Genomic DNA, 66,269 nt, shown 5'->3' on the forward strand with positions numbered 1-66,269 from the left:
AGTTCTTTTACACAGCGTGTAGTGAATACAGTAAGACTTTTTTTTTATACTATGTACTCTTTTAACTTTTCAGCTTAGGTCGAGTCTAAAGAGATAGTTAGAAATCTTATCGGTAGACTTTGGTTTTAAATGTGGCCCTAGAACATCCAATCACGCTAGTATATACGGAACCGTTGGAGTAACCGCGGAAATCCGAATATTTTGGGGCCGACGAGGGATCTCCCCCTCCAGTAAGTGGCATAGCAACTCTTTGCACCATTTTGCCTTTAAAAGTGGTGACCCCGCACCTTAAACCTCCAATGCATCGTATTTAAAATATATCTGGCTTAGACTCCACCTAGGACTGTCGTTCCTTTTTAAGAGTTTAAGCAGATTGAAATTTAAGCCTATAAGTTTTAAAACCGTGACATTCATAATTGAAAAAGACGTACCATTTTTTTTCTTTTATCGTGCGTGAGCTTTGGTATTGTGGAGGGAGTAAAACGGGGCACTCCATTAATATTCTGAATAAATAACAAACGGACCTAATAACCAAAATTCTGTTATTTTTTATGCATTGTATTTAAAATATGTCTGGCTTAGACACCACCTAGAACTGTCGTTCTTTTTAATGAGTTTAAGCAGATTGCAATTTAAGCCTATAAATTTTAAAACCGTGACATTCATAATTGAAAAAGACGTACTATTTTTTTCTTTTATCCTGCGTGAGCATTGGTATTGTGGAGTGGGTGAACGGGGCTCCCCATTATTATTCTGAATAAATAACAAACGGACCTAATAATCAAAATTATGTTATTTTTTGTGCATTATATTTAAAATATATGTGGCTTAGACACCACCTAGGACCGTCGTTCTTTTTATGAGTTTAAGCAGATTGAAATTTAAGCCTATAAGTTTGAATACCGTGACATTCATATTTGAAAAATACATACCATTTTTTTTATCCTGCGTGAGCTTTGGTATTTTGGAGTGGACGATTGGTGCTCTCCATTAAGATTCTGAATAAATAACAAACGGACATAATAACCAAAATTGTTTTGTTTATGCATTGTTTTTAAAATATATGTGGCTTAGACACCACATAGGACTGTCGTTCTTTTTATGAGTTCAAGCAGATTGAAATTTAAGCCTATAAGTTTTAAAATCCTGACATTTATAATTGAAAAAGACATACCATTTTTTTTTCTTTTATCCTGCGTGGGCTTTGGTATTGTGGAGTGGCCCAAAGGCGCTCCCCATTAATATTTTGAATAAATAACAAACGGACCTAATAATCAAAAATGTGTTATTTTTTTAATTTTTTTATCGTATTTAAAATATATCTAGCTTAGGCTCAATCGTTTTTCTTTATGCATCGTATTTAAAATATAGATACTTTAAACTCCAAGTGTGAGAGGCGTTCTTTTTTTTCTATGTGTTTAAGATGATTGTTATTTAAGCCTATAAGGTTATAAGTTACCTAGCGAAAAAACTGAAAATTAATTTTTATTCTAGGACATTGATGCTCAAAGTCCCGACCAAAAGTGTGCGAAGCTAGAAGCCGGCTCTGGCATCACTAACAAGGGGTTAATAAGATCTTTGAAGATGGCGAGGCCAACTGTAATCTTTTACGCGCCATATTCAGATAGAGAAGGCATTTATAATGAGCTACCTGCAATTTCTAACGTAAGTGTATTTATCAAATAACCCCATATTTTTTATTTTGGTTTATAGCTCACCTACAATTTTGCAAATTGCTTTTCAAACAACGTGCTAATCATTTAACTTTCACACCTTGATTGATCATAGATGGCATCCCTGTGACAAAGTTAAAAATAATACAAAATATATACAAAAAGTCGATCAGTGCGCCTCTTTGGCCTAATCAGATGCAGAACGCTTCTAGGTGTAACAAGCTTTGTATAAAAACCCGTCTTTGATTGCAGTTTCTTCTATACAAGAAGCATATTTTTCAAATGAATTTGAAGAAAATTCATATTTATCAGTCGCACATTTTTTAAATAACTATCGTTAAAGGTCTAGTTAAAAATAGGTTATCGCTTCCTAGTGATGTGTTGCCAACTCCGTAACAGATATTTTTATCGTACTTTCATTTATTTCATTCACATTAGCCAAACTTTACGTCATGTATGCCTACCAACTAGTAAATATGTACCGTGTTTTTTTCTGCTCAATTATTTTCAGTGAAATTAATATAATAAAAATGGTGAAATATAAAATTGGTTAAGCTGTCTTTATGTACTTTATATGATTGAAGTGGACAAGTATTCAGCCAATATAATGCTACGAGGAAAAGTAAGTTTTGACGAGGAAAAAAATTCGACTAGTTATTGACTTTATAAAATAGTGGATATTGCACATGGAAAATAAATCCTATTTTTTAAAATTAACATCGGTGAGTTATTGCCACCATGAGCTCAAGGAGTATTTATTTGCAACGAGCCTTTTGCAATCCTTACATGACCGTCAATGGACTTTAGAGATGATGATGCTTTAGTTGTTGATAATATGGAGTGGCAAAGGGGGTTTTTGAATGATTTTTTTGGAGATATGGCTAGCCTGGACGATTTAACCTGTCATATAGATATGGTTTAGGACCCGGAATGGACAAATAGGTTTATAAATGAGTATTGGGGGGTAGCCCCACAAGTGCATCTAAACCGGGTCCCAATGTTAATAATAATAAATAAATTCCAACACAAGACAATACAGGCTGGCTAGATCAGCTATCCTCAAATACCCTGGAATGTATACTCAGTGAATTAGGTGATGTCACACCGGGGCCAACTAATGAAATTGAACAGACTGGGGGTGGTGCTAGTGACAATTCTATGCCAGCCCCCACCATTAAGGATGACGATAGTAGTGACAATAAGACACCGGAATTTATATTTCTAGATTTTTTCCTATCTAACTCTGCCTTGCACCATACAAATGTCTACTGCGCAAATTTTGGTGACCCCTTTAACTCTTTGATGTCAGAGGATATAATAACAGACCTCCTATCTATTACTCATTCCTATGTTAACAAGATTCGAGTCGTTCTTGAACAACAGATGGGGGCGTGGGGAGGGAGGGACAGTTTAAAAGCATCCATAGCACTAAAAATATTTTTTTTTAATGAGAAGGCGAGCGAACTCTATTCAAAATTCTGGCATAAAGAAATATTAGTAATTCACCCGCATTTGACAAATTCTGAGGATGCTTTTTTAGATTGGGTAGGCAGCATTGTGACTAAACTAGATAATTATAACGAGGGGGTAGCGGGTCGGTTGTTTTATTCATAGAAAATTTAAGCGTTAATATATGTAGATTTAAAAAGGATTTTATTTTAAGAGGTGGGAATAGGGAGAAGGGTATAGTTTTAAAATATAGTCCAGATTTAGAGGGTTGTAAAGGAATACAACGAATCTGTTTCGATGCGAGGCTACAGTGTTTCAAATATGAATTTTTAATTGCCGCCTTTAGACCTCTGCGTGATAATACTTCTAAGAAAAAGTTGGATGAATTAGCAGTTAATGGGGACGGGTCAAAGTTTCCTAAAAGTAGATTTTAATTATTTAAATGGTCAACTTCCCGTAACATTAAGGGGGATAGATATTTTTGAGCGGGCTAATGAACATTTAAAGATTGATGTTACGGTGTTACAATTTAAGAAGGGCCAGCGCTCTGATATAAAGAGGGTATTATTTTCAGTGAGGGCTCCGTCCATTGAGTCAGTAAATCATTGGGTCTGGCTTCTATACACACCTCCTTCAGAGCCTGATTCAATAGGACATTTTAATGCAATTACAGACATTAGTGAGATTTTAAGTGAGGGTAAAAAACAGGGTGCACGTCACTATTGTCCAACATGCCTGTCCCGATTTTGGACTGATTTAAAACAAAAGTATCATATGAAACACTGTAAACGTCATGGATACCAGGCTGTGGAAACGGTTAGCGGTGATAGAGCTATCTTACGTTTTAAGAACTTTCAGAACACGCTCCTGCAGAACAATAAGATCGTTTTGGACTGCGAAGCGATACTCCCAGACGTGTATGATTCGTCAAATCCAAATCGTGTTAAAATAAACGAAGCCATAGGGGTCTCTTACGCTCATGCGCAACGAGATTCCAGTAATACCATGCAAGTGTTGGATGTACTTGAGTCGTTTGGTGGTGAAGACTTCATGCGCTCTACATTGACCAATCTAATTAAAGCAGCGAATAATGCAATTTCTCGCATTCGCTACATAAACTGCCCTATGCTCCTATCACCAGATGACAGATTGGCTATTAAAAATCGTAAAATATGTTCGGTTTTCAAGGGAGAATTTGGTGATGGTGTTGGGACTGTGGGAAAGAGGAATGTAATTGACCAAGATCATTTATGGAAGGAAATTACATCGGGAGGGGGTAACTTTAGAGGGGTGGCACAACAATCGTGTAATGTAAACATTAGACAACAATATTTCATGCTAGTTCTTATACACAATTCCAATTACGATTTAAAGTTCATTTTACCGGCGTCGGCCCACATTGAAAAGGGAGGAGTTGTAGATAACGCATTGATAGATGGTTCTTTTTCATATAATATCATACCTAAATCATTGGAGAGGATGCTGCTGCTAGAATTGATGTGGAAAACAGTTGACAAGGGTAACACGTGCCTGAATAAAATCCGTTTCTTAGACTCTTTCAGTTTCTTCCCCAAGTCCTTAAGTCAATTGATTCAGGTACAGAAAAGCGACAATTTTGATAGCTTTCCCCTACTTAAACAGCGCTTCCCCGATGATGAGATGCATGATTTAATAAAGTGTAAGGGCATATATGCATATGATTACTACAACTCTGCCTCAAGGCTAGATGAAGTGTCATTACCGCCTATGGAAGCATTTTACAATTCTCTTATGGACAGTCAGTGCACCACTAGCGACTATGAATTTTCTAAGAGGGTTTGGACAAAGGAGGGTGTACAAATGGGTGGGATTACTGTAAACTATAAATGGCCAGTGATGCACTGACTTTCCTGAACATTGTGTGCAAAAACACGGATAAAATCTATGGGAATTTGGGTTGGATTTAGGGTTTTGTTTTTCCACTCCTCATCTGGTGATGGACTTTATTCTTAAAATCAGCAAAGAAGGAATAGCTCTGATCGCCGACGTGGATCAGCATCTGTTTGTAGAGAGATCAATGAGGGGAGGGTATGTTTATCACGGGGACCGTATCATGAAAACTGATCTGGCCGGACAGCACACGGATGAAAAGTATGATGCAGTTTTTTTGCATATGAGTTCCCTTTATCTGTCGGCAATGTCTCACTACTGTTTAAAGTGTGGGAATTACAAATGGCTTAACAATCCATGTGCTTCGAATTTCCCCAACATTGCTAGCGTTGAGGACAATGGGGCCCAGGGATGGATTTTTGAAATTGACGGTGAAATACCCAGGGAAATCCATGACTCGGTAAAAGACTTTTTTTTTCCCGTGCATAAATAGGCCGGTAGGTAGGGACTCTCTGAGTCCCTACAATTTATCTTTAGTAGAGGATGGGAGTATGCACTGGGTGTCTTCAAAGCAAAAACTTATTGTCGACCTCAACTCGAAACAGAATATCTTTGTACATGACGTACTATTGAAACGGATGGTGTCCAATGGTTTCAAAGTCACAAAAATTCATAGAGCCCTCCAGTTTGATCAAAAGCCATACATGAAAACAATTATTGACACATTTGTCAGTAAGCGATCTCAGGCAAAAACGAAGGTTGAAAAAGAAGCCTATAAACTAATTTTGAACTCAGCCTTCGGTAAAGCGTGTGAAAGCGTACGAAACAGAACTCGTTATGATATTGTAACCAATCCTAAAGATTGTGCTCGAATCATTGCGGATCCAAACTTCACATCGTTCAATGTTATAGACTCTGATATGGTGCTCTTACATTGTAAGAAAAGAAACATTATTTTAAACAAAATATTGAAGGCGGGAGTGCAATAACGAAAATATAAAAAGCTCATGTTGTCATTTTATTATAATGTATGCAAGTTACAATGGCCAATTGAGGGAAAAGGTCAAGTGTATTACGAGGACACTAATTCACTCCTGTTAATAGTTAAAACTGAAAATTTGTTGAGTGATTTGGAAAATGGAGAGTACATTAGCTCACGAATAGACTATACCAACTGGAATGAATCCCTCTATCCAGAGCTACTGAAACACCAGGCCCCAAATCAATTGTCAATGTTAAAATCTGAAACGGGAAGCTATATGATATCCAGTGGTGTGTTTCCTGTGCCGAAGGTATACTGTGTGGAAAGGCACAACAAGGATATCAAACAAGTTTGCAAGGGGGTGCCTACACATATTGCAAAAAATAATTTCGATATGAGTGTCTATAAAAACTGTGTGGAACGTAATTTAGTCCCAAGAGAGAAAGTCATGGCAATTCGCTCTTTACAACTTAAAAACTACACAGTTAGAGTTGTGAAAAACGCAATGTCGGCCATATCAAACAAAGTTTATGTGCTTGAGGATAGTGTGAAGGTACTACCACACGGTCACTATTTAATCTCGGACCGAGTTGAATGTGTGGAGTATAGAAAGCAACTCATTCTAGAAAAATTAACTTAAATTCTTTAATGGTACAAGGTGGGTGGTGGGTGTTTAATTTTTTTTATTAAAATTAATAAATTTTCAATATGTGTTTGTGTGCAAGACAAAGAATTTACTTCTTTATAATTTAATTTTCAGTATACATAGTTATTTAATCCCCCTCCGGCCCCCGACCCCCGCCCACAGCACTTCCTAGCCGCCGCAGTGGCTGCCTCGGCCTTTGACTGCCACAGTGGCTGCCCCCAGGGGATGGGGGGGGATCTCAATGTTTTTTTTGTAAATAAAATATGTGATATTATTTTAAGTTTTTTTGCTAGTGTCTATTTAAAATAAATGTTGTAACTTTTTGTTATAATAATAAATAATAAATAATATTAATAAAAATATAAATAATATAAAAAAGAAAAAAAATAATAAAAAATAATAAAAAATAAATAAATAGATAATAAAAGAAGAAGTGTGTTTATTAAATATAAAGTGCTTTTTTTCATAGTACTTATTTAAAATAAATGTTTATGTTTATGTTTTTCTTAAAAATAAATAAATAAAAAAAAGTGTTTTTTTGTTTAATGTGCTTTTTTGAATTGCATTATTTGTAAAGTGCTGCTACTTTTATGTTAATATTAAAAGAAAATATGATTCTTTGTTGATTTTGTTCTCATTATTCTTGAACGGGGTAGCACTAATAGGGGAATTATTTAGTCATTAGACATCTACAGTCTACAGTTAGTTATAGGTGAACTGTTGAAGGGAACAGCAATATGTATCAATTTAAAACACCATTCAGATCGTTTCTTTGTGGTCCATCAATATTAGGTAAAACGACACTCTTAACTAAAATAATAAAAAATTGTGATAAAATGTTTATGAAAAAGATGAAAAAATCTAAGAATGCTACAGTATTTGGCAGGACTCATACGATAAAATAAAAGCAATTACTATATCGGGGTTGGTGCAGATAAAATTCGTACAGGAACTTGATGTTTTGGACATTGTTGAACCAAACTCTTGGCTGATTATTGCCGATTTAGCTGAATCCATTGAACAATGGTCCCAGGAAATGCTACAATTGTTTACCGTTCGCTTTCACCATGAGCAGATTTCCGTTACTCTAGTTCTACACAATATCTTTCATCAGAGCAAATGTATACGAAGACTTGCTTTGAACTGTACCTACTATATCATCTACAGAGTTGTTTGTGATTCTATCTCGCTAATAACTCTCGATAAACAAACATACCCTGGCACCCCCAAATTTCTACTTTCAGCGTATAATCAGGCAATTAATAAACCCTACAGCTACATTCTATTGGATTTTAATCAAAATACACCTGAAGATTTACGTGTAGTCACAGATAATTTTGACAATGAAATTACAGTGTATCTCCCCGTGAGCAGTAAAAAAAGCTATTAGTTGCCATCATGACACTGAGGAAGCTACATGAAAATAGACATTTATTATTCGTTCTAAGCACTTCAAAACCGCCATTTAGGAAACCCATACTTAAACATGGTATTGACTATGAACTCATTAATCTAATATCTAAACTTTTTTTAAATTTGACCGAGGGCAATGTTCAACTGCCAAAAGCAATTAAGCAACAGGCAAAGCAACATCGTTCCATTGTATGTGCATTGGCCTTTAAAAAGAAAGGAAAGAATATTAAAAGGAAACGTTTTCTTCAAGAGGGCGGTAGCTTTTTTACACTTTTACTGCCAATAATTGCAAGACTTGCAAACAGTTTTGTCTAGATGGGTAAACCCTATAAATGTACTCCAATAGAACTCGCTCTCTCGCCCGTGGAAAACTTTGAGGACAATCTGAGTAAACTCATTGACAATGAGAATATTTAGGAGTATTAAAAACTACTTTTACTTCAAGATAAACTTCACCGAGTGGACAAACACAAGCCCTATTATGCAAGAGCCAGTGTCAATGTGAGTGTCATTGATCACAAAAAAGATCCATCTCTTCAGGATTCTTCTTCTACTGCTGCTGCTGGAACAAAATTAAAGAAGGAGAAATTGAATTCAATATTGTCGTGCATCGGAAATATAAGGCCGCACTCATATCGTCAACAGAGTAAACGACTCATAACATATCTCAAGGAAATTGGTTAAGGTCATATTCAAGTTGATAAAAATGGGAATGGGATAAAAATTCAAGGTAAGAGCTATAATCTACTTGATTTAATCTATTATATGGTTACAAATCGTATAGGATTTTTATCATTTGATAGTCATCTATACAACTTTCTAAATACACTAAACTTCCCCAAAAGCCTTATTAGCAACAGGCCAAGTCTAAAAAATTAAATGATCATGGTCCTTCCTCGTCGACAATATTCAAACACGAAAAAGAAGAAGAAGAATATTTTAAATCAATCTTGGAAAATGCTAGTACGCTTAGTGGAAACATTGATTTGACAATGAGGAGGAGGAGGAGCACACCGCTGATAGCTAGACAAAAGCGAAGACGTATCAAGTCAACGTCACCACCATCATCACCCACTAGTATACAAAAGGGTAGTGGACGTTACGTGTTTACGTTCAAAATGGCTGAAGTTCTGAAATGTGTTTATGAAAATATTGGTGAAGTGGGAAGTTTAAGTTCCTCCACCACTCTTTCCAAAGTCACCGGTTTTCACAATAAAAGTGGTAAAAGACTATCTACAAAATGAATCAGGTTACACTCTACATAGAAATCATAGGCTTCGTTCTAATCATTATCTAAAAACTAAAGCCTTTTCCCCCTACATATAATGCAAGCAGATCTCTTAACTCTAGATGATATTCAAAGGCGTCACAATACACCAAACAAGCACATTCTACTTGCAATCAGTTTTTTAGTCGCTATGCATATGCCATTCCATTGCGGACAAAGAGAGGTGTTGGAGTTGCTCAGGCTATAGGAATTATTATTGAACATGATTCATATAAAAAATTCAAACGGATGGGGGTAGTGAGTTTCTTAATCCCCACGTCGAAAAAGTACTAATGAAATATAATACAATGCTCTATCACAGCATCATAGCTCTATCAATCCTATAAAGGCTGCATTGGCCGAACGATTGATAAGAACTATTCGACTTTTAATTTCAAGATATTGAAGAATGAAAAATACACCTGATTTTATTCATGATTTAGATAAAATCATGTTGATCGATAATCAACAACCCCATCAATCATTGTCCTACTCAACCCAATATAAGTTCATCATTCTGATCATGATACATTTGATACTTTTCTTAAACAATATTCCAGTGAAATGATTGTGAAGAAAAAATTCAATGTTGGTGATACTGTTCGAATTAACAGAACAACTAATTTTTTTGAAAAGGGTAACTACTTGTGGTTCACTGAACTTTTTAAAGAGGCAAAACTCCTAGACACCAAACCCATAACTTATAGTCTACGAGACACCAAAGATGAAGAGATTCTTGCCGGCTTTTATGACTATGAACTATAAAAAGTTAAAAGTAATAGTGAAATCTATCAAATTGAAAAGATATTAAAGACTCGTACTCGTAGGGGTAAGAAACAGTTACTTGTTCGATGGCTAGGATACAACTCTGATTTTGATTCAGTGTTGAAGATATTGAAAATGCCCAATGATTTTTATGTAACATCTATGTCCAACGTCTCCGATCCCCTCTACAATGACTTGAATAAGACAAGTGATTTTTGGACGAAACTCTCCCCCGCCATCAAATGTGATGACGGAAAGTATGAAGTGGCTCTTGTCGACTGAATTCTCAAAAATACCTATGATATCCTGAGAAAGGATCGTGTGTAGTATATGAAAGTTATACCAATCGACTGGTCACTCTTTGTCGAGTATGAATGGGTTGAAGCAGTTAAATCTAGTGAATATCAACAAGTCACATTGAAATATAAAGAATATGGTACTATGACTGATTTGGGCCGTACAATCGATAGAAAAATCTCATATCGTAGGAAAGGTACTTTCCATTTTAATTATTCAATGGAACACGATAGGATTAACATTACCTCACCTGTTGAAACTGAAATGATTCATCTCAATGATAATCTGAAAGAGGTTCTTGGCTTTAAACGGAATATGATCAGTGGCAAAAACGCTGGCACTGTTAGCGGAATGAATCATATTATTTTTGCTGATTATCCACCTGGTTTCGCCTCTGACTCTTGCGTATTTCTTTATGCATCCTTTGTGGAAACATCAAGAGTTGGTAATTCAAATGTCCCCCTCCTACGTGTTCTTGAACGAAAAATAGTCCATGAACTTGTTCATCACTATAATATTAAGCATCTTCAGTATGTTCCTTTAAACACTTCGTATTTGGAACTTTTTCAGTTAACACTAAGAACTGAATTTGGTGATCCTCTAGCAATATCAAAAGGTTTAGCTGTGATTACATGTCAGTTTTGACCCATCGTCATCATTGCCTAAAATGAACAATAGAAGAATTCCATTTGTCTGTCGTGATATTGACTGCTATGTTAGTGCTCTGGCTCCACGTCAAATAGGTCATGGACTGGCCTATTACAAGGGGCGTACTACAATGTCTGGCTATGGTCTTGGTAGCTGGTTTGCTAGGCTATTTCGTTCTGCACTACCCCTTGCCAGAAAATAGCTTGTACCTGCTGCATCAAATTTTGCTGCCTCAACACTACAGGACTGGGGTCGGGTAAAAATTGGTGTTGGTGAGCAATTAAAATCTCAGCAAAATGGGGAGGGATTAAAAAAGATACGTGGGCATCATTCACTCATCAGTCTCTACCCAGGTCGGAAGCGAAGGACATCAACAGGTACATTGAGGAATAAAACGAAGAATACCAATAAGCAGAAGAAGAAGAAAAAGATTGTTAGATCAAAGAAGGATTTCTTCTTTTAAGATGACCCATCTCCCCCACAAGGAATCGTATCCATAAATCACCTCCTGATTGAATCTATTCAATGCTGAAAATGTTGATGTCAGTGTCAAATGTGGCTACTATGAACAATTTCATCCTCAACAACCCCTCTCAGAAAATATACACTTTCAGATATTTTCCTATAAAGACTATTTCATTAATTTATCATCAACATTTATTGATTTAAATGTTGCGGTGAAGAAAAAGTCAGACAATACAACTACAACTGCTGCCGATGGTCTGTCCTATGAAAACCGTATCCTAAGCAACTTGTTCTAACAAATTAACGTATTCATTAATGGAACATTCGTGAGCACCAGCAATAGTTTATCCAACTATGCAAGCTAAATGCAATTTATAATGATGACTCCAAAGGCCTACAACGAGTTGTGAGGCCAGTTACTTGGCTATGAATACCGATCAGGTGTTGATACTGACGGTGAGTTAACTGCTGCTGTGACCCAGGAGCATCATCTAGTTGAAAAATTAAATCATGAGATATTAAATATAACCCAATGGTTACCCCCCAATGTCAAGTTTAACACAAAGTTACAACTAGCTCCATCGAATTTTATTTTGAGAAAAAGACTTGCTGCAGCACCTGATGCAAATGCCATTATCACTTCGGCAATTTTTAATGTTCGATAACAACAGGTTATGAGCTCTGTTGCATTAGCAGTGGAAAAACTAAGAGCCAATGGTAACAACATCATACTTCTTGTTCCCCATACAATCACCAATCAACGTCACATTGCCACTGGTTCTCGTAGTTATACCGATCCATCATTTATCAATGGAGAAATCCCATCAAAACTCAGTTTGGCCTTTGTGAAGAGCGCCAGTGCCGTTGGATCCTGGACTGCATCCCCCATTATTTTAATTTTTTAGTCTATCTAGCTTTGTGTGCAAGGTGAATTGTATCTTACTGTACACTCTATCATTTGATAAAAAAAAATCCTATACAACTCTGTTTGAGTTGACCATGCAATCCCTAGATCATGATTCCCAACTATTTGAAAATGGAATAACCAATTCAGTGTTTTCAAAAAATCATGGTGTAATTAATTTGGACCTGTCTGGCACCTAGGATATGAGCGTAGTACAAACGGGTAATGTACGTTTAGTGTACACATTTGCCAATGCTTTGACTGAGAGTATCACGCTAATATCATTGAGTCAATTTGAAACAAATTGGTTATAGTGTTCTACTAGTCCTAGCACCATGAACACAAACCAAATAATCAGCTTATTTAATATGGATCTATACATGTCCCAATACAAATCCTATTACTTACCATCAGACTTCATTGAAAAAATTCTAAGTGTTAACAATGCCCTAATCATTGTTAATAGCAGTCCATCGACTTTGAAGATAAGGCATTGGCTGTGCATCTTTCAAAGAGCGAAGAATATCGAATTTTTTGATCCTCTTGGTCTATCATATAAGTTCTACACTCCACACATCAGCAACTTTATAGAGAGCAGTGGGGAAACTATTATTCAAAATCTGAGGAGAGTTCAGTATTTAACGACTAAAACATGAGGTTGTCAAGCACTACTCTGTTTTAGGTTTAGATGTCATGGCTATACCTACAAGCAGTTTCTCTGTATTTACGTTGACTTTCCTCGATTGAACAACTTTCTAGCTGAAAATATACTTTGAAGTGTGTTTAATATATATTTTAGTGCCCTACCAATAAAATGTTCTAAAAATGTATGTAAAATTGTTTATTAATAAAAATAATCTATATACATGATAAAAACGTCTTTTTTACTCTTTAGATTTCATTTTCTACTACGTTTGTCGAGAACAACTAATGCTGGTAGGTAATCTGAATTCACTGTATACTGATCCTGATGTGCTGCAATGTCAGGTTCACAATTTTTACAGTATAATGTAACTGCACTCTTAATCAGTAATCTTTTATTGACAAAAACACATGACAAATAAATTTCCAAACTGGTCGACGGAGAGCAGGACTCGATGTGTCGGTCATAAACAAATATAACAAAATGCCGAAATAACAAACACAGGATATAAGAAAAAAACAAACATACAAGGTAGGAGATAACAGTGGAGGCCATCCCAAATGACTTTACTCTTTTTATCCTACTTTAATTTAAAATTAACTCTTCTATAATAATTTTATTTACTGTCCGCTGTGACCGCCCAAAAATCATGAATTTAGTTTTAGAAAAATTTGGAGCTAGGTAGTTACAAGCAAACCATTTATTCAAAGATTTCACTGCTACCACCATTTTCTCAACCAATAAAGATGGGGTTTTAGTTTTTACTGTTACCGCTGTATCATCTGCAAAAATTACTACTAAGCTACTATCTTGGGGTAAACACCTCGGAAGATCATTTATGTAAATAAAAAATAATAACGGTTCTAATACTGATCCCTGCGGGACTCCAGCATCATCAATAGTAATATGACTCGACAGGTACTCCTTTGTTTCTACCTGAAGTTTTCGACCATGCGGGTAAGATTTTATCTAAGATTTTAGATATAGACCATTACCTCTAATACCTGTATTATAAATTTTCTCAACCAACATTCCTTGGTTTAGCGTGTCAAATGCCTTTTTTATATCATAGAAAAGAGTAGACACATGATTATCATCATTTAGTGAATCATTAATCTCTAAACTTAGTGCAGCAATAGGTTGTTCAGTAGAATGACGGGACCTGAATCCAAACTGATTTTTAGTATATAAATTCCTTTTATCCAAATACGAAACAATTCTTTTTTGAATAATTTTTTCTAAAACCTTAGATAATGGAGGAAGAATAACTATTGGTTGATAGTTGCTTATATCTGTCTTATCATCTTTTTTATGAATTGGAATAACTCGTGCAGATTTCCAAACTTCTGGAAAGATCCCTGATGATATAGATGCATTTAAAATGTGAAGCAACGGAACATGTATTACAGAAGCAATTTCTTTAAGAATATTTGTGGAGAGTCCATCTAGACCTAGGGAATTGCCACTTTTTAAATTCGTAATTACTTTCTGGAACTTACCGAAAGTAACGGGGGCCAGGAACATACTAGAATTTTCAGATGGCGGGAGATAATCTTTATATGAATAAAACGGAGATTCCGGGGAATTCGGTTCAGCATTAGTGTTAATATGAGAAAAATAATTACAAAAATAATCTGGAACAATATCCTTCCCCTTCAATTCAACTCTATTTTCATTTATGATCACTTCAGGGTGTGGTGTCTTAGTATTATTTCCAATTTTTTCCTTGATTAAATTCCATGGAGTCCGAGGTGAATCAGATTTTTTAAATGAATTTTAATAATAAATTTGTTCACTTGTTCTAAGAATTTTAACCAGCAAGTTTTTATAATTTTTGAATCGTTGTACATTATGAGCTGAGGGATATTTCATTTTTATCTTATACAGTCGAGTTTTTTCCGTGTTAGATTTTAAAATTTATACACTTATCCAAGGTTCTTTTGGCGAGGTTCTTTTCTGATATGTATTTTTAAATGGGCAGTAAAGATTCAGTTTTTCATTCAAGATTCGATAAAGTATATCTAAGGAATTATTTGGTTCATTCTCATTAGTAACTTCACCCCAATCTATATTACTAGGATTAAATTTCAGTTCATTCATATTTACTTGTGAGAAATTTCTCCTCTTCATAGGATTTTCCTTATTGACTATCTTTTGCACTTTGAAATCAGACATTAAAATACAGTGATCAGATGTATCTTCCATAACCACGAATGTAGCCTCACATGAAAGAGATGCAAAAATGTTATCAATCAGAGAAAAAGAAGTATTTGTTATTAGTGTCAAAATAAAGCATACTGGGTTCATAACATGAGAAAGGTTACACTCTAAAAATTGAAGGACAATTCGTTGCTGGCTAGATGGGAGACATCCTATCAAATCAATATTGAAGTCCCCAAGGACGAAAAATGGCATTCTAAGATGTGATATTACGCTTAACATATTTTCAAATTTATCAATAAAGTCTGCGATACTAGACGAGGGAGGGCGATAAATTACAGCAATTAAAAATGTTTCATTATTTGGTAAAAAACATTCAACAATACAGCTTTCAAAAGTCATCTCAGTATTTAGATATAGAAATTCTTCTTTCATCCGTGCCGGAATTTAATTTTTAACCAGTATTGCTAAAACAACTTGCTTTTTTCGATTCCTGCTTACATGAAAAGATTGGAAATCGCTAATATTAGTTTTATTTGCCGAACTTTCATCTGAAAATGTTTCGCAAACTCCAAGAATATCCGTACCCGATTCAAATAAAAAATTCTCAATTGCACCTTGCCCGCTCCTCCATCCACGACAGTTCCAAAAAGATATTCTCCTCATATTTGGTTTTTATGAACTATTTCATGAGAAAACAAGTATTTATTTGGGGGAACTAAAAAAGAGTTTAAAATTTATTATTATCATGGGCTAGGGGCGCTTGGAATACATTACTAAAAAGGCCTGAATTCCTTTCAAATTCTTCCAGCCTAGGTACAGGGATCACGTGAACTTGACTAACCATTATCGTGTATTGAACTCACGCCAAGGAGCACCTCCCCATGCCTCTCCCACAAAAAAACTAAAAGCCCTAAAACTCGGACAAAATTGGTTTATTCTCGTGGACGATATCATGTCATTCAGATACGAGCCCCTGTAATGTTAAATCAAACCGTATCGGAAAAAAAATAAAATTAATATATCACAAAGAAAATATTTACTTATCAGCTAAGTGATGTTAATTGACCACACAAAGAAAAAGTCAATTTGGTTTTACTTGGAACCAATCCATCTTTTTCTTCTCTCCATCTTGGTCAATATAGCATAGGATTGGTGGGACTACTGGAGGAATCCAAGCCTGAAATTCCATTTGTTTCAGTTCACATTTCCTCTTCAGGAGGGGTGAGTGAATTTCTCGGACAGTCTTGCTCACATCGTCGGATAAATACACTTTATAGAATACCGGAAAATTATCCTTGCAGGCTTTTTCCCTAAAAGCTTGATCGCGAAGTAGTTTGTTTGCTTGCAAAACCGGAAACTTATCTTTGAAGTTGTGGAATTGGATTTTCGTGAATTTTTCATTTAATTCAGTGACCCAGAATTCACATTGAATATGTAATTTCCGCAATAATTCACCAATTGTTTCCACACCCTCTTCTTTCGTCAAACACTTTAAATTCCAGGCTATGACATTCCTTCGTCGGTCAGCATTTTCTATGATTAGTACCTTATTTTTTAAGGGTCCAAGGCTGGGGTTATCATAGGACTGGTTCGCTGATAGCCGGAGGTCCTTAACATCCTTCTGTAGATTAGCGATTGCGTCATCGTGAACTTTTTTGGAACTTTCCAAATTTTGGGTCTTTGATGATAGATTACTTATCTAACCTCTGATTTCTAACATTTCACTTTTCAGTCCTTGTATTTCTGCTTGAATGTTTGTCACAGTTGATAATATTTGTTTAATATTTGTTGCGAGGCTTTGAATTTGTTCGTGTATCGTTGCACTATTAGTGGATTCTAGATCCATATGTCGTTTCTTAGTTTTCCCCATTTAAATTGTTAGAGCAATTTAGAAAAAAACCAGCCGAGGACACAATCACACTAATAACAATTAGTTTATAACGTCACAACAGGTGTATAATTCAATTATATTTAAGTTGCTATATCGATAATCAATTATCAATTATGTCCATTTAAGTTGTAAGACCAAATTAGCACCATCCAAGGAGATAATCACATTAATAGCATCCAATTTAATACGTCACAACAGGTGAATAATTCACTTATATTTTAACCGGCTCTAATGAAACGATGTTATTCGGCTGAGAGCATTGAATGAACTGATCATATCTCTTTGTATAGTCAATGATACTATTTCATTCATTTTATAAAATTTGCATGTTTTAATTTGCTGATTTGAAGTAATCTCACATACAGTGTCCTCAAGTGGTAAATCACATTCCGTAACAGCCAAACAAAAATTAGAAGGCTCATATTTATAGTAACCATTGTATTCACAACGATGACGTAGAAACCAATTTCTTTTTCTTAGCAATAAACTAAAATCACGTTTAGGATTCTTTCCAATCATACCAGGATATGTATTCTCCCATTGATTACATTTATCATTGTGGCAATTAGAGCATAAGTGTCCTCTAGGATGAGAGTCACACACCCCTTCAAGACAGGAATTACAACCTTTAATTTGTACAGCATATCCTCTATGCAATTTACACGGGTTGCATAATCTGCACTTTTCATAATACTCATTAATCATTGTACAATTCTCACATGATGACCAGCTGCCCTGTGTATATATGCATAGTGGACATGCATGGAACATTTTTTCATGTGTTGACACTCTCACCACCAAAATGAAACTGAGCTATGATCAACAAATTGAGTGGGATAGAGAGAGAGAGAGAGAGGAGTAAATCCTCCTTGAACAACATCTTTCTCGTGAAAAAATCATAGTCCTAAATTTCTAAGCTAGTGTGTGTGTTTAAAAGCAAATCCAAAATAACATTTTGTCTTGTCGTGATTAATATGTCAATAAATTGTGTAAATGCCTTTGGACCACGACGTAAAAGCTTCATGCAATAGTCTAATGACGGAGAATCAGTTTTCATTATATCGACAAGCATTCCCTGAGAAAATATCTTCCTTTGAATGGATAACTACAGAAAATCATTATCTAGAGTCAAAGTTTTTCATAAACACAAGATTCCCTATGATTCGCTCCTTCTCAAATCTATCAATTTTTTAGAGTCCTAACACTCTCACAACCAACTTCAGACTAACCATGATTCTTTTTCTACTCTAAAAAATATACGCTAGCCTACTATAGAAAGAAAAATATCTTCGATTTAGAAACAATTTTATTGAGTATAATTACAACAATAATAATCACTGATTCAATTTGTTTTCCTCAATATATTCACTAGTGCATCTAATGCAGATTAAAGTCTATTTATATGCACAATGTTCAGTTTCGCTGCAAAGCATAATTGCTCCTCCAATTTAAATTTCCTCAATGATATCACATATCTTGCAAACATATCATCCCATTCAAGGCTTAGTATCCTCGTGTTATTTCCTCTGCCACATTTGGTACTCTTATTTCCACTGCCACATTTGGTACTCTCGCCCTTGTATCATTGCTGCTACCTAGATAATTTCTTAAACCACATTGGCCTAGTAGAGTTGTTTGCTAGTATCCGTCGATGGCAGTTCATATTTTTTTTTGATTTTGTGCAAATCACGGATATTGGTGAATGACTTGCTTTTATGGTTGTTAGGTATTTGGTTTTAATTCTCTTAATTTTTGGCTTTTATTGAATTTTGTTCATCTTTTGAGTTTTTGGTTTTTTCTTTGGTTTTTTGGTCCTTTTCACATTGACTTTCCGCGGTTGTTTTTTGTTGTTTTTTTTCTTCGGCACTTTCCTTGTTTACATTATTTCCTTTCACGCTGAAGAAGAGAGGCGTTTGTCCTCTCGAAATATTCGCTTTGTTTTTTCAGCATTTCCATTTGACCTATAAAAACCCCATTTTTGCTCGTTTTTCTTTCTTTATGTTTTGCTACCTTCTCCAACATCAAGCTTCAATAGTGTAAATGTACCACTCATTTTCTTTGCTAATATCGTCTCAAATAATAATAAACTATTCTCTCTGAATTCAATTCTCTTACTAATATGAACCACAATGAAAATCACTCCTTATATTTGAATCCGATTACTAATCAGGTTATCGTATATGGAGTATCCTCTGTATCCACTCTCTCTGATTGACCCATAAAATGGGTGTTGCCTCAGAAACCAGTCTGCTAAGGCATATACCGCTCATTGTAATAGATGAATGACCGTGGTAAGCCATGTACCGGTTAAACTGCACATATATTCATGTCCCAGGCCTTGTCCCTTCTGCGTCAACTGATAACATACTACTATCCTAATCTTGTAAATTTTATTGTTATAAATGTTTACTCCTCAAAAATCTCAAGCACACTAGTCACATCGATATTCAAGACTTAACAAATTTAAAATAGCAAGCTGCTTTTTAGCAGCAAGGATATTTTTTAAGTGACCACTAATAAAGAATGAGTTTTCTTCTATAGGTTACTTTGGACCGAGGATGGTTCTTTACTAGAAATTACAAACAGGAAAAATCCTATGGCTTTTTCTTAATTGGAATAGACTACCTGGCTACAAACTATGATTATGACGTCATTGATCAACCTTTAACATGAAATATGCAGTTTTTGGTAGAAAAATTAATTATATAAAACAAATAAAAATTATTTGTTTTAACTACAAAAGGTTTTTAACCCCAATAATTTCCTTTAAATTGAGCCATTGAACAACTCTCTACGATGTTCCAGTGCCAAGCTATCTGTATAAAAGAAAAAAGAAAAAAAAGATGCCGTTTAGGCAGAATGCAGTAGTAGCTGCCACTTTTCTTGACTTTCAAGCCAATATATTTCCCTTTCTGTTCAAGCCAAGGGACAGAAAGTTTCCTAAATAAGGGTTTTGAACAAGGCGGTTCTAATGGTGTACTTTTGGTTTTGATCTGACTTTTTTTTTTAGGAGATAAGGGTTTTTATATTTCTTAACATTGGACGTGATCATCTCTTGCTAGGTTGCTAGCTACCGCTGCAACCCGGATCTGTCTCATGTTGGTATCAGAGGCAACGCTTTAGCGTGGCTTGTATTAAAGACCATAAGGCTTCAATGTTTATTATTATTTTTTCCCCAGAGGCGCTTCACATGGAAGGAGTGGTCGTATAAACTCCGCCGGGGGGGGGGCTCATTCAATAGGAAATCGGAAATTCTAGTGCTATTTTTAGGATTTAAAAGTGATTGGGGTCAAACCCCCCCCCTACGTCCTCTTTTACCCAAATTCATTCAGGCGAACTTTTGAGATAGCCATTTTGTTCAAAATAGTCCAAAGATCAGATATACTCCAGAGTAGACAAAACCCCCCAGAGCCCGAGGGGAAGTGTTAAAAGCTATACCATGGGGACGTATAAAATTTTTATAGAGGGGGCGGTCATATAAACTTCGGAAGGGGCTCATTTGATTAGAAATCAGAAGTTATAGTTCCCTTTTTAAGAGTACCGTCTTTACCCCAAATACAACGGATATAAATTTTTAGATAGCCATTTTGTTCAAAATGGTCCACAGATCATATACCTATTGCCTCTGGGGTTGATATAACTCACCAGAATCCTCAGGCAAGGGTTGTAAGCTATGCTCCGGGGCATACAAAGGTTTTTATGCAATGGCTGGTCGTATAAGCTTTGACACTCAAAGGGTGACTCACACACTCATATCCTGGTGGAAGAAGTGGTCGTACAAACAGTGGAGGGGGCTCATTCAATTGGAAATCGGAAGTTCTAATGCCCTTTTAAGAGTCATATGTGATCGGAGGGCAACTATCCCCTTCCTATTTTGTTCAAAATAGTCTAAAGATCAGATAACAAAAACTCCTGGGTCGACACCGCCCCCCCCCCCCCATAGCTAGAGAGCAAGTTTTGTAAGTTATGCCCCAGGTGCATGTAACGTTTTCATGGAAAGGGTAGTCATGTAAACTTTGAAGGAGGCTCATTTGATTGAAAATTGAAAGCTCTAATTCCCTTTCTGAGAGCCAAAAGTGATCGAAGGGCAACTAGCCACATCCCCCCACCCTCTTTTCCCCAAATTCATCCAATTGAACTTTTAAGATAGCCATTTTGTTCGAAATAGTCAAAATATCATATAACAAAGCCTCCGGGGCTGAAACAGCACCCAAAGTCTGGGGAAAGGGTCGTAAGTTATGCCCCAGGGGTATATAAGGTTCTTATGGAAGGAGTGGTCGTATAAACTTTGGAGGGACTTATTTGGTTGGAAATTCAAAGTTCTACTTCCCTTTTTTAGAGTCAAGAAAGTGTTCGCATGGCAGCTAGCCCCCCCTCTCCCCTGAACTCCCCCTGTCTTCCAATGCATCCGACTGAAATTTTGTTTTTCAAAGAAAAGTAAAGAGCCTAATTAAACTATTTCCTGATTTTCCTTGTTAAGGGAGATATCTAAAATTAATTGGAGGACTGCAAGCCTCCCCCGTTGCCCTTTTGGATACCCCTCCCCTAAAAACTAATATAAATCTTTAAAAGGTAACTTTGTTCAAAATAGGTGAAAATCTAGTAACTATACCTCCGAGGATGCAATGCCCCACGAAACCCCTAGGGCAATAATTGTACACTATACAATTTACCCTTTTTAGTTGCAGGAGTTCTCGTTAGGAAAAGGGGGAATGTTTGATTCTGATTGTGTTCGATTTTAACTTCTTTAAGTACATGTTTTCGATAATTATAATCATAATTGTTTTATTTTTCCCCAGGGGCACTTCATATTGAAAAGTTCAATTGGAAATCAGAAGCTCTAGTGCCCTTTTAAGAGTCAAAAGTGATCGAGGGACAACTAGCCTTCCTTGTGGCCTCTTCCCCAAACGCATCCAATCGAAATTTTTAGATAGACATTGTGTTCAAAGTTATCCAACGATAAGATAACAATAACTGCTGGGCCGACACAACCCCCAAATATTGTAAACATGGGTCGACACACACACAAATATTGTAAAATATGCCCCAAGGGTATATAATGTTTTTAGGGAAGGGGGGGTCGTATAAAATTTGTAGGAGGCTTATTTGATTGGAAATTAAAAATTCTAGTTCCCTTTATAAGATTCAAAAGTGATCAGAGGGTAAACCCCCCCCCCCCCCCCCGAAACACCTTTTTTTCTCCAAATACATCCGATCGACATTTTGAGATAACCATTTTGTTTAAAATATTCCAAAGATCATATAGTAATGCCTCCGGGGGTGGGGCAGTAATGCTCCAGAGCCTGAGGGTGAGAATTGTAAGTTATACCCTGGGGGCATATAAGGATTTTATGAAGGAGTGGTCGCATAAACTTTCACACTCACAGGGGGGGGGGGCTCACACACACTCAGACTCTCACTCATACCCAGGTGGAAGAAGTGGTCGTATAAACTCCGGAGGGTGCTCATTTGATTGGAAATCAAAAGTTCTAGTGCCCTTTTAAAAGCCAGAAGTGATAGAAGGGCAACTAGCTATCCCCCACCTCTTTCTCCAATGCATCCGATCAAAATTTTGAGATAGCGATTTTGTTCAACATAGTCCTAGATCAGATAAAAAAAAAATTCCAGGGTCGACACAACCCACCAGAGCACAGGGGCAAGTGTTTTAATTTATGGCACCGGGAAATAACAGCTTTTTATGAAAGAGGTAATTGTACAAACTTTGGAGAAGACTCATTTGACAGGTAATTGAAAGTTATAGTTCCCTTTTTAAGAGTCAAAAGTGATCGGGGATGAACTAGTTTCCCAAACCCTCTTTCCTCCAAATAAATCCGATCAATATTTTGAGACAGCCCTTTTGTTCAAAATACTCCAAAGATTACATAACAATGCCTCCGGGGTTGAAACAATCCCCCAGAGCCCGGGATTAATGATAGTGTTATTCTCCGTGGGTATATAAGGTTTATATGGAAGGGATGGTCGTATAAACTTTGGAGGAGGCTCGTTTGATTGGGAATTGAAAGTTCTAGTTTCCTTTTTAAAAGTCAAAAGTGACCGGAAAGCAACTGGTCCCCCATGCACCTAATCTTGCATCAACTAGCCCTCTTTTACCCAAATGCATCTAATCGAAATTCTGAGATAGTCACACATTGTTCAAAATAGTCCAAAGATCACATAATAATGCCTCCAGAGCCCGAGGGGAAGTGTTAAAAGCTATACCATGGGGACGGATAACAATTTTTAGAAGGGGTGTTCATATAAACCTCACAGGGGGCTCATTTGGTGTGAAATCAGAAGTTATAGTTCCCTTTTTAAGAGTGCCCTCTTTACCCCAAATACATCTGATTCAAGTTTTTAAATAGCCATTTTGTTCAAAATTGTCCAAAAATCATATAACAATGCCTCTGGGGTTGACATAACCCGCCGGAATCCTCAGGCAAGGGTTGTAAGATATACCCCGGGGGTATGCAAATGTTTTTATGCAATGGATGGTCGTAAAAACTTTGACAATCTCAGGGTGGCTCACACACTCACTCACACTCATATCCAGGTGGAAGACGTGGTCGCATAAACATTGGAGGGGGCTCATTCAATTGGAAATTAGAAGTTCTAGCCAAAATTTTTAGATAGCTCTTTTGTTCAAAATAGTCCAAGATTATATACTAATGTCTCCGGGTTTGAAACAATCCCCCAGAGCCCGGGAGTAACGATTGTAAGTTATGCTCCGAGGGTATATAAGGCTTTTATGGAAGGGGTGGTCGTATAAACTTTGGAGGAGGCTTATTTGATTGGAAATTAAAAGTTCTAGTTTCCTTTTTAAGATTCAAAAGTGATCGGATAGCAACTAGTTACCCATGCATCAACAAGCCCTCTTTTACCCAAATGTATTTAATCGAAATTCTGAAATAGCCAATTTTTGTTCAAAATAGTCCAAAGATCATATAACAATGCCTACAGGGTTAAACAAATTATTAGGTAGCCATTTTGTTCAAAGTAGTACAAATATCAAACAACTATGGTTCCGGGACTGGCAACCCGCTAGCCCTGGTAGGAAAAAAGACATTAGCGCCACCAATGCAAAAAGGCGATTTTTCTCGTTGGTCAAGGAGAACTGTAATTCTCCTACACATGGTTTTCGACCATGCTGATTCCAATGGTGCACTTTTGGCTTTGATCTGATGCCATTTTTTAGGGGTTTGAGGCTTTTTATCAAAATCACCATAAACTTGTTTTTGCAATAAACATTTACCTTTAAAACTAACCGAAATAATATTACTATTCGTGAATCAGTGTAGAATGGCGATTTTTTCTCATTAAGCAGTTCTTTTCAAAACACGTTTTTCAACTTTGGTTACTATGGGTTGTGGTTCGCTCTTTACTAGGTTGCAGCTACTGCTGCAACCATGGTTAAATTGGCTAATGTGTAAAAAAAAGATCTAGTAACTACACCTCCGGGGATGCAATGCCCCCCCCCCGAAACCTCTAGGGTAATAATTGTACATTATACAATATACCCTTTTTTAATTGCAGGAATTTTCGTTAGGAAAAGGGGGAATGTTTGATTCTGATTGTGTTCAATTTTAATTTGTGAAAATACAAGTTTTCAATCATTATTACATCCAATTTAGATAATTGATATTGCTAGTTTATTTTCACGGTTCAACGAGGCGGCACTGGTGAAAATGAGGAATTGCTGAACAAAATAAATCATAGTTTTAGAACAACTACAACAAAAATGTTTTATTTTCATTTTGAACTTTCAGCCATTAATACGCCTGATCCTTGTTTTGGGCCCACATTTCCGATAAGCCAACATTTTTTAAAAAAACTTTTTCGTGAATATGGGTTTCCTTGGCTCAAGGAATTTCAGATACAAGTTTCAAACCAATAAAAACGTTAGGTCAATTTTTTGAAGCTAGCCAATAAAAAATTTTTGAGAGGGGTCTAAGGTCTAAAAAAATGTCGTAAAAAGCGAGTCAAAACTCTTCATTTATGTGAACTTTTCTATCCGTTGCGTGGAGTATGATTTCTGAGAATATGCATGATAAGGCTAAGAGCACAATAGAAACCATGACCTATTTATTCTTCTATTATTTAATTCCTACTTTTATTTTCTATTATTATATTTTGGTCATCTCTCATGCAATTTTGGTAGGTTTACATTCTGCTTTGTTTTGTGAACTCATATTTCGTCATTAAACGCAATTAAAATGTTTATAATCGTGGTAAGTTTGGAGTGTGTTAAAAAAAGTTAACCTTTTATTCCATGTTCAAATTATTTTTCCCCATAGGAAATTCAATTTTGAGGACGTGTCAACATCGGGAAACAAGGAGAGCCCAGTCTCAGAATTTTCCATTGGATATTTGTAAATATTGCATTTGTTTATGGTGATGACCCTATATAAAGATATTATAAGGAATATGATAGTACATAGGCAGGAACCTAATGAGGAATTATTTATTAATACCTCCCCTTCTCCACCCTCACCCTAGTCTTTGCAAATATACCAGGCTAATTGGTTAGTCAGTCTTCGGTAGTCATTAAAAGGACTATACAAATAATAAAGAATTGGGGGGGGGGTACACGGATTGGCCCCCCCCGCCCCTAATGTATATAAGCTAATTTTTGCTGTGTTTTGTAAAGATCTTTTTTGTACTCACAAACAAAAAGTACTGGCGGTGGTATTGGAGGGGCCAATGGCCTATTTTGCTTCTCTAACTATATTGATGAAAATCCTTGTCATTCCAGTTTAATCAAGATACAACATGCCAACCCTTCGGCAACAAAGTTGGCACTGGGAACATTGGATAGGCCACGGGTCCGCTTTATGTATCGACTAATGAAAATCAACTGTGAATTCGCTTAAACCAAGGTGCAACGTGTCTGTCTTTATTATAAAATCAGACAAGCAGAAGGAGAGCTATTAGAGGGTTTATGGCCCCGCATTTTGTTTAATCATTTTATGACTTTAGTCAAAACAAGATGCAACATGCTTACCTTTCTACTGAAAAGTTGACGGGGGAGCATTGCTGGAGGGGAATGGCCCGACTTTGGTCCTCCAATCCTACAAATTGAAAATTCTTGCATGATTTCGTTTCAAACAAAATACAACATACCTCACTTTTTGCCAAAAAGTTGGGATTGGAGGAAGGAGTTAGAAAAGTGGTCACGGGCGCATTTTTCGTCCCCAGCTTGTATTTGCAACGAATTAGGTCTCAGCTTTTTTTTGAGCAGATTCATTACCTAATTCTTTTTTTCACATTGTTTTGCAACAAACATGGTCCGAGCCCCTCGAACTTTTCAAACACCTTATCTCAAGAAAAATTTCGTGTACAAAAAACTTTTGCAGAATATGTTTGTCAGCTCTTCAGGGAGAATTCACCAGCATTGCAAAGAAAATTGTATCTCTCCTAGGTCAAAAGTGGATTTTATTACCAAGGGCCAATTTCCTAACATTGCCACTAAGAAATGACAAAGGAAAACCTCCAATTTCTTTAGCAGGGTTGAACTATTCAAGCCACCGTTCTTCCATTTCACTCTCAAACACTTTAGGACTCATGACAAAATGCTCCTTTTTTGAAACTTGTGTGTTTGAGCCAGGAGATGGTCGTATGTCTTATGCACTTCCAAATTTTAGAGTAATTTCAGTTTGAAACTGCTGTCTACTTGAACATAACTTTCAACCCGAGAACAAAATCAAAGCCCAAATGCAAAAAAGCTTGGAAGAACAAATTCAGATAGGCTTCTACGACAAAAACTATAAGCCTTCACTTCAACTCTAACACTATGGGCTAGGCTCAAGGACAAGCAAAAACCTTCTTTTTTGCTCAAGGCGAAAATTATACACAGCTTTTCAAATGTAATACAATATCCACAACTCTGGCCAGAAATCTATAATTTCTGTGAAACCCTGGAGGTTAGTTCCTTATAACTTTCTTGCAACATACTATAATTGGTAACATAAGAAAAAAAAAAATGTTGCTCCTACAATACATTTATGTAAATTTTGTAAACTAGTTGTAAATTACTGTTGCTCTTGCATAGTCACATAAACCTAAATTAAAATTTAAACAGTTTTTTTTTTAGTTTTGCTTTACGCAGGGCCAAAGATTAAAATAAATTATTTTGCCAAAGGGGTAAAACGGACACATTCTTGTAGAGTTTTCAGCATACTACATACTAGTCTAAGCCTAACTATTTGATATCCTTAGTCTTGCTAGTCAGGCTACGGCAAGTCTTAGACAGGCATAACTAGAAGGATTTCTCTCTTTTAAAGAGACACAAATAAACTTCTGTAAATGTCCTTAAAAAAACTGACGACACGAAAACCTGTCTTCTCTTTTCATGACCAGTAAGTACTAGTTAAAGTTCGCAATAAAGAAAATCTAACAAAGCAGAACTTAAAGAAAAAACACAAGTAAAATCAAAAATATATTCCAAGAAATTACTGACAGTTTATGTGGCATCTAATGGGCCAAAATAAGTGTACAACTTAAAAATATTAAATGGGAGCAGAGATTCCATTTCATATACATAGGAGAGGGGGAATTGAATAGATCATACCAAAAAACAACAAGGGAGGGGGAGGGGTCCGGGTTCGAGTCCCCTTCAAAACTGATGGTTTTCATGCAAAATGGGTACCTTCCGGTTATTCTGTAACTAAGAGACAAAAACCCATACTCCAGGTTTGTCACCTCCTTCCCAAATCCAAATCCCGAGTATGTCACCTGCTATTGATCTTTATTTTTGTCATATTTCCTGTATGAACAACAAATAAAAAAAAATCATTTTCTTTGATAAACAGAGTAGTGAGCAGCCTCTCTGGAAGCAAACCCCCAATTTAAGTAAAATGTACCAGCCGAATACTTTTAGTAACATCCATTAATCCAAACACATTTAGAAAGGAATGTCGAGGAAAAAAATTAACAAGAATAAGAAACAGAAAATAAACAAAACATACAGAATAAACAACATAAATGCCAGATGAAAATCCCTTTTCCCACGTAGAAATAATAAACAAACGACATTGCCAATAGACAATGTCTGCACCATAAAAAGCCCAGTCCAAAATGAGATAAGATCTAAGGAGAATCAAAACATTAATAAAACATGAATTCCTAAAGCCAGCTCTTGCCATCTTCAACTATATAAACCACAACACCTTCAAGACGGCCCCAGGACTAGCTCTGTCACCATGTATAACTCATCTCAACTATATGACCAAGAATGTTTGCAGTCTGAAATCAAAACTGGAGGGTATTCCCACAAATTACTAAAATAAGGATAGCTTGATTTTTAGATGCACTAATGCGTCTACGCCATTGTTTTGTCAGTTGCGATTAGACTGCGGACAGGGAAAGCGTTCATCTACTTAAGTACAAAGCTAATTTCGGGCATACTCATCAGTAATTCCATGTTTTCTTCGCAGAAAACGGCAAGGATCACCGTGGAATGTATTACATTCCTGTGGAAATAATATTTGAGACAATTTTAGAGGTAATGAATAAAACCCAGGAGCAAGCATTATACGAGTTGAATGAAAATTACCTTTTCAATTACATCTGAATGAAAATTACCGTTTTCAAAATGATGTTACATGCAGGGCCGTCCCGAGGCTCATTTTATAGGGGGGGGGGGGATCTTTTTATATTTTACAAAATTGTTACCTGATTTATGCCAAATTTTCTGCAGAAGTGAAGAATTTTGCAAAATTTCTGCCGAATGCCTTCGGCGAAAATTTTACCAAATACCAAAAAGTTGGGGGGACGCCCCTGGTTACATGGGAAACATTTTTTGTATAAAGCTAAACACCCGTTTGTTAAGATTTCGGCTACTAGGAGCCTAGGTTCCCTCTTTGCTAAGGTGCAGCTACTACTGTGACAATAACTATAGAAATGGAAATACTGTAATAGATATTACAAAGATCCAATACAGAACGGAATAGTGACACTAATAACAGTACTAATACAGGGGCTGCTCTAAATTCAAGTGATGTATTAATAGCTTTTGAAACTTGATAGATTCAGTGATTCTCCTGGACGTGGATAGCACAAAACACTGGGATGTTGATATTTGACTAATAACTGAGAAATAATAAATTTTCCACTACCTTGTCTTCTTCAAACAAAACAGGACGTTTTTAAACTGTCCCTGAACATGACGGATCTCTGCGAACATAAAACACAAATGAGAAAATACATTCAAAGGGGTTACACTTTAAACTTGTCTAAAAAGATCAGAGGAATGTGCCAGTAACTCTTCCAGAACAACAGTTAGGGTCTAATTTCAATTTCTCATTTTAAAAGACAAATTATTATAAAATGAATTAACTAAATGCTGTCCCAGAGAAAAAAAGAAATTTAAAAGTGAGAAGAAAAACCTAGTCACATATTTCTTATAAATATTTTCAAAAATGAACTTTTAAATATATTATCTATTGACAAAAAACTTTTTGCAGGAAATATAATCAAAATAAAAAATTCTTATCATACTACTTAGACCAGGAGTGGAATCCCTTCTACCGCCACACTCTAGAATCTGTTTCAGACTTAGTTTTACAAAATTTTCAGATTGTCACTTATTCATTCATATTATTTTGTATGCTCAACCCATTGACATACCATTCCTGGATACCTGTCAATGGTTCCCCAGGCATGATCTAGGCCCTCTTACAAAATGAGAAAAATAGTTATTAAAGAATGTAATTATCCCATCAGTGTGGCAAAAAGTCAACTATTAAATATAACAAAACTCTTGAACACAGAAATGAATCCAAAGAAATTAGAAAACGGCGAATTTTAATCTACTTCTTCGACAGCTCGTTGGAGAGCCAGTCTAACCCTTCGTAGAGTCCATTGCCTTGAGTTGCACATGCCGCTTGGATATACCACTAAAAAAGAAAAAAACAATTACGACAAGAAAAACCACAATAAAAAGAAATGGGATGTCTGAATTTGATAACAGCTCGAAAAATTCAAATTACGCACGTATACAATTCTTAGCTCCTAAAATTTCATAATTTATGTAATTATTTCAACATTGCTATACAATTCACCTGCGTTTTCTGAATCCCATCTCCCTTGTGAAAGAATCCTACGCTAGAGGAATGCTATTTGCTTGTCATATGTGTAGAGATTTCAGCAAGGATTAGGACAAAAATGTTTCAGCACCTTTAGACGACAGACTAAAGTTCATTAGCTGAACTTTAAGTTCAGTTAGCAGGTACCAAAACGATGCCACAAAATTCACCTGCTTATATCGCTTGCAGTTTTCAATTTCCCCACATCTAAATATCCCAAAACCAACAACCCTCGAAAAAACTTTAGAACCATGTTCTTATCAAAAACGATAATTTGATCTGTGCCATGACCAGGTCTTTAATAAAGGTTTGGGGGGGGGGGAGGGTAAAAAATATATTTTCTTTTGATACTGAAAAAAAAATGTCCGCCTAAATTGGGAAAAAAAGCATTTCCCACCCACCCCGACTTTCGTGAATTGACACACTTGGTCATGACAACATGAACTAGAACAGTAGAAAATAAGAAATGAGCTAATTGTTTAAGAGGAGAAACTTTACAGTCGCTATTAAACATTCTAATTAATGCCGTTACTTTCGAGGTTCTCGAGTGTTTCTTACAGTCTAGAAAAATTAAAACATACAGAAATTATCCAATCTAAAGAGTAGACTGTGTAAATTAAAAAGGTATAGAATACTGTAAAAGATTGAATTCTTTACTGAGAATACAGAAAAAGCATAAAATCACTTTCTAAGAGCTTGCATATCAAATGCCAAGATAGTGTGTTCAGAAAATAAGATGTGTTGAAAAATAATCCTAAAAAAATCAACATCCTAAATATTAAATCAAAACCTTAATGACTTTCTGATGCTCAGTTACTTAGTTTCCCCAAGCATTTTTTTTTTCAAAAGATCAGAGAAGTATAAATTCCCAATTTATTATTTCAGGCAAGTGCTCAATCTATTCCTCCATGCAAGAAAGTGTTAACGGCGACCTTGAGAAAATCCTGCAGGGTCTATGTCTTAACCACACTCCTTTCTTCGGCCAAAAAAAAATAGTTCCGCCATTTAATTTTGGGTCTTTTTTTCTGTATTTCAACAGTTTTAGCTTACACATGCTACATTTAAAAAAAGAAAAAAAAACAGCGCAAGATTTAAAACCAAAGGCAAGATTTTTGTTTTAGGGTAAAGTAATGCAACATTAGTTTATGCACATGGTGCATATTAGAAGTAAAAATATTAACTGGGTGCAATAAAATAGATCATAAATCAGTTTTGAGAATAGAGCGTATACTGCAATGGCCTTTAAATAATAATAATAACAATATTTTATTTTTAACCCACTGTACAATAAATGTAAAACAGTGGAGTAATACAAACAAAAAAAGAAAAAGAACAACGACAATCTAACCACAAATATAATCGCTAATAAAAGAAACGGATAAGACTGTGATGTGGGCCCAACCGAAAACTAGTATCCTGACTGATCTTCGCTTGCACCATTTCAAGCGAGGACAGGATTGCTGTTGCACCATAACGACCAACAAGGCGCCTATTGCGCACAGCAAGCGGCAAATACAATACCAACTTACAGTATCTAAAATAATTAACCTTCATTTGTTTCAGATCATGCTTAGTAAAAAGCGGATAAAGCAGCCCAGAAGCGGATAAAATCGCATGGTCACAGAAACTACAGTAGAGTTTAGCAAGACCATGCCTATTAAAACGTCGACGGTTTGCAACTATTTTCGCATAACCAGCTTTAAGCTTATCCTTCGAATCACAAATAAACTTACGCCGGATGCTTCCTACAAATTCACATATGGAAATACCAAGCCATTTGATAACAGGGACACTAGGTACCATAAAGCTGTTACAAACAATGGGAGTAGCAGGGGGATTAACAGCGTTAAAGAATAGATATTCACATTTCGAAATATTTAATGATAGGCCTATTTCACTAAGCATAGATCCAACCATGCTAACATTCCGTTCAAGCCTCCTTTTGGAACGACTAATCAGGAGGAGGTCATCAGCATATCAGCTAAATAAGGTCATCAGCTAAATAAGACACTTCCGAAAAACCAAAAAAAACAACTGGAGGGAATCTTATTAATCACACTCGAAATACAAGCATTAAAAATATGAGGCGAAAGAACTCCTCCTTGCCTAACCCCGCATTTAACAGGAATATTTCAAAAAGCACGTCCATTTGATTTTAACCTTCCATATGAATTCGAATACCAAAAACGTAGGAGAGAAATAATCGATGGGTTTATACCAAGCTGATGTAAAGAATAAAAAGCCTGAGGGTGCACAACACTGTCGAAAGCTTTAGATATGTCTAAAGCACATATATGTAATGATTGACCTTTCGTTTGTGCATCCTTAAAAAGAAGAGCAAGCACCCGATGTGCATGTTGACAAGAAATCCCCTTTCTAAATCCAAACTGATTAGCATCATAATTCACAAAATCAATAATATAAGGAAGAAGCTCATATTCAAAAAGTTTGCTAATATTACAGGCGACAGTAATAGGCCTATAAGAATCACATTTATTTACGTCTTTTCCTCTCTTTACAATTGAGGTAACAGTACCACATAGGAAACTATCAGGCACTAAAGAACAGCAAAGACACATTTGAAAAAGTAGCTGCAAATGTTTTACTAGTTCCCGAGAATCTTTCCGTAAATGAAAAACACTTATACCATCAATATCAATAGACTGAGACTTCAGCCGCCTGATCGAATCAGTAATTATATCAGCTGACACAGGAGGGACGTGCTTTTGTTGCATTTTTTCGGGAAGGCACTTAGCAAGGAGTTGGGAATTTCGGCTATGTACAGCGAAATTAACACGGGAAAAAATATTAGAATAATGTTGGATCAAAGCTGATTGCGGAAAATTATCACTCTTATAATCAGTAAACTTAGAAGAATTCGTCACAAACTTCCACTCTTTGAAACTGTTTGGAAAATTAACTCCAGCTTCACGGACGGACCGTAGTTGTCTTTTATAAGCCGTTTTCGTTTTACGTTTAATATCAAAAACAGTACCACGAGAGGGACGCCCACAAGCAATCCAAATACGTAACCATAGCTTGGCCTGATTTTTTACTTTTTTCAAAAGAGGGTCATAATTCCAAACAAACTATCGCTTGTTGGACCGAATATGTTCAATTGGGACAGCTACTTGTTCGGTTTTTTTTCAAACATAAAATAATTTGATGATAATACGTATTCAATTGCAAACGAGCACTGGGTGAGATAACTCCGCAACAAAGGAGGTTATAAGGCACATTAATGGTACTCAGCAGGCTTGCAAGCGTGGCCACATATAGAGGCCAATCCCAAAGATTCCAATTTCGCCGTTGAAACCACTTTTTTCTACGGATTGGGGAGCATTTATCATTAGTTTAGTTGTCACTAACACACACAGAGATATGGGTATGTGGTCATAATCTCTTTCATCTTCATCAACTTTGAGAGTTGAAGTTGTAACACCAGCAGAGCATACACAGAGGTCAAGGTTAGACCGGGAGCCGCTGGCATGTATGTAAGTAAATAGAAGATCTTTTGTCAGAATCAGAAAACCAAGGGGGAGGCACTCGAGCAGTGAATCGGATCGGGGGGGAGGACATTGTCATGTCACAGTTCATGTCACCCATTAGTAGCCAATCATAACCAAGTTTCTCAAAACCCGATACCAAATTTTTCAATTTTTTGCACGCTTTAACAAAATGGGTGAATGATGCAAGATTATTCTTATTATGTGGCAAATAAACACTGACTAGTACAAGATCACCAATCCTGACGGCTAAATAAATATCAGATCCGTAACACTGTGGGGAAAGGGAAGAGAGTTTCCGATTCAGCAGGCAAGCCAACCCACCGGAGGGACGACCTCGAGTTCTTCGGGCATTTGTAGAAAAAACAATGTGGCCGGGGCTACGTCGAAGGAAATTTACACTCACAGCCGGCAATAAATGTTCTTGAAAAAGGACTACATCAAATGTATCAAGAAGATTATCAATACAAATGTCCTTATCTTTGGTCCCATTTAGTAAGCATGTCATCATGAAAAAAAGTATGACAACTATACTGTTTAATTGAGGCGACGAAATAAAACCAAACTTTCTCCCACAGTATGTCTAAAAGGTTGCCGCAATACTCCAGAGATGGGCTTATTTGATCAAAATTTAAAAATTTAATTGCTTTTTTAGGAGTAACTAAACCCACTTCTGCGCCCCTTTTTCTGCCAAGCGCTACCCAAGGACGCCAGATTGAAGATCGTCACTCTGTTATTCCCCCTCCCCCCCCCGCTTCCTCTGTCCATTTTCAGCTCATTTGCACAAAGGTTCACCATCTTCTACCTTGAATAAAGCGAAATCATGCAGATTCTCATTCTCAGTACAAAAATAGTCTAAACTCAAGCTGAGGGTAGATTCACCGCAAAACCAAGACAAGTCCCGACCCTGTTCAAAAGAGGAGCTAAGTAATAGCTGCATAATGTTGATTACGAAATACAGAAGTGAAATAAGCTTTTACTACAGACAGACCAAGTTTGAAAAGGAGCTAAGTCCCAACTGTAGACTAAACCTGGTGCCAAAGTAAGCTAATCCCTGAACTAGTGCAAAAAGGAGTGCGAATATGAGCGAAGTCCTTACTCGGTGCAAAAACGAGCCAACTCCAGGCTACAAACTGACTTGCTTCAAAAACCAGCGAAGTCTTGACTCGGCACAAACACGAGCTAAGTCCTGACTTGAAGCAAAAACAGACTCCCAAGTCCAACTCAGGGAAACAGTAAGCAAATTCCAGAACTGATTCGGCAAAAAAAAAATATGCTGAGGCCTGGCACTTAGATTTCTTTTGGACCGAGTAAAGATTTTTTTCACACTGAAAAAAATCCTTACTCGGTCCAAAAGAAATCGAAGTCCAAGCCGCTGCATCGATGAGCTAGTTCCATGTTGCAGACTGAATAGACAAAAAAAAAAAAAAAAAAAAAAAAAAAAAAAAAAAACATAGCTGGGTTCTCGATTCTGATAATAGTCCAAGCTACAAACTTAATCGGTGCTAAAACGGGCTAAGCCCCTACTTGGCTTCAAAACAGTCGGAACTTTGTGCAAAAACTGTTCCAACTCATTGGAAAAACTAGACGAGCTTAGAAGGGGGAGGGAAGAGAATGACTTGATGCCAATACGAGGTAAGTTTTGACTGGGTACTAACAAGGGCTAAGTATAAACTTCAGAATGAAGATGATGCAGAGCAAGACCAAGTCAGGTCCTTACCCAGAAAAAACAAACAAGCTAAGTTATCATTCAGAGCAGAAACGAGTCAAGTACCAACTCAGAGCATAAGCCAGCTAAGTCATGGCTTGGAAAAAAAATGTCCAACTAAGCTAAAAAATTAAGCTGACTCGATACAAAAACAAAATAAGTCCTTATTTGGTGTGAAACAATCTAATTCCAAGTAGAAGAATTTCGGTTACGAAATGCAAAAACGAATTAGGTACTGACTTAGTACGTAAACAAGCTAAGTCCAAGCTGCGAACTGACACGATAGGCATCATAAAAGTATGCATATTGCACCTTGCTTGAGTTCAAAACAAGCATGTATTTTCAGTTATCTTTTACACCGTAGGACCAATGTGTACCAGTGGCTCCTCCAAAAAATCCCACCACATTGTATACTTTTACCAGAAAGGTAGGCCTCTTATACCTTGTATGAACCCAAATCCTAAAAAGTTTCCAAATTTTGATGATTGAAAGACCAGATGATTGGAAGGCCGAAAGCTTAACGATGCAGTTTTTAATTCGTCCATGAAAAATGTTTTGGGCCCTTTTCGGGCCCCGTTTTTTTTTGGTGGCTGACACCTCTAACCTGGAGTTTTTTTTATAAGCTACAGTTACTTTTGCCCCGGGACTTAAGTGTTTAGGTTTCAAAAAAGTCTGGGACAAAAAGTTTTGGACCGTTCTCAGGCCTCCTAACATCTTCCGCACCCCCCTCCCCCCAAAAAAAAAAACAGATAAGTAAAGAAGCTGAGGAAAGGTAACAATAAGAAACTTAAAACGAGTAGAAATTATAATGAACGATTAAACAACATCTAAAATGAACAAAATTCATAAGGAATAATCAAGTTAAACTAAAATATCAGATACTAATATGGACGCCATTGAAACCATTTAAATATTACCCGCTGAAACCATTTAAATATTAGTGTCATCTGCTCTTCAAACATACTTTTTGAAATAGACAGCGTTTTCAGTAAAGACCAAATGACACTAGTCTTTTAGTGGTTTTGAGGGGGTGGTTGTCCTACTCTTAATTTTTGTATTTTTGTTCGTTTAAGTTCAGATTGTTGAATCACTATAATTTCTGTTTGCTTTAAACATATTTATTCATCTGCAGTAATATCTGTCATTTTTAAGGACAACTGGACCATTCATTTCAGGTTTAATGTATTCATTCGTAGTAGTTTATATTCGTTTTAAGCTTGAGGTATTACATGACTTTATTTCTGTTCCTTTCAAACTTTGATTATTGTTCTTTTCTTTTCTTTGAGAAACTTTTATATTTTTTACTCCTCAAGCAACAAGGGAGAGAAAATGATTTCATGTTTGGCTTCTTCGTGTCTCAAAATCTCCAAAATCGAGAAAACTCAGACTTTTCGTCTTATAAGCCATTCTCTCGGCATTGGCTGTATTTTGGTTCTACGCTTCGATAATAGAATCGAAAACTGAAAAACTCTGCAGCGCTTTGATTCCTTCAATTCTACACTTAACACATACATACTAAAAACCTTTCAATTGATATGTTACTCTATTTAACTTGGGAAAGGAGTATTGGCTTAGGAATAAAATCTTTATTCTACCTTTCTGTTCCTCAATTGATTCAAACCGAGTCTGTCTGTAAGTTCTGCAGGAGACATGGCGTTTGGAAGGTCCTGTTTGTTTGCAAACACCAGCACAACCGCATCTCTCAATTCATCTTCGCTCAACTAAAAATGGAAGAGAAAAATATATATGAGAATGTCTTATAGATTTTAACTAAACATTAAATAGAGGAAGGAAACTCAGAAATAGGATGTAACTTTCATCTTCGCTTGATTAAAAATATGAAGCTTAAACAGAAAGCAGGGAGGGGGGGGGGGGCTGACAAAAACAACAAATAGACCGAGACTACAAAAAACTCGAACCTATTAGTTATTTCTTCATTCTTTTTTTTTGCCAAGAAGACCAAAATAATTTCTGCTTCTCAAATTGTTCCACGGGAAAATTCAGATTTATTTCAATAGCTTTTGTTTGTTTTAGCTGTTACAATGAAAACATTTTCTTTGTCACAGCTACATTTCTTGCATCTTCATCTAAAAGTTCTTTCATCTTTACTGTATCTCCATGCTTTCTCCTTTAGGTCAAAGTTGATCAATTCAGCTTCTTTAGGCATTCCTCATACTGTAGGTGTTTAAAGTTGTACAGGAGTTTAGTAGCTCTCCTTTGAACTTTTCTCCAGTGCATGTTTGTCCACTTTATTGTGAGAATGAGCAACTATTGAGCAAACTTCAAGTTTTGGATGTACTAGTGCAGTGTACAGCTTCTATATAATTTTAAGTTTTCTAATGGTGATGGCTCTTTTTATCAGTTCAAGTGACATATTACCCTCTACAACTTGGTGGTGAACATGTCTGTGGAACTTAAATGTTTAACTTTAACAACAGCTATTTATGTGCACATAAATAGCTGTTACAATTAACTTATTGTTTAGCTGTAGACAAAGAAAAAGACGACTAGGACACGAAAAACGTCGAACAAAATCCCCAAAAGACAAAGGCTGTAGACAAAGAAAAAGACGACTAGGACACGAAAAACGTCGAAAAGAATCTACAAAAGACAAAATGTCTCAAATGAGAGAACAAATTAAGACTAGAGATAAAACACTAGAGATGATAACCTTGATAAGGGTATTCACAAATTAGAATTATTTTCCCGATGTTAGTTTTTTTTTCAATTTTGTTCAGTAAAGACATTCATGCAAGCCGATGAGAAATCCAACATCCAAAGCTTATTATATTGAAGATTGAATCCAATTGAAATACAGTTTAATGTACATTTGCCATACTTTGCTTTTTAGTCAATTAGAAACAATATATTTGCAAAAAATGTTTATAAGTTTGTATATTTCTTATTATAAACATAAGTTAAACAATCAATAAGTTGGATGCATATTTCAATTTAATCATAAAGAGCTGAACTGTTGCACCAAACAGCCCACAAATAAGATATACATCACACTATAAGATTCAAAAGCTTTTCACAAGCAAAAGGTTAGAATTCCACGTTTTGGGGGACCCTACAAGCTTTTGTTTAAAACCATGTTAGCACTTGCAGAATACGAAAAGAGCGGAACAAAAACTACATAAACCGACAGTGTTTTGGATGGTGCAACATCCATAAAGCGACAATATGCATAGTGAAAACAATTAAGTCCCTTCAATAATTACTTTGACAAATTATATAAGCTGCCAAATATGAGTGGTCTTTATACCTATTAATTACACAAAATATCACGATGAGCGCCATCAAACCCACATAAGCTATAAAGAAGACTTCTAACACCATATTGGTCTTTGAAAAGTAAAGTATCTGTTTACATCCAAATGATGCAAACAAGAAGCTTGGCTGTCAAAGTTGCGCTGTAATCATCGTAATCAGCTCACTTACTTATAAATGTATCTCTCTCTCTCAATTCTCCTTGTAGAACAGATGGAAGTTAAGAACTCTATAAACACTTAAATATTTATCTTAGCTTTTCATTTCTTGCTTCTTGCCAAATTTTAGCTATTCTTCACAAAACAAGAAGAATCTTAAAATGTTCGTACTGATGAAAACTCCACACAGAGGAAATATTAATAGACTAGGACTTTTGTGGAAAATTTTAACACAAAAACAAAAGACCAGTCATCTCACATCCCTCCCGAAATATGAGAACATTCCTCGAGTTTTCAAAACCTGACCCACCAATAGAAGGTCCGTTCAAAGTCGAACTTGAACAGATACTTTCGAAATAGGTCAAATATACGTCTACTGTATCTGTTTCCGACGTTTATAGCATAATCCGTAAAACCAAGAAGCCTCTCTCGAGAGGTATAGATCGCGTCTACACTAAACACCTCCTATATGGAGAACCCATTCACTTCTTTCCCACCTTACTCTACTTTTCCAAATGGTGTTCACAAAAGAACTAGTTCCTCCTTCGTTTTCAACTGCTCGTATTACTCCTCTCCTTAAAAAAAAAACCTTAAATTAATGTTAATCATACCGGCCAATAGCGTCATACCGGCTACAATTTTTTGCAAAATTTTTGAGAAGTTGATAATGCCTGAATTGGTTGATAAATATTACATACCTTCATGCTAATTTAGGTTCCAGAAAGGAATAGGGTGCACTCATTCACTAACGGAACTCTCGTCAGTTTTGATTGATGCTGATAAATCGGGAGAGTCACTTGTTCTAGGGAGCCATGAGGTCAGGCATGCTTTTGATTCGATCATTCACGCGCATATCCACATTGAAATGTACAAGCGCGGATTCATTACTTGTATTATTCGTACTTTGTATGATATGTATAATCACTTAATTGTCAAAATTAATCTGCCTGACAAAATGATTGCAGAGACAGTCATATCTGTTTGCCGTGGTGTAAGGCAAGGTACCCTTACATCCGCAATCGCGTTTAATAACTGCATTCTGGACCCACAGTCTCAAGCGGTTTCCTCTTGTATATTAGAAGATATAGATGTATCTCTTATTGCTTAAGCGAATGATGTCGTCAAACCAAGCCGAACGGTATGTGCGTTTGAGAAAATTTTTTTCCATTCTGAGTCAAGAATATTCAAAGATAAATCTTAAGTTTAACGCTGAAAGTCATAAGTGGTACTATTCAACTGGGGCCCAGTTCCCGAAGGATATAAAGTTGATCTTGATGGAGTATCAGTTGCTCCTAAGCCGGAAATGAAATATCTTGGCCTCCGAATCGGTAACTCTCAAAGCAACTAAAGAGCTCCTCATCCGTCATTCCCAGCGTCGGACGTCCAGCTCCTACGGCAGCATAGTATCTAGTAAACTCCGTTTTAATCGCCACCTACTAGCTAATTGGTGTAACTCATATGCGCTTCCAAATTTTTTATACCTTGCACCTTTTTGGCATACCTTCTTGGTAATGGAGATAAAACAAATCTGGCGAATTTATCACCGGTATGTTAAATATCTCCTCGGCCACCCACCTTGGACAAGTAATTCTTGGGCCAAGAAGAAAAACGGTATTATAGACCCTAATGCTGCCATCGACAGATGCATTGAGGCTTATAATAAAGGAGTCAATGGACACCCATGGTGTTACCTTTTAAAACAGTAAAGGTATCGTGTTTTTTTTGTAATTATTTGCCTATTATGTGTATTGTGTTTGTGTAATTATTTGGGTAATTATTATGTTTATTTTATGAATTTTAATTTTGTTTAATTTTTCATTTTCCGTCTTCCCCTTTTCGTTTTTTCTTCTCTTATGCTCCGTTTGTTAGTGTGTTTACAAGGGGTCATAAATAAATTCAATTCCACTTATGATCAATTTTTTCCTAAGGGAAATATGGAACTGGCAGTGGACACCTAAGTATATCGGCAATGTCATTTCATTGAAAATGAAATTTAATAAATAGATCAACCAAGCTCGGTCAGCCGAATCAATTGATGGAGACAGAATTTCTGTTTATCTTACTGTTGCTGAAATAAATAAATCTAATATGTTAGCTCCTTCACGATATTTTTGAAAACTTAGTTTTTTTTCTTCTTTAAGACTAGGAAAATGAGACATGGCAGCATCTCTTCTTTTTTATTCTAGTAGTTGCTAGGTTTATGGCAATTGTTGCATTGATTTTAGCTTGAAAATAGTCAAATAGAATTTAAAATTTTTACCATCTTCTGAAGTTCGTCCTGAGCCTCACCAATTCTCTCCCTGTCATTGGAGTCTACAACAAAAATAAGTCCTTGGGTGTTTTGGAAGTAGTGGCGCCAGAGAGGTCTGATCTTGTCTTGGCCGCCAACATCCCAGACAGTAAATGATATATTCTTATACTCCACCGTCTCAACATTAAAACCTGTAAGAATACAATGTAAACTACAAAGCCAATAATTGCCCTTGGTAGTACATAGTATTTGCGGCATCAAAAGATACCATTTTTAAAACACTTAAAAAAGTCTAAATTTTGAAACCATTCACACTTTGAAAAAAAAATGCCAGAAATTCCAAGGAAACATCTAGCACAATAAATGGGCAACAGAAGATCTGTTTTTACAAAAATTAAATAAAAAGGCAAGTTTTCTCAAATAACAGCAAAGAGCAACTAATACTACTAACGACTCACCACAGCACCAAGCCACCTGATGCCAACACAGCTATGCACGTCCCTCCTCCATCCCAATCTATTCTCTTTACACCCTCCCAGGAATTTCCCATTCCCTTTAAATATTTCTTTATGACATCCTCCCAACCCAACTGCGGACGAACTGCTTTCCGTTTCATGTATTTGCATTCTATACAACTAGTATTTTTAACCAGAAAAAGAAACAAAAGATGCCTCGTTCTGCGATCGCATGCGCGAATTTGTTTTCCACAGCAATAAAAAAAAAAACCGAGCATCTTACATATTGGGTTTTAGTTGCATAAACTACTTAGCCATAAAAGGGTAATTTCTCCTTTATAGGCTAAAATCGTCAAGTTCTACATTAGTGCGAGCATGTGCACCCCGATATTTGTTTTAAGCACCTTAGATTACCCCCGAATCCGTACTCAAACCAACTACGGCTGATGTGAGCCACCCCCTCCCTTTCTTTGAACGATAGCGAGCCTTGGATCACTGACTGTTGCATAAAGTACAGAAAACTACGACATAAAAGGAAAGGATTTAGGTTATTTATCTGATCTAGCCAAAGGTAAGGATTCCGGCAACAACGATTTTAGGGGGTGTCAGTTGTCTTACGTGAGGTACACCATGTTGGCACAACTAGTTTTGAAGCTTGTAAGCAGATAGGAGATGCGATGGACAGCATTGCTCGGCTTTTCTCGAAGTACAACGAGTCCAGATCTACCATAAGGAATCATAGACTCTGGATCAACTATTTAGATCTTATCTGTACCGGAAACGACTATCTTTATGCTGAGAGCTGCGTACAGGGGATCACACTTAAACACCACAAAAGAGATGATTCCGATTTTCGCCTTGGATCACTGACTATAAAAACGCCAAAACCTTTCCTTTTTAGATTCTTCAAAGCATATGATTCACTCTTAGCTGTTCAAAATGACTTGGTTACATTTTTGAATATATGTCCATAATGGAACACTCTAATCTGAACCAGCTGTTTACACATTGTTACACTTTACTTTTACTATTTTATGTGGTTTTCAAGTAAATAGCTCAGTTAGGCAGTCTGTTTAAAACTACATCAATAAAATAAATAATAAAACACTTGCCTATTGTAGGAATAGTTGTGACAATTTCTCCAAGTTTTAATTTGTACAATATGGTGGTCTTGCCAGCAGCATCAAGTCCAACTGAAAAAAGAAATCAAGTCAGCCATCCAAAATGCAGTTAATTTGTTCCTAATTAGGCTATGCTTGAACTTCAAGTTTCCTTCAGCTTTTAATGTTTCTAATCTCAAAGGCTAAAGGGCCAATTCTTTTCTATAAAACAGATTATTTTGACAGTTCAAGATTTAGTCTGGTCTAAATAATATATCAGGTAACTAGGAATTCCTGACCTTCATGTAAAGGATTATATTGAATCAGCATTGGCTGTAATTTATTGGATAAAGGTAGAGAAATAAAGGTATGTGAAAAGCTTTAAAACCCTTCTTGTTTTAACACAAATGACCAGTATCTTATCAAAGTAAAAAATTCAGATTCAAAAGAATACAGCAAAAGGTTCATTAAGGCTGAATCACCATCGCTATCCAATCCTTACAAATGACACAACTCCTCAACCCCCGTTGAAACGTTGAAAGGTCTGATAAGTATGGCTCTAGTGTCAACATCACCCCTACAGTCAATGTTCCTAAATTATGTAAATTAACCATTGTTCAGAGATAAACTTGGCAGAGAAGGTGGACATCTTTGGATTTGGTTATCTGATCAACTAAGAGTTCCTGGGGATTGCTTGATAGGCTGAGACTAGGCAACAAATTAGTGTCTTCAAAATACCTTAGAGCTTTGACACTATTAGGCCGATCAAAAACTTAGAATCTATTCCCAGTGAAATAGTCAGGTATATCAATAGACAATGTATTCACCCAGGCCATCAAAATATTTCATAAGTAATATTTCAAGAACTACTGGGGGTTTAGTCAAAACTTATGGAAACTTAAGAATAGAATTAGACTGCCAAAACTTTGTTCTCTTCAGAATATGGGTATGTAATAGAAAATACCAACAATTTTTTTCTAAGGAGCTTGAAACTTACATACATAAGCTATTGGGTCTAGGGGACCCCTGTGTATTGTTAAAATCAAGAAAAATTTGTTTTTGCCCAAAAATGGGCACAAACTTTTTTTTATGGTCAGCTAGAATCTGAAACAATATTGTTCAACCCAGTTACTTGACTCTGAATCATTCCCGACTAAAAAATTTAAAACACCCAAAAATAAGCCTTTAAACTTTGTCTCTCCTATTGGTTGGAAACTGAAACTCAAAAGTTTCTTGGCTAGGTAGACCATAACTCGTAAAAAAATTTGAAACAAATTTTTGCTGCATAGGTTCATGTTGCCTGAAAACAGGCCCTAATTTTTTTGCTAATAGGCTTATAGCTTACAGGACATGTACACAGCACCAGGTAAAACTCATTGAAAATAAATGTTTTGTAAATTGGTTATATTGTTATGTAACATGTGAAAAAGGGCCAATAAGCTTTCTTTTCTCAGATTGTCTTTAAGTAACATAGCCTTTAGATAGAGACAAAGTGACCTCGATGAAGACAGAAGCTATGGAGAAATAACTGTTGTATTTATTTGTGATGCCCAAAATAGGCCTAAATTTGTTCCACCTTTAATTGGCTTAGCAAATCATTATGCATTTATGCAGGGCCAAATGAACCTAAGAGAGGAAAAAAATTCAGAAATAAATGGGTTGCATGGATTCATAAAACCCAAAAATAGGCTAAACATAGTTTTGTGATCAGTCTGAAACTTTACAGGTAAGTAGACTGGACCAAATGGACTTCAATGGACCATTTAATCAGAGGCAACGCTATAGCGTTGCTTATAGTAAAGGCAATACGGCTCCAAAGTTTTATTATTTATTATTATTTATTTTTTTCCAGAGGCACTTCATATGGAAGGAGTCGTCGTAAAAACTTCAAAGGGGGCTCATTCGATTGGAAATCGAGAGTTCTAGTGCCCTTTTCAAGGGTCAAAAATGATTGGAAGGCAACAACTACCCCTTCCACGCCCACCATTTCCCCAAACACATCTAATCAAAATTTTGAGATTGCCATTTTGTTCTACGAAGTTGATTTCCAGATAAAAATTATGTTTTTGTGGAGGACACTCCCCCACAGCCCTCAGGGCAAGGGTTGTAAGTTATGCCCTGGGGGCATATAAGCTTTTTATAGAAAGCTTTGTTGTAGAAACTTCAAAAAGGGCTCATTCGATTGGAAATTCAAAGAGCTAGTGCCCTTTTTAATAGTCGAAAGTGGTTGGAGGACAACTAACCCCCCTCTCCTGCCCACCTTTTCCCCAAACACATCCAATCAAAATTTTGAGATAGCCATTTTGTTAACGTAGTTGAAAGTTCTGGAAATTATATCTTTGAGCATGACACTCCCCCCCCCCAAGGTTTTCAAGTTATGCCCTATTTCAAGTTATGCAAGGGTTATAAGTTATGCCCTGGGGGCATATATTGTTCTCATGGAAGGAATGTTCATATAAACTTCAGAGAAGGCTCATTTTATTGGAAATTGAAAGTTCTAGTTCACTTTTTAAGCGTCAAAAGATATCGCAGGGTAACCAGCCCCCCCCCCCCCCATGCCCTTTTTTCCCAAATGCATCCAATAAAAATTTGAGATAGCTATTTTGTTAAAAATAGTGCAAAGATCCTATAACAAAAACTCTGGTGTTGACAAAACCTGGGGGCAAGCGTTGTAAGTTATGCCCTGGGGGCATATATGGTTCTTATGGAAGGGATGCTTGTGTAAACTTCAGAGAGGGTTCATTTGATTGGAAATTGAAAGTTTTAGTTCACTTTTTAAGAGTCAAAAGATATTGGAGGGTACCTAGCCCCCCCCCCTCCATGCCCTTTTTTTCTCAAACTCATCTGATAAGAACTTTGAGATAGCCATTTTTTTTTTAAAATAATTAAAAGACCATATAACGAAAACTTTGGGGTCAACACAGCCACCCAGGGCCCGAAGGCAGGCGTTGTGTTATGCCCTGGGGGAATATATGGTTCTTATGGAAGGGATGCTCCTAAAAACTTCAGAGAGGGCAAATTTGACTGGAAATTGACAGTTCTAGTTCAGTTTTTGTGAATCAAAAGAGATTGGTGGGCAACTAGCCCCCCCCCCACGCCTCTTTTTCCCCGAGTGCATCCGATAAAAATTTGAGATAGCCATTAAGTTAAAAATTGTTCGAAAGTCAGATGACAAAACTCAGGTTTCAACAAAACCCCCAAGAGGCCCGGTATAGGCGTTATAAGCTAAGTCCTGGGGCATGTATGGTTCTTATGAAAGGGATGGTCGTAAAAGCAAAAGTTAAGGCCTAATCTACTTCCACTTTTATGTTTTAGTTTACTTTTTTATAGTCAAAAGAGATCCGAGGGCAACTAGCCCCCTCACCTCCACGCCTTCTTTTTCCAAACCCATCTGATGAAAATTTTGAGATATACATTTTGTTAAAAATAAATAGTTCAAAGGTCGGATAAGAAAAACTCCAGTGTCAATACAACCCCCTAGGGCCCGGTAGAAGGCGTTCTAAGTTATGCCCTGAGGGCATGTATGGTTCTTATGAGTGGGATGCTTGTATAAACTTCATAGATGGCTCATTTGATTGGAAATTGAAAGTTCTAGTTCACTTTTTAAGAGTCAAGAGATTTAAGGGCAACTAGCCCCCTCCCCCACACCCTTTTTTCCCAAAACCCATCTGCTACGAATTTTTAGATAGCCAGTTTTTTTTAAATTGTTCAAAAATTAGATAACAAAAACTCCGGTGTCAACGCAACCCCCAAGGGCCCAGGGGCTAGGCGTTGTGTGTTGTCCTGAGGGCGTATATGGTTCTTATGAAAAGAATGCTTGTATAAACTTCAGAGAGGGCTCATTTGATTGGAAATTGAAAGTTGTAATTCACTTTTTAAGAGTAAAAATTGATCAGGGGGCAGCTAGCCTCCCCCACACTCCATTTATTTTTCCCCAGACACACTTCATACAGAAAGGGTCATCATATAAACTTCAAAGGGGTGTCATTTCAAAGGGGGCAAACTTTTTTCACTTTGATATTGGTACTTTCATACCAGTTTTAATACTTTGATGAAGATTTGATTTTTTTAAGTTTGATTTTGAAATAAGAAATATCAAAAACTTGAAACTTTTTGCAATCCAAATCAAACAAAAATTATTTTTAAAAAAATTCTGAAAAATAAGTTTTTCAAAGAAAAGTAAAGGCCATTTTAAACTTAAGCTCAGCAGATACAAATATCTGTTAAAATTAAAACTAATCAAGACCAGAAATTACAATTAAAGAATAAATAAAACCCAAAACAAACAGAAATTAAATAAACAATCATAGGAAAAAACATACAACAAGTAATAATATAAATGAATAAATAGATTTGAAGCGAGTAATGCTTAGATTGAATACGAAAATCAAGCTTAAAAAAAAAAAAATTATTTTGTTATTGAAGTACAAATGAAACTTAAAACAGACAAAAATTTAAATAAACAATCAATGCAAACAAACATACAATAGATATTAATGTAAATGAATAAATAAATCTTAAAACGAGTGAAACTTAGATTGAATATGCAAATCAAGCTTGAAACAAACAAAAATCACTATAAACAAGAGATTGGGTATTGCCTCCTTCTCTCAATATAAAAGTCTAAAAACTACTTCGTCACTGGAGCTTTATAGAAAACTATATTCGCCTTGAAGAGTCTTGGAAAGTATAAACAACATCAAATTGAATATTTGATGTATAATGATATTAGTTGTTGAAAGATCCATCAGTTCAAGAATTTATTTCACTCTAATATTATTTTTATTTTCAATGCTCTAAGAACTGGAAAAGAAAATATTTGTAATATAATTCAATATTAGTGGAAGCGCCAATGACGCAATAGGCTTTTGGTTTTTATTTACAGTTAAGCAAGGGGGCAGTATCCAAACTTGTTCGTAGTGAAACTTTATTTGTCTTTAACAACTTTAGAAAGAACTAATAAATTAAACTGAATATTTGGTGTATAATGATATCAATTGTTGAAAGCTCATCAGTTCAAAATTTCACTATAATTTTAATGTTTATTTTCAATATTAAGCACAAAAGAAAATATTTGTAATAAAATTGGTTTTCAGTAAAACGCCAACGACACAGTAAGTTTTAGACTTTTACAGTGAGAGAAGGAGGCGGTACCCAAAGTCTTGTTTGTAGTGATTTTTGTTTGTTTCAAGATTGATTTGCATGTTCAATTTTCATTTATTCTTTATAGTAATTTCTGGTCGTTTTGAGTTTGAATTTTAACAGGTATTTGTATCAGCTGAGCTTAAGTTTAAAATGGCCTTTACTTTTCTTTGAAAAACTTATTTTTCAGAGTTTTTTTTTAAATTAATTTTGAAAGAAAATGTGGTTGCATTGATTCTTGGTTTGAAACTATATAATTTTTTATATTATATATTATTTTATATATAATTTTTTATATTATACATTGATTCTTGGTTTGAAACAATTATTCAGGTCTGCTTTTACACTTCAGGCCATATAAAAATTCAGGACCAAGGGAACCCTAAACTAAGGCACAAAATTAAGACTGGGTGGTATTAATTGGGGACATTTTCAAGACAAAAAAGACAAGACTCTTTTTTAAAATAAGTTATTTAGATATGTATTTATCAAAACTTTTCAATAAAATGAGACATGATATAATTATTTTATAAAATTATATAAAATAATTATTTAATAATAAAGTTATACAGGAGACAAAAATTGTTGATGCCCATGAATAAGATCCCCCCTGTGTTTCCTCTCAAAATTTTATGGGAGCACTACTATTTAAAACTTATTAATATTCAAAGTGTTTCCAAACTTACAACACCATGCAAAATTTTAATTCTTATACAAAATAGCTGAAAAAAACTTCAACAAAGACACATCAAGCAGTATGTTCAAATTCTACCTCAAATTCTACCTAACATGTAAAACTCAGTATTTACCCATTTAATAAATTGGCAGAACTATAAAATTAATTAATAGTCAAATTATCAAATTTGGGTTTAGTCAAAAAGTAGGCTTTAAACTAATTTTAATAGCAAAAAAATAAGAGCAAGGTATCACTTTCAGAGCTATTAATGAAAGTTGAGGTGGTAACAATTGGCATATTTGGACAGAGCATGCAAATTTGCATCAAATAGTGTCTTCATCTTCACATAGAAAAGTAATTAAAAGTCTAAAAACTTACTGTTTTTTATATAATAGCCTAGGCTATATATGAACAAATTAGTTAGGGACTACAATTGTCACAGTTGAGAATATTATTTCTGGAAAGTGCTGAACAGGAAATGGAATTTTATTACTCTTTTATTATCATAGTATTTCTTTCAAAATTGTAATCTCCAGCACAATTATGAGAGTGATGAATGGAGAACCAAATAAATGAGATTTAATTCTTATTTTTAAAAATCAGCTAATAAATGGAGTAATAAAAAACACAATTAAATACAATAAAATACAGACAATGAGGAAAATTTTTTCAACAAATCAACTAAAACAAACAGATATATTACACTTTAAGGAAATAATACATAAGAATTTTGGTTTGGACCACAATTCTTTTAACAAAACTTTTAAAATTATTCTGCTTTTCAACAACAGCAGTGAGAGGATCAGTACTTCCATAATGTGCTGTTACTCTGAAATTTCTGGCCCAATCTGGGAAGTAAATAAGGTACTCACAACACTTATTATCTGCAAAATTCTAAACAAGTTGCTTTGAGATTTGACATATAACAGAATTTTAAGATAAGTAAGAGAACTAGAAGCAATATAAACTTGATGAGCAGCCCAAAGAGAAGCAGTAGAAAGCTGTTGAGAATGTGGGTCAAACACAAGCATCTAAATTTTACTCTTATCAAACAAATTACCAATGTTATAACATACATTTGACAGTCAAGAAAAAATTTCCCCAACTTAGGAAAACAATCTGCTAAGATTTGATACATTATCTAGGCCTATTCAATAAAACAAAACAATTTTATCATACAACCTGTTTCAGCTCAATAGAACTAGTATTACACCAAGGAGGGACACTGATAGGGCTCTGTCTAATGTCTTTACATACAGGAGTCAATACTGCAGGCCTAATAGTCAGAGTAGGTGACTTTGTATATATATAATTTTAACTTACATTACAGAGTTCTGACAATAGACTTAGACAGATAAACTGGTAAGTACTTAAAAGAAGCTGTGTATGTGTGCTGGAATTGAAAGCTATCCAAAGATCATATACAGCAAATGAAGCTACTTTTGCTTTTCATTGTAGTTAATCAACAGGTGCACAAGGAGACAATGGGCATACCCTCTACTTAGGTCTGCTTTAACATCAATCTAACTATCAAGAGTAGAACCCAAACACAAATAGTCTTACTCCTGCATTCTTGTAGTTTTATAGGTAAATAATTAGTGGTTGACCACTTCATTTCCGAAAATCTTCACTAAGTGGATAGTGAGTTTGTGGATTTGCTCACTGAAGAGGCAATCACTACCCCTAGCACTGCTGCCTTTAAAAGGGCTGTTGATGGAGAGTGGTCATCAAAGCCAGGGGCGAAAAGCCCCTGATCAAAGCTGTGGTGAACTGAGTGGGATACCATTGAGACATCCAACCATTGGCATCACTAAACAGCAATTCTACAGGATTTAATTCTTATTTTGCTGGACAATACAATTTAAGGCAATCATGGTTGCTTTTTAAATGCATCCCTCCCCCTGATGGTCCCATATACAGCTCTAACAATATATTTCTCCATTAATTGAATATTGTGAAACATTGTAGGTTCTTGTTTAAAATTGGTTTCTGCAGTCTCAACTCAATGAAGTCTAATTCTGTCTGTGATTGATTGCAATATTAGATTAGAATATATTATTTGAAAAAGGTTTTAAAAGCGGATGACAATGGAAGAAAACAAAACAAAATGACCAACACAATGAGAATTGCATAGTTTTTTTTAGTTTTTAATGTATTCTAGGGCTATATCTGGGATCATCTGGTGGAGGGAGCACTGTTGGGGAAGTGATAACAATATTTGCAAACAACATAAAGTAAGGAATCTAATGGTACTACTTCTATTTTAATTTTTTCATGATTCTATGACTGAAGTAGAAACAAGTGAATAAAATCATCAAAGCATTTTCATATTCTTCCCAAATATAGGGTAAAGGCACAAATGATTTCACAGTGCAATTTTGGAGCCACTGTCAAAATTTTCCTTCAAAACAGAATAACTCTGCTTAGTTGTGACTTGTAACACCATCTCTTGAAGCTGTCATTATATTATGACAATGCAAGGCGTGAACACTATATCCAATACACTGAGATAAGAAGGGAATATTCCGTTCAATCAGTATCCTGTTTTCAATTCTCAATAAGCTCCCAACAATCTTTTAACTATGTAATGTTCAAAATCTCATTTACTTGGTTGTTTCAGCAAAAAAAGTTGGGATCAGCACCAATGCATCAAGATACATCTGATCTTCTCTAAAATGTAGCCACATTGGCTTTTTCTTCATAAATTCAAATTAAAATGGCAGCTAATATTATATTGGGAAAACTTTGTTCCAAGTGTTGAAAATTCTTGTCTGATGTAGTGGAATATAAGGCCAACTAAAAATTTTCCTTCAGCCAAATTCAAAGTTAGATATTGGCTTCTATCATGAGATTCATTTCTTTTGAGGATATCTTGTAATAGCCTTGTCAAAATTTTGACAGAAAGCAAGAGGCCCTGTCAAAATATAGGTGACTCTGTCAAAACTTCACTGAACATGTGAAACAGATGAGAAACAATTGGTGTTGAAATCCAAGGGTCCTCTGATGAAAACATTTCTTGAACTTACAGGTACTTTCTCAACAACAGGAGATTTTAATGATTATTATTTCTAATAATATTTCACATTAAAAAAAAAACATAAAAAAAGGTTTTTACAAAATTGTAGTTTTATGGATTAGATGTTAGATGCTAGATTTTTCTGATCATCTGAGGAACTGCCACTTGGCTTCATACCATGTTCATATTTTTAAGCATTGACTTGGTTAATCACAACTTCCTAATTCATTTATCAGTGAATAACTTTGAAGTAGATCCTCTCTTAGTAAATTTTGTAAATGTTTTCTTTCAAAAAGATCCCAAGTTGTAAAATAAAAAATATTCTCTCTGATCCCCTCCCTACTTGGTATAAAATTCCTTAAGGAATCTTGTTAGGACAACTCTTATATCTAGTATTGATTAATGAAATTGGTAAGAGATTTCTCAAAGGTGTTAATGTGTAAATTACCTGCTGATTCCCAAAATATGTCACAGAAACATCAAAAGTGGCCCCATCGAAATCCTACCCAAGTTTAGGACAAGGCTAAGAATTTACATACAAACATAAATTCCACTAACTCAATTATAATAACAATAAATGTCTTAAAATTCTTGAAATCCACTCCTGTTTTTTTTAGACCCTATTCCACCCAAAATGCTAGTGAAAATGTTAAACTCCTTGGTGTCACCAATTTCTAATAGTCTTAAGTAGGACATGCATATTTCAAGGATTCTAGACTTTCCAAACAAAGGATAGTCAAAACTAAAATTTTTCACATTAAGTAAAGTTGAAGAGAAACAAAGAAATAAATTAAAAAGAATAGGCATGTCAAATGCACAAGGATCTGCCCACAAACATTCCAAAAGTATTTTGACATGTGATGAATTGGGTTCCAACTAATGTAAAAAACAAGGCCTATTTGGATATGCAACAAATCTAAAAAAATTTATAATCAGTTATAATTCTAATGATTTTGACAGGCCAAGGATTTTATTTACAAAGGAAACAAAGCTTAAACAGAAGCAAAACAACATAGAAATAGGGAAGGAACTCTGGTAATAGGACAACACCTAATCTTGGGCAAAAATCTTTATTAAAATATATCTTACTAAAACATAGACAACAGACCCCTAATCCTTGACATTATCCATAGGGTAAGACCCCTAGTGCTAGGACTGCACCTTTTAACAAATATCCTGATCAAAATTCATCTTTCCTAAACATTAACAGCACACTCTTAATCTTGGATATTATGAATAAAGGGTCAAGATAGTTGGGTATGACTGACTAAAATCTTGGAAAATGTTCAACATTTATTTGCACTCAATTCTTTTCCTCAATAATTGTCAACAGTTGGAATAAACTCTCCAATGAAACTGTTACTGCTGAATCTGTGGACATCTTCAAACAAAGGCTGGATGCTAAATGGTTCTCCAGGGAGTGTAAACTCAACTGAGAAGCCATTTATCAGCACACTGGATCTAGTCACTAAAGAATTTTGAATGCAATGTAAATCATAAACTCTGGAGCTCTACAAGAAGAAATCCTTAGATTGCTTCAAGCTGCAATTTAAATTTAGTAACAACATAGCCTACCCCTAGAGCCTAGCCTATTTAGATACAATAATTCTGCTTTGTTAGATTTTTTTTGTTACTTTTTTTAGATTAAGTGTGTCATCAATTGAATCTTTCCCTCATTTGGGTACTTTATTCAAGCTTTAAGAACTTAATTTTTAAGATTAGACTCAAGCTTTAAATGTATGTCCAACATAAAGCTTCACTTTTGAATATTAGTGCAATTTAAATATTGAGCATTGTTTATGGCTAGAATATTGAGGCTAATCATATTCTTATTGAGAAGATTTAGACAAATTCAATTGCAAAAAATCCCATTTTTTGGTGGTTATATATATATTATAGGGATTTAACTGTTGAGGTCCAACTACTGGGTATCTTGCCTTATATTAATTATGGCTATGTGGGACCGTTAGGGGGGAGGGGGTGCTTTTATGAGTGTAATGATTATTTAATTTGAAAAGAGCAAAAAACAGTATAAGGTAGATTGTCCTCCTTATCCCTGCATCAGGGTAAATTTGCAGTTTTCAACATAATTTAGCAAGGATAAAAGTAAATACATCACCAGGTGTCTTTTTTATGCTCTTTGATAATCCAATAATTACTTCTGAGGAAAATAACATTTTGGGCCCCAAAAGGTAAAATAGTCTACAGTAACCAAAAGTTCAAAAACATGTTTCTAAAAAAAAAAAAAACTGTCTAGTGACACAAAAACGGTTGTTTGCAGCTGATTCAGAATTAGTAATAATAATTTTCCTTAGTATTAATAGTAAAATGTTATTTTGAAAATATATTTGTACAAATTTTTAAAAAGAACCTGAAACCCCACAATATAACACCACAGCAAACCTGATGTCATTTTGAGGGATTTATAACACTTATATAAGGTTCTGCTAATTTGCCTTCAAGATAATATAATACGATTAAGATTAAGGAAAATAATAAATGTCATTCCTGAATCAGCTACAAATGGCAATTTTTTCTCACAAGTCATGTGTTTTAAATATTTTGGCTAACATGGGCTGTTTTGAACCCTTTAAGGGCTCAAAATAGAATTTCCCTCAGAATCAATAATTGAACTATGAAAGAGCATAAAAAAAGCATCAAGTGATATATTCATTTTCATAATGCCTAAATGATGTTGTAAACTGTAAATTTACCAACATCAGCAATGGAATTGCTTATGTATTTACCCAGTAAAATTATTGACAAGCCACTTTTTGCTATCTTGTAAAGTGGTTAGGTTAGGAAAATAAACTTTCAGTAATTAATCCAAGGCCAAAAACATAGCCTTCTCTGGGAGGCTATTACCAAGCTACTATGTGAACCCACTTCTGATTTCTGTCTTTGAAATTCGCCTTCTTGACAGGTGTATACCCACTGGAATTTAGAAAAAAACAACATAATAGCTTAATTTTCATTTCATTTTTCTCTGGTTTTAGTTTTGAAAATAGAATTCCTGCAATTTGTTTACAATTCAAGCCACATCAATAGGTTTTTCTAAATGTAAGAAATGTAGGCTATTTTCAGATCTTTGAAGCCTCATAAACCAGGATTGAGCAAAGTTGTAAAGCTGAAAAGATGCCTAGGCTACTTCCCATGTACTTCATTTGGTAAATTTTGTGCAGTTCATATTATTGACTTACGAATAAAGTAAACATACCATTCAATGCCTTTTTTTATGCTCTTTCTATATATAATAATCTTTTTTTTTTGGAAATGAATTTTACCCCCACCACTATATATACCAATTCAACATATATATTTGTACATTAGGCGGGGGGGGGGGTAAATTTTATTTCTGATGTAAATGAGATGTAAGTTTAAACTTTACCCCCAGCCCCCCCAATGTGTAAATATATACTCTGAATTGGTGTATATAGGGGTGGGGGTAAAATTAAAAGGCATTGAGTGGTATTTTTACTTTATTTGTAAGTCAATAATATAAACTGCAAAAAAGTTTCCAATTCAAGTAAAAGACCTATTTTGTAAAATTTTACTTTTATAACTCAGATTTTTTAAGTTCATCAAAGGTCAGTGCCCTCTAGAGGGGGAATGGGTGGAGTTAGGTAGACTACTTTGAAATACTGGTAATTTTTTTGTTATTCATATTATTGACTTACAAATAAAGTAAACATACCACTCAATACCTTTTTTTATGCTCTTTCCAAATATAATAATTGTTTTTATCAGAAATGAATTGTACCCCCACCCCTATATATATCAATTCAGGGTATATATTTGTACATTAGTGGGGTGGGGGTAAAGTTTAAGCTTACCTCTCATTTACATCAGAAATAAAATTTACCCCCACCCTGGTAAATTTTTACCAAATCATATTATTGACTTACAAATAAAGTAAATATACCACTCAATGCCTTTTTTTATGCTCTTTCCAAATATAATAATCATTTTTTTTTAAAATGAATTTCATCCCCACCCCTATATACCAATTCAGGGTATGTATTTGCACATTAGGCGGGTGGGGGTAAAGTTTAAATTGACCTCCCATTTACAATCCGAAATAAAATTTGCCCCCATCCCCCCCCTAATGTGCAAATATATACCCTGAATTGATATATATAGGGGTGCAGGTAAAGTTCATTTCTAACAAAAATGATTATTATATTTGGAAAGAGCATAAAAAAAAGGCATAAAGTGTTATATTCACTTTATTTGTAAGTCAATAATATGATTTGGTTAAAATTTACCCACCCCTCTAATGTGCAAATATAAACCCTGAATTGGTATATAGCCTATAGAGGTGGGGGTAAAATTCATTTATGACAAAAATGATTATTGTATTTGGAAAGAGCATAAAAAAGGCATTAAGGGGTATGTTTACTTTATTTGTAAGTCAATAGGTGAATATCTACCAAATCATATTATTGAGTTAGGACTAAAGTGAATACACCCTTTGATGCCTTTTATTATGCTGATTACAAATATAATAAGCATTTCTATCGGAAATAGATTTCAGCCCCCCTCTATATATGCCAATTCAGGGTTAGGTTAGGTTGGGTTAGGTATAGCCTATATAGTGGGGGGGGAATTAATTTCCAATAGAAATGCTTATTATATTCGTAATTATCATAAAAAAAAGGCATCGAATGGTGTATTCACTTTATTCCTAACTCGATAATATGATTGGGTAGATAGTTACCAGTCAATAATATGATTTGGTAAAAATTTAGCCTACCAAAATACCTTCCCAGGACATGCTTTGTAGTTCTGTCCCTGAAAGTTTTATTTTCCTAACCTAACCCCTTTTCAAGATTGCAAAAAGTATCTTGTCAAAAATGTTACCAAAAAATTTTGCACCAATATTACCAAACAGAATTGATCAGGCTAATATGGCCTGAACAAATGAGCCTCAATAGTCTAGCAATGCTGGTAATCAGGCTGTGTGAATGTTTATACCCCACCCGTGAGTACAGAGAAAGCAAATTACCCATGAGTATCCGCATTTGAACTTTTCCAAACAATCTTTGGAAAACTGAGGAAAGTGTCAGCCCCATTATTGCTACCCTTTTAACTTGAAATCTCAATATGCATTTAATCAGTTATATTCCTTTCTTCTTCTTTTTTCTGCTAATCTGCATCTTCAGGTAAAAAGTCTTTGGTGTTCCATCAGTTTTCGGTAGACAGAAGTCCCGTAAATGTGGCTGAGCGCCTATGCTTGATAGGAAGCTGGCAGGTTTCTCGAAATTTTCCTTGTCTACATTTCTGCTTATATTTGTATGTATCTTAATGCTATTCAGGGTTAGCTTTAAATTATAATGTGTCATGTTAATCATGATAGCGTACCTTTCAAGCAATGCTTCACATTGCTTGAAAGGTATGTCAGCACGTAACTACAAACGTTTTGACCCGATTTGGACCACTGCCCCCTTTTTCAATGATAATTTTTCCCAAATTTTTGTTGCAAGATATTAGGAAAAAATCACCTCAACGGGAAAACTTTCAGAATAAATACTAAAATTTTTAACATATATGTGAAAAATTGGGAGAAAAATTTAGGAATTTGGAATAAACAGTGAAATTTTCTCAGTTCTACAACAAAAATTTGCCGAGTTTTGAACCGATTTAGACCTTCGCACTGCTAAAAGGTTTGTTCTTTTATTTTTTAGAAGAACATCAAAATTTGAAGCAGGGAATCTGCAAAAGCAGCACAAACTGCAGAAAGGAGTTTGAGACTTTTCCATACGGTAGAGCTATCTATTAAGGACAATTGAATGGCATTTTACTCTGAAATATATCGTATTGTGATATGCTTCCGATCAAGATACTAAGAATAGAACTTTTTGCGGGATGACCTGAAAATAGCTGAGGTCTTAAATCAACCCCAAAGTTTAAAGGCTAGTGCTGAGGATAGCGGAGAAAGCTTAAAGCTTCTTGGCTTCATAAAAATCTATTTGTATGACTACGAACCTACTGAAGTTTCATTACGTTTTTCTACATAAACTAAAATGTAAAGTTGAAATGAAAAACAAATACAATTATTGATTTGTATCGTAGCACGTGCAGCAGGTATTATAAAATTACTACTACTACTAATAACAACTCACCGCAGCACCAAACCGCCTGAGGACAACACAGCTACGCACGCCCCTCCTCCATCCCAATCTATTCAAAGCCTCCCTCTTTACACCCTCCCAAGAAGTTCTTACTTCCTTTAATCCTTATTTATGACACCCTCCCACCCCAACTGAGGACGACCTGCTTTCCACTTAAACCTAGACGGTAGGCCGAAACAGACAATCTTCGGCAAACTGTTATCCTTCTTCCGCAGAACTTGACCTAGCCATCTCAATCTTTCTCTCGTTATAGCCCCAGAAAGCGGGACTGAACCACACTTTTTATTGAGCCTACTGTTTGAAATATGGTCTTTCAGCCGGGTACCCAGAACAATCCGTACACTATTTCTATAGTAAAAATCTAGCAAATCTTCTTCCACTTTTCGGAGCGCCCATGCTTCAAAGCTATATTTGACCACTGTCATCACTGTAGCTTTCAAAATTCTAATCTTGCTTTGCAAAATTATCTTCCTACTCTTCCAAACTTTGTTAACCATGAAAAAACACCATGAGCCTTGACTATTCCACTTCTAATGTTTTCACTGCTCCCACTGTCTAATAATACTAGCAATAATACAAGCAAGGTACATGAAGCTGTCCACCTGATCAATCTTTTCGTTACCCAACGTCACCTTTTTATCTTCCTAGCCATAGTGTCTTCTTAACATTAATTTAAAACCTATTCTAGCACCTCGAACTCGCAAAACCTCTAAAAGTTCATTCATTTTACTCATACTTTCATCTAGGATGCTTAAATCATCGGCATAGTCTCCAAGAGAATTTTTCCTCGCCATTTGACTCCGTAAGACAAAGTCCATCAAAATGATCCATATAAAGAGGGATACAAAACAACCCTGCTTAACTCCTGATTTGATATGAAACCAGCTGGTAACATCAAGCTCCACCATAACCAAACTTAACCGCAACAGTGTTATTCTCATACATAGCACTAATCACTAATGTTTGTCTGGTGTACCATACAAGGATAACATCTTCGCTAAAGCTGCTCTATCAACAGAATCAAAAGTTTGCTCATAATCTATAAAACTGACGACCAAAGGTGTTTGATGACTCAGACACTTCTCAATTATTAACATCAGAGTAAAAATTTGGTTGATACATCTTCTACCTTTTCTAAAACCGCACTGTTCTTCTCTTATAACTTTGTCTACAGCATCTCTCAGTCTAAAAAGTATCATATTACTAAATAATTTTCTACCTACAGAGACCTAGACTAATGCCTCGATAATTACCACACTCACTCTTATCACCTTTCTTATGCAGTGGTTTAATTAAGGTTTTACAAGAATCGCTTGGTGCTTCCCCTTTTCAAAAATCATATTCATAATCTTCGGTAACTTATCTCTAACCTCAGAGCCACCATATTTAAGAAACCCATTTACCCCACTATCAGCACTTGCAGCCTTATTATTCTTTAATCTGGAGCCTTTATTATTTTTTGTACTGTCGCTAATTCTTCGTCCCTACACAAATCTTCCTTCACATCCAAGGTATCACAAACTTTTTCATTTTCCTCTATATATTGTCCTGCAACCCTATCTCGGTTTAGCACAATCTCAAGATGTTCTGTCCATCTCTCTTTAACTCTTTCCTTATCACCAATTGTGGCCCTGTTTCTATCTTTAACTGGGACAAGTCCGGATTGACCACTCGCTCTCAATTTATTAGCATGCCAGGACAACATTTTACTATTATGCCGTCTAGCTGTATCTTGCAGATACTCGGCAATTTTATCCATGGCCTCCACTTCAGACTTCCTTAGTTCATATTTAATGCTTTCTCCACTTTCTTTGCATTCCTTTTGTTTTCATATGATCTATCACTGATAATTCCTGTCCAAGCCCCTTCTCCTGTCTACTAAACACAAAGCTTTTTCACTAATATTCCTAGCTATCTTCCCTAAGACACCATCAGCAATTTCACAAATTGTTTTCCTAAAATTATTCCGTCCATCTCTCACATTGTCAAATTCTAAACTTTCCAGTTTAGTTTTCAACTGTTCCTGGAATTCCCTCAAATTCTCATCCTGGAGTCTACCAACGTCATAACTTCCCGGGAGGTAGTTACCCTTCCAAAATTTCAGCTTTAAATTAACCCTAGACACTATTAGATGCTGATCTTTACTTTTAACATCAATAACAGCACTCCTATATAAACTAGCATCTTGCATTGATCCTCGCCAGTCTTCAGTTTACAATAACATAATCAATAAGCTCTTACCATCATATGAACACCATGTTAACTTATGGGCCATCTTATGACCAAACATCGTATTGGTTATAACTAGATTGTTATACCTACGAAATTACAACAGTCTGTAGCCATTACTGTTTTCTTTTCCTACAACAAGTTTACCTAGGCTAGGATGCCATCTATCCCTGTTCTTACCGACATGGGCGTCAAAATCTCCTAATAAAACACCTTATTTCTACCTGGGACCCAGTCTATTTGCTCCTTTAACTGTAAGTAAAATTCAACTGAGTCACTAGCATCTCCGTTAGTCGGTTCTACTATAAACGATACCCTGAACATTTTTGTCATAAAATCAGCGATTAGTATTCTATTTTTAATACCTTCCCAGCCTCAACAAGACTTAACAGGTTTCTTATTCATCATGAGCCCTACTCCCTGTCCATGTATCCCATCCTTCCTACCGGAATAAATAAATTCTATATCACCTAATTTTATGCTTCCTACCCCTGGGATATGAGTTTCTGAAACTCCTAGTAAGCCTAGTTCAAATCGCCTGAGTTTGTCAGTCAAAATATCGATACGATAGCTACTTTTTAACGTAATAACATTCAAGTTCCGATTTTCATACTCCTTAAATCATTGAAATTATTTTAGCCTCAGGAAAAGCAATGGTCCCAGATACCAGTGTAGGACGGGGACCAACACATCTTCCAAAGTCTACACTGATGCGCTTAAAACGGCTTCGAGCCGGACAGCAAGAAGTCCATGGGACCATCAGTATAAATGGAGGCTTTGTGCAACCCTGGTCCCTTCTTAGTCACAACAGGGTTTTCAGGACTTAGCGATGCTCTTCTATCAACATGAGTCGAAATCCTGCACAGACAGTCTCAACCCTATTACCTCCGACTCATCATATATTCATGTCTACAAATATTATGCTACTATGGGGAGGCAACCCATAGTAGATAAATCAGCTAGAGAGGTTTTTCCGCCCGAAAACACCCACCAAAACTGACCAAGCCCAGAAGAATTATCCATTAATCAGAATCCCGTACGAATGCTGTGTCGTTTACTAGGCTACAATTTCCTCGAAGGGCGCCACTCATCAAGTGGGGATAGAGTTGACCGCAAGGTCCCAGTATTACAGGTACCCCAAAAGGGTCGAGGCATCCCTTTGCAGAGGCCGTTGTCCATATATCTGGGTCTAGCGCCCTGTCGCAGTGGTCCTCATATAGAGGATCCTCTCACGATGGTATTTTGCATCGCCATGCAATTTAACCTATTACTAGGATGATAAAATTAGCTCAAATAAATAAACTTATAACGTTTATATATATATATATATATATATATATATATATATATATATATATATATATATATATATATATATATATATATATATAGTTTTGAAAAAATAGCATTCTATTGAAAAAAACACAGGATTTTGTATTGAAAACTAGATCAAAAGGCACTGTGTGTATACTGGTTGCCAATAAGACATTTCAGCGATATCCTAAGAACGACTGAGGGTTTTAAGTTGAAACTTACGGTGCTACTTCTAGTACTTCTTCTGTTGTTACAATTTAACTAATCACAAGAGCCTAAGTGTATCCAGGTTGTCGAAGAGCATAGATAGAATTTTTTGCGAGTGGTGTTGAAGTTTTATTTTTCAGGTCAACTTGAGGACGTATAATAGTAAATTAAACAATGCAATTTTTGTCAAGATGTTTAAAAGGGCGTATGTTGTTAAAAATTGTTGAAAAAGTTTCTCCAACATACAAACAGCAAGCTAAACTTTAGATGGATTATTACAGAAAAAAATAAATGAAAAAGACTATATCAGTAAAAAATGAACAGAAATTAGTTCAAAAAACTTTGTACACAAAATAAGTTTTCTAACAAAAGTGAAGAGGTTCATTAAGCCAAAAATGAGCAGAAATAAATTCAAATAATCTTCCGTAAAACTACCACAAATCAGTGTTAACAAATAAATTAAACCCAAAACGAACAGAAATTAAAACAAATAACCGAGTCAAACTCAAAACAAACAAAAATTAGCTTTTTTTATGCGAAGAGCGATAATTTCTTGTTCGCAACAACAAAAATGCGTTCAAGTTACGATGTTTTTCACCGAAAAAGCAATAATACTATGTGCTCACAATATATAATTTTGTTCATAGAGGAAGGATGGCCCTGGAAAATTGAGTGAGATAAATCAATAACAAGAATTTAAAAGCTTGAGGACATTTCTAATAGTCGGATGTAAATGATAGACGATCACCTTCCTCTTGGTATTTTGAATGCTTTATAACGAGTCTGGCGGCATGAAAATTACTGGCCTATTTAAATTTCAATTCTAATTTAAACTAGGTTAAGTTTCCATTTATTTCTTCTTAATCTTAATGACGATTTTGATCATTCTACAAGTTATATGCAAAAAGCTGTAGACTGTAATGTTAAATTGTTCATGTTTTTTTTGTTTTTTTTTAAGAGGACGAAATTTGTAACGTTTTGACGCCCAGCAATTTGCTTATGGTGACCATTCAGACAACATAGTGCTACTTGTACTGATGAGGAATTAATTAAAATTTAATATGTAGTCTATTTGAAGAATGTGACAATACATTGACAAAGGGAATGTTTAAATACTTCTTGTAGTAAAAGCGTACCAAAATATAAACTTGAAAAAAATAGTAAAAGATTTTATTCATTAAATCTTTGTATGCAAGGCATTTAAAAAATTCAACTTGCAAGGCAACTAAAAAGGAAGAAGTTTTTTTTTAACAGAAGTAAAGAGCGAAGTTAAGTCTTGAGCAGAGAAAAAAAAACTAACAGACATTATAATGAGCAGTGAACTAAAAGTTAAAAAAACGTATTAGACTTAATAAAAATGAGCCAATAATGAACTTATAATATACCCAAAATATAACCGATATTCAAACAAAATCCCAGAACACTGAACAAACAAATAGTAGGTCGTATACGAATGGTAGGTCGTCCCTTTGTACCCCAATTACACCGCGTGTCATTCACGCGGCAAAAAAGCTAACATAAATTATAATGAGCAATGAACTAAAAGTTAAAAGAAACAGATATTAGACTTAATGAAAGAAGAAACCAATAATAAACTTATAATATATAAAAAAACGACATATATTCAAGTTAAAACAAACAGATATAAGACGTAATAAAATGAGACCAATAATGAACTTATAATATACCCAAAATATAACCGATATTCAAACAAAAATCTCGGAACAAACAAATATTACGAGATACACGAACTTGTAGGTCGTCCCCTTGTGACCCAGTTACACCGCGTGTCATCCACGCTTTACAGAAAGCAAAAAAAAGAATATTTTGTCAAACACAAGTTCAAGGCCGTATCCAGAGTGAAGGGTGTTACCGGGCTTCAGCCCCCCCTCACCCCAAGGTTCAATTCTACTCGTAAATAAACTACACAACGCATATAAACAAATTTTAATACGTTTTGCAAAGTTTTTTTCTCGCAAATCGCCCCCCCCCCAAAAAAAAAAAATTCTAGATATTGCCGCATAAACATTAAACTGTTCAAATACATATTGTTTTCAATGAAATACAGTTCAGAATTTATAAAACGAAAGAAAGCGCTATTTTTTTGGGAAACATTGATTAGTCCCGGGACATCATTTTTCATTGTTGTGTTCTTACTGATGTTACAACAAAAATTAAAACCAAACTACTTTTTAAATTTATGATTAATAAAGTTATAATAATTGAAAACTCAAATTCCAATATTAATCAAGATCACCGAAAAGAAAATATACGCGTTAAAAAAAAACAAAAAAAATAACAGCTTCATGTCTAAACTCTTCTTTTTTGGTCTACGTTTTTCATTTACACATATAGATCAATGATGCATGAGTTACATTTTGAAAAGAAATAGTTTTAATTTTCGAAGACATCCATTTTATTCTTTGAAATGAAGGCTTGCAATAACAAACCTATCAGGCTTTTTTTTATGTACTTTAAAGGAATATTTTTAGGATGAAGAAAGTACGAATGGCATTCTAGTGAATATCAACCTGATGGAACTAGATTGATATTATAAAACATAATCGCATTAATTTTGAGTTTTCTTTAATCTATTTATTTCTCAATGTTATAATGATAAAAGAGAAACTAATTAAAACATATTGCTTTCAGTAAAGCGCGAATGACGCTCGCACTATAATTGGATACAAGGGGGACGGCTTGTTTGTCCATATATCTAGTAATTTCTGTTCCTTTAGAATTGAATATTCGTTTTGGTACATTTTAAGTTCATTATTGGTTCCATATTTTATTAAGTCCAATATATATTTATTTAAACTTTTCGTTCATCATAGTTTATGTTAGCTTTTTTGCTCTGCTCAAGACATAGCTTTGCTCTTTACTTTTGTTGAAAAAAAAAAAAACACGCATGAAAAAAAACACGGTGGAAAGCAAACGCTGCTGTTCATTGAATGGTGTGCGTGTAATTGAACCACCAGGCAACTGAACCCCATTTAACTAAACTCTCGTGCAACTCAACCCCATTTAAATGAACCCCCGTGCAACTGAACCACTGAACTCAGTTTGCGATATTCTAAAAATATCAGGCAATATCATTGGGTAAAAAACACAAGTTAGAATTTTTACATGTTCAACGTTGTTGGAATTGTTTGTTTCTTAAAGTCATGATATAAACGCCTGTCAATATCATTCATAAAAAAACTTTTATTTTTGCAAAAACTTAAAAAAAGATCTGATGTCACAAACCATTAAAGCTGACTTATTCCTCTTTTTTCAGATGAATCAGACCTTTCTGGACGTGAAGTAATAAACATATAATGTTTTAGAGGTAATTACAAGGCTAAAAAAAAAAAAAAAGAGAAGAAGAAAAGAACTGTCATCCTAATCTAACTATTGCGATAAAAGAACACTTGATTAAGGTCTTAACCTTACTCATCTATCCAATTACCTGGGACAAAACCGTATAACCAAACCTTCAACCAAATCAAAATGTCCAAATTTGTCATCAATAAATGTTAGCCGTTGAAAATTTACAAGCCAAAGCGCCTTAAATCTAACGAAATATTTCCATGTGTTTAAAATATTTGACCTTAGTGAATCTAGATAACGAATTTCGACTAGATGTCTTTGAGAAGATTACAGCTAAACAGGATATGGGAGGGGGACCGGTTGCACTTCAGCCCTTTTTCAACATGCCAGAAAGTTTAAATTTCATACCCTCAGCTGTTCTCAACACATTGCAGATACGACTTGTGAAACTGGATACACAAAGTACCTCTTGATTTAGTTTAAGATGCTCCTAAACATTTTCCGAACGATGTGACGGTTGGTAACATCAGTCGTTCTTTTGATATTGCTGGTATTTCCTTTTCACAACCAATAAAGGAAAAGATCTCTTTTGATTGTTTGGCATCCTTCTTGACATTTCCCTAAGGTTTGACCTTAATGCTCCATGCTTTTTTTATTTATAGGATCAAACATGCCATATTTTGTTGAAAAAAAAAACCTTGTATGTTAATAATAGGCAACTTGCATAACTTACAGCCCTTGCACCAGGGGCTGTGAGCCCTGGAGGCATAGTTATTTAACCTTTGATCTGTTTTAGATAAAATTGTCATCTCAAAATTATCGATCGGATGTATTTGGGGATTGAAGCCCTTCGATCACTATTAACTCTTAAAAAGTGGACTACAACTTTTGATTTCCAATCGAATGAGCAAGCCCCCCCCCCCCCCAAGTTCATACAAAATCTTTTTCATAAGAACCTTAGGTGTTAACAGTGAGTAACTCGCTTAACTTACAGGCCTTGCTAAGGAGCTGCTGGTGGGGTTGTTAGCCCCGTAGGCATGGTTATTTGACCTTTAGACTATTTTGAAAAAACAATTTTTTTTGTAACTTTTATTGGATGCAATTGGGGGCGCGGGGATGGCGGTTAAGAGGGAGAGGTTGATGGTCCTCTGATTACCTTTGATTCTTTGAAATTGAACTTGAAATTTCAATTTCCGATCGAAAGAGCCTTCTCCAAAGTTTGTATGGCCATTCCTTCTATAAAATCCTTAAATTTTAACAATAGGTAACTTATAATAACCTACAGCCCTTGCGCGGAGGACTGTGGGTTTTTTTGTTAATCACGTTTCATTGTTCGATTGAAAATTGACAGTTATAGTGCCCTTTTTAAAAGTAAAAAGTGATTGGAGGACAACCAGCCCCTCCCCGGGAAATACCACCTCGCGAAAAATCCCCCCCCCCTCCTGTGAAAAATATCCCGAAAAATACCTCTTACGGTTGGTTGGTATCCAATTACTTTAGACTTTCCATCCTCCTTTGGTCTCTTCCCTAGAGCTAATTCTGTATTTATCCGAAGGCTCAATGAGAGTTGGTACGTTATGGCATTAAAATGCACCCTTTCAGGCATCTCCCCCTCTCCATAGCTAAAAAACAATCAGAGAACC

General features: G+C 35.4%; 1 protein-coding gene across 1 annotated transcript; it reads right to left on the reverse strand.

Annotated features, from left to right (window-relative positions):
- Positions 1-27,494: 27,494 nt before the first annotated feature.
- On the reverse strand, positions 27,495-56,588 carry LOC148942748 (ADP-ribosylation factor 4). The gene is made up of 5 exons (XM_089102532.1): positions 56,442-56,588; positions 42,615-42,695; positions 41,057-41,238; positions 36,964-37,089; positions 27,495-29,965 (listed from the first exon to the last, which is right to left on the reverse strand). Exons 1-5 carry the CDS (start codon positions 56,506-56,508, stop codon positions 29,879-29,881), a joined length of 543 nt encoding a protein of 180 aa, XP_088958658.1. The 5' UTR covers positions 56,509-56,588; the 3' UTR covers positions 27,495-29,878.
- Between the last annotated feature and the right edge of the window lie 9,681 nt (positions 56,589-66,269).

This window comes from Artemia sp. Qi Xiang Cuo, chromosome 16 (assembly GCF_049724085.1).
Source record: "Artemia sp. Qi Xiang Cuo chromosome 16, ASM4972408v1, whole genome shotgun sequence".
Lineage (NCBI taxonomy): Eukaryota > Metazoa > Arthropoda > Branchiopoda > Anostraca > Artemiidae > Artemia > Artemia sp. Qi Xiang Cuo.

Excerpts from the sequence above, each read along its gene's own strand:
- LOC148942748 (XM_089102532.1), bottom strand. The coding sequence starts at position 56,508 with ATGGGGCTGACACTTTCCTCAGTTTTCCAAAGATTGTTTGGAAAAGTT. Across the intron at positions 42,696-56,441 it reads TCAAATGCGGATACTCATGG|TTGGACTTGATGCTGCTGGC; the intron begins GTAATTTGCTTT and ends TTCTTTTTTCAG. Across the intron at positions 29,966-36,963 it reads ATCAATTGAGGAACAGAAAG|TGGTATATCCAAGCGGCATG; the intron begins GTAGAATAAAGA and ends TTTCTTTTTTAG.